This window comes from Miniopterus natalensis, chromosome 9 (assembly GCF_054644295.1).
Source record: "Miniopterus natalensis isolate mMinNat1 chromosome 9, mMinNat1.hap1, whole genome shotgun sequence".
Lineage (NCBI taxonomy): Eukaryota > Metazoa > Chordata > Mammalia > Chiroptera > Miniopteridae > Miniopterus > Miniopterus natalensis.
The window spans coordinates 6,281,989-6,351,957 of NC_142089.1; the positions used below are offsets into that span (position 1 = coordinate 6,281,989).

A 69,969-nucleotide genomic window follows, 5' to 3' on the forward strand; every position below is an offset into this window, starting at 1 on the left:
GGCTCTAAGATACCCACATGCTCTCAGATATGTAGGTAAAGAGTGACAGCCCAAGCCCCCCAGATCCCCCCTGCATCCAGGCGCCTGGCATCGCGGAGGCCCCAGGGCCCTGCCCATTGCCAACACTGAAGTCTGCTCTGCTTGGCCAATAACCACCCAAACCAGCCTAACATGACCCGGCTGAGCCTATGTGGGGAGACACATGTGTACACACACACACACACACACACACACACACACACACACACACACACACTCAGCCCTCCATTGTCCCCTGGAGGCTGCCTCTCACCCCCGCCCCAGAATCTAACGAGCCTGGGTGGGCCTGGGTGCACCGCCACCTCCAACTCACCTGAAGCAGGCGGCCCGGCCAGCTGGCAAGTGTCTCCTTCCGAGCCCAGGTCCCCTGGGAGGTGAGCGGGCCCAGGGACGGCGAGGCTGGCTGTCTCATCTGGCACCTTCCTCCTCCCCCAGCTCCCCCTGCCCTGCCCTGCTGGGCAAGGCTGAGGGGGAAGAGCACAGGGCCACCGTTCCCTCCGCAGGGCCCAGTGGCCGCTGCACCTCCCTGACCTCCTGCACCGGGTCCCCACTTGCAAATGACTAAGCGATTTCCACCTCGGAGCCTGCCTGCCAAGAGGCCCCGCTGGCTGCAGAACCGCACCAGGATGCCCGGAGCCGCACGCACTAAAACCCATAATTGGCGAGTCCTCTTCTTGGGAAAGAAAACCCCCTCCGTGTTTTGTTTTGTTTTGTTTTCCCCTTAAATGAAACAAATCCACCCACGTAGTTACTGGAAACTCGAGCATGTGAAACTGAACCGTTTGCAAAGAGAATTAGTCAGCAACATTGAGAGCAGAGCAGCGGCCCCTCTGTAGGTGGAGCTTCTGTGCTCTCGAGGTTCCCATCCAGGAGGGGAGTGGGGTGGCCCCGACCTCCGCGCCAAACTGCAGGGGATGCCCTGGGCACGGGTCAGAAGGAGAAGGCATCGCCTGTTCTGAGGGCCAGTTCGCTTGCACCAGGTCCAGGGTGGAACATGCATAGTGCTAAGTGCCCTGGTCACAACATGCGACGGTTTAAATGCCCTGGCTCTGGAATCTGGCCCTCGTTGAAATAAATCCACGCCATCCAGCTAGTTGAACCTCTTTGGGTCTCAGTTTCCTCACCTGGAAGATGGGCACACCAGAACCTACCAGGTGCCTTGTCAGGGTCACCAGAGACATATACATGAAGCACTTTGTGGCTGGCACCCAACCGGTGGCCATGGATGCTGACTTCCATAGGGAGCTAAGGCGGGCAGGTGTCACTGTCTTAGGGCTCTGTCCCTCAGAGCTCTGTCTGTCTCCCTTGGTGCAGTGGAATTTGCTGAATGAGTTCCCAGCCCTCATGCTTTCCCCAGGACGCAGCACGGGGAGGTGGGAAGTAGCCCAGGCCAGGTGCCAGCAGATACAGGCCTAGTCCCAGCGCCCTGAGCTCCAAACTCTGTGACCCCACTGGGCTCCTTGACCTTGTCTTCCTCATCTGCACACGGAGGGCCCAGACATTTTACTTGCACTCTTTCTTTTAAAACAAACAAACAAAAAAACCCACTAAATTATCTGCCAACATTTTAAAATAATCTGGATTCCTGGCTTCTCTTGGGGGAGGGGGAGAAATGGACACCATTAGTGTACCAGATGCCACTCCTCCAGGTAAGAGAGGCCACCCCTCCCACAGGACACTCGGATTCCACTTTGCCACAGTCCTCCCCCCACCCTACAGCCTCCCACCCACTGCTCATTTGTACTTTCCTCCCAGCCCCTTGGGGCATCTGAGTTTATGACCCAGTTTAAAACCCTAATTTTATTTAGAAGCATGATATTAGCCACTTTTCACTGGAACTATTCACAGGAAGTGTCCCTTGGGAAGGTAATTAAAGTCTGATGCTTAAGGCTGATTTTTCTTAAGGAGAAACAAGACGATGTATGAAGACCTACACCCCAGTCTGGCTGAGGGAAACCCCGCGATGAAGCAGTTATTTTCTGAAATTCTTTATGTGGTTTACTAGACAAAGCAGAAGCAGGTGTCGGGGGTTCTGCCCTTCATTTCTCTAACTTCCCTCCCCCCCATTTTGCTTATGAACCAAAAAAGGGCCTCCTTCCCTGGATCTCCCCAGAGAGAAACACACGGAAGGCAGGAGTCAGAGTACCCCTTCAGGAGGGTCCGGGACAGCTGCTCACAGAATGGGGAGCCCCGGTTTTCCCAGTTTGGCCAGCTGTTTTGTTTACTGGGGGGCCAGGGGAGGCAGGATTGGGAGAGACATGGCAGCATCTACTCACAGCCCAGCAGAGATATTGTAAATGTCAAGTGGACATTCGAGGGCATTTTCAAGTTGTCTTGGTCACTCCTGACGGGAAAAACACAAGATTCAGAACCTCCAGCTCTGCCTCTGCAATGACACTTCGTTCATTCAACCTCTACTGAGTGCCTGCTAAGGGCACGTCCCCCCACAGCATGCAGGCACACCCGTGTCACAGAGCTTACCTATGCAGCAGCCCAGCGACTGGCCTATCCCCCTACACACATCATGAGCCTCGCCATGCTCAGAGACTGTGTGGGCCAGTGACTCAGAGCACAGACCGGGTCTGCATCCAGCTTGATTTCTCAGCTGTGTGATCCCAGACCAGTTATTTGACTTTTGTGCTTCAGTTTTCCCATCTGCAAAATGGGCATCATAAACCCTACACAACAGGCTTCTTTGCAGCGATAAATAAGCTAATGCATGGAAATAGTGACCAGCACATAGCAAGTGCTCGATAAATCTTAAGTGAACTGGTCTAAATCCAGGAGAAAAAGCCGGGAGACACCACGGCCTTGGACCCAGCTTGAGATAATCGGCACGCACTGTCACCTGTCACTTAACTTTATACCCGCCACCTGCACTGCCTCCATTCAATAGGTGCTCTCCCAAACTGTCCTGCTTCAATGTGATGACAGGTACAAAAATAGTGCAATCCCCACAAAATGCAGCTCGTGAGCTGCTCCCCAAGAAACCTCCATCATTACACCTGCCCGCATGGTTCCCAGCACTTAGGGGACTCGGGAAAGCTGTGCTCCCTGACCCCGGGCCCCGCCTGCACAGCAGGCTTAAGTATTGAGGAGAAATGAATTCTCATGGCGTTGACAGCTGCTCGGCTACACACAGTTACTAAAAATCATCCACATGGACATTTACAACAGGTGACATGTGAATTACACTGCTAGACATGAATCCTACATCAGCTCCTGCTGTATACACTCCGAGCCTCGAGAGAGCATCCCACTGCTACACCACCCGGAAAGGTCGGGCCCTACCTGCTTGGCCTAATAAAAAATCCGGGGGAAACAGCTACACCAAGACAAACACTGGGTCATGGCGAGGGCTCCTCTGTCTCAGTGCGTCCTGACTCTCCAGCCTCGGGAGAGAAAGCCAGCCCTACGTTTCTCCTTTGTCTAAACACAGCTATTTTATCTGGCTGGGATTGAAACGTGGTTCAGCTGCAGCAGAAAATTCCCCATGGATGCTCCAAACCCACCTTCCCAGGAAGAAAACGCAGATCACACCCCGAACCCCCAGACCTGGTGGATAAAGCCGCATGGTGCCCAGCACCCAGCAGCTCCGGCGGAACCATCCTGGGTGCTGCCAGTTTACCCCGGTTTTCACCTTTATTCCTGCCAGTTACTGAAGAGTTCTGGGGAGAGGGCAGAGGCAGGAGGGGGCGGGAGGAGACCACCCCCAATCTGCCTCTAGGAAACTGATCCCAAAACTTTTAGCAGTTCAAACGATTTCTCCCCCAAATTGAGCCTTATACAGAACTCTACCCCCCTCAAAAAAAAAAAGATCAAAGTTAGACTGCCCTGGTTCCAACGGCCTGTCTCCCCACCCTGGAGGGACCAGGGATGAGGCATCCACACGGCAGCTCTTCCCAGGGCCCAGCCAGCCCTGCAAGCTGGCATTCCCAGGAAGCTTGGTGCCCCTGTCAGAGCTGCCCAGGAAACCAGAGCATGGTTTGAAACCCCCGAAGCACAAGAGCCTCAACGGACCCCTTCTGAGACTTTGGTGCCATCCTAAGCCCGATCTTTCCAGAAAGGAGCTGTGTCTGTGGACCCTGATGAGACAGGCGAGGAGTGCCACCCGTTGCGCGGGGTGCAGCTCACCATACAGGTCTCTGCTCTTGCATGTGCTCAAAATTTTCCATTAAAAAAATACATGTAAACACTACAGCAAAGCAAAACCTCAGTGGTGGTGCGACACCCCCTGGGGTGGGGGAGGAACCCCAGCCATGGTTCAGGACTCAGCTCAGACATGGCCTCCCGGGTCGGTGCTGTCTGGGCGGCTCGGCGCAGGCACCGTGACGGCCCAGACAGAGCGGGCATTCACGGAATATTGGCTGAATGATGAAGGAATTAAAAAAAAACCCTCTACCCTGAGCTGTCTAGACACCCCTGAGTGTGACTCGATAGTGAGGGGGACCGGCTTTCTGGGACCCTGGAGGGCAGGCGGGGTGGGGGGACGGGGAGGGGAGCTGTTCACACAAAATGGTTCGAAATTGGCCCAATAGGATGCAACTGGAAGGAGGAGGAACCTACCTTTTTGAATATCACACCTTTCCAAAGACAGGAAGTTTTGTGCAAGGGATCCTGACATTTCCATGTAATTTCACATAATTAGAACACATTTCACACTGGGTTGGCCCTCAGGATGATTTTCCAAGCTTCACACATGCAAGGCGAACTTTCTCATTATAGCTTCTTAAAATCTCCAAACTGAGAAGCATAAACTCTCACGGGTCTCCCCGCCTCCATCTTCAGAGTGATTAAAGCATTGAGATTCTGATTCCCAGGTCCTCCTGATCTATCCAGAGACTCATCCTGCAGAAATCCATGGAGGTGCCCTCAAGGACTCGCCTTGCACAAAACTCACCCTATCCTGAATCTTGTGTTTAACCTTGGGGTTGCTTGAGGCTCCCTGGGATCGACCTAAGAGGCAGACCCACCAGCATGGCCCATTTCCTGCGTGGCCTTCCCAAAGCGGGTGCAGGGCCATCACAGACACTCCCCAGCACCCCCTGCTCCTGGAAAGAGCCACAGTGTGGCACCACCCCAGCCAGAAACCTCAGCCTCGGTCAGACCTGCAGCCAAATCGCCAAGCAGACGGTTACTGATCTGCAGGGAAAGCCCCCAGAGAGTCCAGGCAAAAAGTCTGGAGAGCTGAATTGGGGCTGCTAAGGGAGACAGCCAGAGTGTTTAACGAAGGACGCACAGGCAGGTGGAGACAAAAATTTCTAGTTTATCCATGCCTCTTAGGAGCAACTTTTGGGGTGAATAGGGTAGGAGAGGGAGGCAAGGACACCTTGTGCCGACTGACAACCCCTGGGCCTTGCATTCGAGGCCCCCCGCCATATGGCAACCTTCCAGTGATCCTTCCTGCCTCTCACCATGAAAACCTCCAGCCTAGAACAAACCCTCCTGAACAGTCGCATGAGGTCCTCTGTGCCCACCCAGCACACCTGGCAGTGAGCTAACGTTGCCTGCACGCCCCTGTCGACTCCACCCGCTCCATCGCCGGCTCTCAGGGCGTAGGCTGCTTCACACACCTCCACAGTCAGGCCTGGCAAACAGCAAGTGCCAAATAAACAATGCCACCGTGTCCAATATTTAGAGTAGAAAGAACACAGGCTGTGGGATGGGGCCAACCTCCATCATCCACGCAGCCGTGTCACCTCCAGCTACTTAGAGGCCTCTGAAGCTCCCTTTTCCTCCACAAACGGCGAGGTAATAATACCTGTCTCACAGGGCTGCTGGAAGGATCAGAAATCCAGCCCCAGGGCGAGCCCTGGGCATGGCCCGCGGGAGGCGCTCCACAAACGTTAAGGCTGTTTCTGGCAGAATCGCGCTCAGAGCAGATGCGAGTCAAGAACCAAACGTCAGCCCCAGAGCGGGAGGGAAACGGCAGGAAAACAATGTCAGGAGCCTCCAATGCCCAAGGGGCCGATGTTCCTCACAGGGTGACAGCTCAGGTGTTCTCCCAGGCCTGGGACAACCCGTCAGTCTCCATTCTACAAGCTGCCCCAACCCGCAGCCACGGTACCACGGCTCTGGGGGCCCCCGGACCAGGACCCACTAGAGTGCCGGTGACCAGCCAAGGGCAGGCAGAGAGCAAATGGCACAACTGCTGGTTCACACTAGTCAGGGCATCACTGCCTCGGAGACCAGCAGGAAGCGCTAGGTCAAACCTCAAATGACTCAGAGACAGTCTACCCGCATCAGGGCCCGGCGGGTCTGAGAAAACACTGGGAGGAAAGAAGGGAACGTGATTGGCTGATGCTGACGCTCTGGCCCCAGACAGGCCGAGAGGACTGCAAAGTGTCACCAAAGTGCCACACCATCAGAGAGCAGTCCTGGAAACACCCACCTCCGGTGCCCCCGGGGAGGAGCTCCACACATTACAGACCCCAGCCTCAGAGCTGGTCCATGCAGGACACGTGGCATTCCTGCTAGAGATTGGGGGGGGGGGGGGGTGCTGCACAAAGGGAGCTTGGGACGAGGTCATGACCTGAATTCAGGTCATGTCACAGGTTTGGGAATTTACCCTAAGAGCAATGGTCACTGCTGATGAGCTTTAAGAAGGGAGTTGACATTGCCAGGTATTCATATATAAAAAAATTTTTTTGATTGATTTTAGAGAGAGGAAGAAGCGGGGGGAGAGAGAAAGAGACATCAATTTGCTGTTCCACTTGTTTATACATTCACTGGGTGCTTCCTGTAGGTGCCCTGACTGGAGATCGAACCCACAACCTTGGCGTATCAGGACGATGCTCTAGCTAACTGAGCCACCCAGGCAGGGCTTCCAGGTGTTCACTTTTTAAAAGATCACTGGAAAAAGTGAAAAACAATGAGAAAGCTCGCCAACTGCAAGAGGACAGGGGCTGGGTGTCTCGCGGCGGTGAAGACGAGAGGCAGGCGGGTGTCTGCAGTTCTCGGAGACTGTTTGAGACAAGCGGCCTGACCCAAGCTGCTCGCACCTTCCAGCGGCCCTCAAGTAAACCAGGGAGAGAAATCCAGCTTCCTTCTGGGGGACACTGCAGCCTGAAGCCAGGCGAGTCACAGGGGGGCTGATTCCATTCATGGGAAATGTCCAGAGCAGGCAAATCTGCAGACTGAAAGCAGACTGGTGGTTGCAGGGGCTGGGGCAGGAACACGGCGAGTGACTGCTTAATGGGCACAGGGTTTCCTTTCGGGGTGATGAAAATGTTTTGGAACTAGACAGGTGGTGGGACAACACTGTGAATGTCCAGTTGTCCCTCTGTATTTGCAAGGGATTGGTTCCAGGACTGCACCCCCCAATACCAAAATCCACAGATGCTCAACTCCCTAATGTAAAATGACGTAGTATTTGCACCATCAGAGCCCTGTCATCCTCACAAGCACCCCGAGGGCACACTATGAGACCCCTCCCTGGAGCCCTTAGCTCAGGGAGCACAATAAAAAACCAGAGACCAAGCGTCTGCGGGTGGCTAAACCAACAAAGGAAACGCGGCCCATCCATACCATGCAATACAATCCAGTCTTAACAAGGAAGGACATTCTCACACATGCACCTTGAGGACATCATGCCAAGAGAAACCAGCCAGTCACGGCAGAACAGTCCTGCATGACTCTACTTCTCTGAGGGACCTTGCGGAGTCACACTCAGAGACAGGAAGGAGAACAGTGGGTGCCAGGGGCTGGGGGAGGGGAATGGGTGTCGGGGTTCAGTTTTACCAGATGAGAAGAGTTCTGGAGATGGATGGTGGTGATGGTGGCACAGCAGTGTGAATGTGCTTAATGCCAATGAACTGTACACTTAAAAACGGTTAAAACGGTAAATCTGATGTTATGCGTATGTTATCGTGATTTTAGAGAGAGAGGGAAGTATAAAACCCCTAAACCAGAGAGGCTTCCCGGGTGGCTCTTGAGCACCCTGGCACCCACCTCGGAGACCTCAGCACACACCCCGCTTGTCAGAGGTGTCTGTCCCCGGACAGCTGGGCCCTAGCTGGAGAACTAGGCCTGAGAACAGTGGTGCACAGGTCTCTAGATGACAGTGCCAGGAATGAGGGTTCCATCCTGGGCACGCCTCGCCTCATGCCAAATGCTCTACGGCTGATGGCATTCATCCCTCTGAAAGAAGGCTCCTGTCTCCGGCCCAGGCCTCTCTCTTGAGCCCCAGGCCTTGCTGTGGTCGAGACACATCACATAAGCCATTTTCACCTGGACAGGTTCAAGGCACCTCCATACCCCTAGTCCCACCCCCTTTATGGGGTCATCATCCACTGTGACCCCCACACTAGCAGGGAACCTCACGGACATCTGCAATTCTTTACCTCTTTTCACACCCAAATCCAACTAATTACCAAACCTGCTGATTCCACCTTGAAAACGCCACCAGCCTCAGTCCCAACCGGCAGGAAGCAGATGCAATGTAACACAAGGAAGCATTTTTAATAATCAGAGGCCCAAAAGCAGAGCCAGCAGCTGTGTGTGGCCACCAGAGGCCTGACTGGCAAGGGCTGCTCAGAGTTGGCGCGGCCGCCCAGACCCTGTCACCAGGTAGGCCCTAGATTCCTGCTCTGCGGCACTTCCATCTCATATGCCCGTAGTCTCAGCCCGAATCACCCACTGCAGCCCTCATTCTCCCAGGTACCGGCAGGCCGCAGATGCTCCCCCCCCACCCCCCCACCCCCATCGCCCAGACGGTGAATTCAAGCCGGTTAAGCTGGAGTTTAGGTCAGTCGGGTCCAGAGCTTGTGACAAACCATTTCCACACCCCCAGGCCTGTGTTGCACAAGCCCGGCCGCCATGGGGGCAAAGCCGGGTTGTGCCTTAGGGTTGGCCTGGGCCTGTGGTCGACCTGGTTTGTCTCTTGACCAGCACATTCAATTGTTTGTAATGTGGAGCAATGAGTAGAACTTTTAAAATACTTGTTTCATATTCTCAAAGGCTCTCAGGCAACGGGTGGTGGTGGGGACGACAAGAGAGGTCCCCAGTGAGCGATTTTTCAGCCAGGAAGGTCCCTCAACAGCATGTCAGGAAAGGTAAGCTTATCCTGACTTGCCATCTGTTGGAGTCACAGTCCCCTCTTTGAGACTTGATGCTTCCCCTAAATGCTTCTTGGGAGTAGTGACAGATGACCTGACATCATGTCTGAGATTGGCTTCATAATGACACAGCATGAGTGTGTGCATGTGTGTATGTGTGGACATTGGAAGCTGGTGAGGGAAACTTATATACTCTTCTCTCAACTTGAGTATATGTTTGAAAATTCCCATAATAATAACATTTTTCATTTAAAAAATTACATACTTCTGGAAAAAAAGGTCAGGTCGATAGAAGTGGCATAGTGCGCCAGTTAAGGGCTTAGGCGCCAAACTTGGGGTTAAGGGTTTTGCTCCACCACTTGGTGGTGGTGGTGAGACCGTGGCCGAGTCACGTGGCCCTTCCAGCCTCAGGAGAAGGTGGATGGTGGGGGAACCTGTCGCACCCAGGGTTCTTAGGAGAAAACAGGGCAAATGTGTCAAGGACTCAGGTCAGAGGCTGGTGCTGGCACGCACTATCACACCATTTCCCACCATCAGCACTATCAGCAGCAGCAAGGCCACATCCATGAAGCACAGGGCCTGGCACCTGGCTACGAGCAGGGCTTTTACTTTTAGGTGGGAGGAATGCTACCAGGTAATGGGACAAGGGTGAGAGCTAGGTTGAAAGTCCAAAAGAAAAGTCCCTGTAAGTCTGGATTTTGTGGGTCAGGCTTGTGGGGAAGGACCCACAAGGCATTATGCACCCCTGGGCAGACGGAGGCACACCCATACCTACCCTGTGCTTTGGTCAGACAAAGATGCTCAACTGTAAACTTTTCAGGGACAAAAAGATAAATCGATTCACGCACATACAACCTATTTCTTGAGAAGAATTGATGTGAAATTCTCAGACTAAACTCATGAACACGGTAGGAATCAGGGGTTGGCTCAATATGAAAATGTATCAGCAGGCAAGTCTCTGCTCCCCCAGGAGGAGGGGTGGGCACATGGGTCCAGGCAGAGCACAGGGAGCACAGCATCCACTGTCCTCGGTGCGCAGGGGGCAGAGCTGGCCTCCACCAGCTGGACCGCACCCCGCTTCCCTGATCCCCAGGAGAAATTAAACATCTGTGCAGATTCCCCAGGGGGCGTTCGAGTTCTAAGAGGCAGCCCTGGAGAGCCAGCTGAAGGGTGGTTTCAGCCTGGCTGGAGCAGCCCAAGGAATGTAGCCTCACCCAGCTCCAAAGTGACATCACCCATGCCCCTGGCAGGACCTCTCCCTCCTGAGAGCCCTGGAACCCCTAGAACCCACTGACTCTCCCCTGACCCTTGACCTCCCTAAAGCCACGCCTATCCCTGCTCATGGCTGTCAGAGCCACTGCAGTCAAGGTGCCACTGCTTTTTTGTCTCTGTGCTTCTCTGGGAAAGAAAAGAATGATCTGTAAAGTTATTGCATTAGGCCACTCCACGCCCCCATCTGTGCGCACACGCACGTGCACACACACACATCCTCTCTCTCTCCATCTATTGGGTGCAGCACTCCCTGCAGAAGAAAAAGCAGTAAGAGAACAAGAGAAGTGCTGAAAATGATCTAATCCAGCCCATCACTTTACAGCTGGGGAGACATGAGTGCCTGGCCCATGACCTCAGCATGGGGGACAGTAACCAATGGCAACAACTAGGATTCTGAAGACTCGGTCCATAGCCCTGGCTGTGCACTTTGCGTAAGTCAGCCACCCTCTCTGGGCCTCTGCTAGGAAAGATGCCCTGTAAGTAAGATAGGGCTTCCCCAGCTCCTCGAAGCAAGCCTCTGCCTCTAAAGCTTAATCCCACGCTTCCCACCCCCGGAGTGGGAGAGTGAGGAAGGGACAGGGCAGAGCCGGGAGGGGCAGCCGCCCCCTTCCTTCCTCGCTGTTCTCCTCATACCCCACAACCAGGGGTGAGGTGCGGGCCCCCTTCCCTCTCCTGCCCCAGGAGAGAATTCCTCCAAGGACACCAAACCTTAGTCACTGGGATGGTGCTTTTACCATCAACACCTGTTAAAACTCAACTCATGACCAGTTTCTGATGCTACCGGCTGGAGTGTTTAATTAAATATTACTCACTCAGGAAGCAGCCCCTGCCAACTCACCCCCAAAGCACACAGTTCATTTTCAGAGAAAGAGAGAGGGCGGGAGCGGCCCCGGCGCCCTCCTCAGCTGGTACCAGCAGGGCTCCCCTAGTCCAGAGAATGGGGTCCAGCACGGCCCACGGTCAGGAACCAGAGGTCCCACTGCGAGGTGACCATGGACGGCACACACACACTCACCCCACAGACACACATTCACACAGATGCACTCACACACACATACTCACACGGATGCACTCAGAGACACACACACACAGACACAGTCACAGATGCACTCGAGGCACACACACACACATACTCACACAGATGCACTCACACACATACTCACACGGATGCACTCAGAGACACACAATCACCCCACAGAGATACACTCACATGCATGCACTGAGAGACACACGTTCAGAGAGACAGCTACACAGAAACACACTCCTACCTCACACACACACATTTACACCCCTGTTCACACCCACCCACACAGACGAGCTCACAGAGACACACTCACACAGACATCACACACGCAGGCACACACCACCCTCACTCACACACGCAACTTGCAGTCTCACAGCAGGCGAAGCAGGGCCATTAACATCCCGGGGAGCCTTTACCCTGAACTTGAACAGGACAATTACCAAGCCCCCCCACACACACACACACACACTCCGGGGCGAAGGGTGACCCATCCCACGGTTCCACCAGCGGACCCGGGCTGCTCTGGTTTTTCCGTTTTAATCGATTTCCTGACCTAACCCTGGGCTCTCCCTTGGTTGCCAGGAGAAGCCGCGGCGGCTCCGGGGAGGCGGGGAGGGTGGCGCCGCCCGGTGTCGCCCGGCGGGCTCCCCGGGGGAGGCGCTCCCGGCCGGCGGGGGGAACAGCGACGGGGCCGGTCCCGCCGCGCTGCAGATGCGGGGCCCCGACCGGCGGGAAAAGCGAAACTAACTTTGCGGAGCGAGAGGAGCAGGTCGGCAGCCCCGCGTCGGCCGCGGGGACTGCGCGGGGACGGAGGTGCTGGCGCCCCCGGCACCTCGAAGTCGGCGGGGCCACCGCGCGCCCTGGGCCCCGTCACCTGGTCTGCAGCCGCCGGGGCTCAGCCCGGCCGCCCGGCCGCGGGACCCCGGCCCCGTCTCGCCCCTGCAGGTGGGACCCGTGGCTGCAGCTGCAGCCTCGGCAGCGGCGCTGGGCGGCGCCCGACCCCCTCTCCCGGGACCCCGGGCGACAGACGCTGCCCGCGCCCCCGACGGCCCCCGCGGCGCCCCCCGCGGCCCCCGCGCCCAGCCGCTCGGTCCCCCCGGGCGCGCCCCCGCGCCCCCGCGCCCGGCCCCGCACCGCCCGGCCCCGAGCCCGGCCCTGCCTACCGCGCCGGGGAGGCCGCCGCCGCCCGCTCTCGGCGGCCGAGAGGCTCGGGGCGCCCGGGCCGCGCCCGCCGCAGGGAGCGCAGTCGCCTCCTCCCCGCGGCCCCGGCGCCAGCGCCTGGAGCCTGGTTCCTGCTGCGAGCGCGCGGGCTGCCCGAGCGCGACTTCTGTGCACAGAAGAAAAAGCGACCGGAGGCTTTAAAGTGAAAAACGAGAAAGGCGCCGGGGGCGGGGCCGGCCCGGCCTGACCCCGCCCCCGCCCGCCCCGGCCCCGCCCCGCCCCGGCCCGCCCCGCCCCGGCCCCGGGCTCCGGCGTGCGGGCCGCTGCGCGCAGCTCCGGCGGCGGAGGGGCGCGGGGCGCGCGCGCGGGGCGGTCCCAGCGGGGGCCGGGCAGCGCCCTGCGCGCCCCGCGCCCGCCCGCGCCGGCCCGCGCCCCCTCCCCGCCCCGCCCGGAGGCCCCGGGGCGCGGGGGCAGCGGCGGAGCGGGCGATGGGGCGGCGCCGGAGCGTCGGTGCCCCCGGAGGCGTCTTTGGGAAACGCCGGGCTGCCTCCGCTGGGCCAGAGGCCGGGGTTGCAACACCCGAAGGACCGCGGCAGTGCCAGGCCCCGGGAGGAGGGGGCTCTTACTAATAATAATTTTTACGGTCTCTGGGGAGTGCGAGGGTTGTTTCAATAACCTCGGAGCAAGGCCTTGCTTGCCTCATCTGAAATTCCCAGCAGTTTAAAGTTCCGTAATTCTGGGGCGCCGGAGAGGAGTTTGTGGGCCTGCGGATAAACCAGGAACTCCCCCGCCCTACTGGACGCATTTCCGTTTCTGTACCGTCAAGGGGCAGGGGTCTCAGGACTCTCAGACCCCAGGGTCTCCGCACCCGGGCATCCCAGCACCTGCTGGTTCCAGGCATACCATGCACGATTAGCAATGAATGAATGGATGGATGAATGAATGAATGGATGAATGAATGAATGAGCCAGCGACTGCCTGGGAGGTCTCCACCTCTGAGGACTTCTCCATATGATGTCCAGTGGCTCTAGCTCATCAAAGGAATTTTCCTCCCCCTGTCCCCTACATAGCCACTTGCACCCTAAAACTGGGAAGTTTTTTTAAATTACTGTTTTAAAAATAAAATCTTACATTCCTCCACCCCTCGCTGTGTGTAGTGACCACTGAAGGACAGGGGGGATTTGCATTATTGGAGAAGCTGTTATCAACAATGTGGTTCCTAGTTATTCCATCTTTACCAGAACCTGTTGAACTCACTGTAAAGACCAGGAAGCAGTCCGTGGCCAGAGGCCCTGGCCTAGCAAAGCTCGGAGCCCAAGTAGGCTCCCTTAGCTTCCAAAGTCTGATGCCTTCCCGCCTCACTGTGCTGTAAATCAGTTTTGCTTTGTTTTGAATGTAAAGAGCATTGTGCCTCAACTGGCTGCGATGGGCAGGGCGGGCCTGAGTGGGCATTCTGGCCTCTCAGCTGGCACTCCTGGTTCAAGCGGTCTAGGGATGTTGAACCCAGGCTAGTCAGGTGGGCAGCGACTGTCAGCAACCCAGGGGCACTTGGAATTTAAAAGGGCACACGATTCCCTTTAGCCACTTTGCAATTCGAGAAGTGTTCTTGCCCCAGGATGTTATGGCACGTAGGAGAACATAGGGAAGGCAGAGGTCTTTCCAGATCACTGGTATACCCCCGAGTCTAGCCTTGAAAAAGCACAGCCGCCTCTGCGCTTCATTTGTCTCCCCCAAAGGAGTAACCATGATTGACGTGTTGTTATGCACAGAGTGTGCGGCCCTCTCATCAGGTGCTGTCCTCTCGTGGGGTGGCCTTCTTCTCCTGAGGACACCTTCCAGAACAGACTGAAGCAGATTTTGTGGACATAATTCAAGTGCCAGGGTCTGTTCATTTGGGGCCAGAGACCCCACCTTCGATAGGAACCCTGACAGATGGTTCCTAACTCAAGGTCCTCAGCACTCCCACCCCACCCTCCTGCAACATTAATCTTGAAATCCCAGTTCTGATCCACTCAGGTAATTAGATCCTGCTGACCTAAATTTCCCAGAGGAATCCCTGGGGGCCTTCCTCTCCTCCAGGACACTGGGCAGGTGGGCCGGAGGATGCTGGGGAGCTGGTCATTCAGCAGAGACATGCAGCGGCATGGAGCAGTATTGGGCAATCAAGGAGACCAGATTGTGTCCCTGTATGCTCACCATATCAGTGCTGATACTATTGTTTGTTAAAAGATACATAATCTTGCAATGTAGTGACATCAGCTGATAAACACCAACCAGGAATTTGCAGACTGACTCAAGTCTTCAACTAAGTGTCTGTGTTCCACAAGGGTGAGAAGGAAGGGGGGGAGTGACTCTGGGCCCCTGGTGGTGCCACCCCCACCCCCACCCACATTTCATCACTTGCATCAGTACAATTTGCTCATGTCTCTAATCTGTCTCAGGAAAATGACGGAGAGAAATTATAAGGTAACAAATGAACATCAGCTGCTTTCTCTGATGATGAAAAGTCTGTCCAGAAATGACCTTTGCACCCTTTGGGCCCAAAGATCAGAATCCTGCTGCCTTCAAAAACTTTAGGGACTCCATTTTCTCCAAGTCCTTTTACTGATTGGAGTGAACTGGCAAGGGATTTGGAACTAGAAAAGCCTAACCCAAACCTCAGCTCTGCCATTCAGCAGCTGTGTGACCTTAAGCAAGTTAATTAACCTCTCTGAGACTCAATTTCCTCATCTGTAGAATAGCTCTACATGTTTCCCAAATTTGGGGGGCGAGGGGAAGTCATTCAACAAATATTAATTGAGAACCACATGTGCAGAGGATTGTGTTAGAATGAAATCAGAGGGTTTTGAGGAATTTCAAGATAATAGACACATTTTACATATTATTATTGACAATAATAAAAAGAGGTTTCCTAGAAAAGCATGGGATCCAGCCCAGCTGGGCATAGCTCAGTGGTCGAGCATCAACCTACGATCCAGGAGATCATAGTTCGATTCCCGGTCAGGGCACATGCTCAGATTTCGGGCTCAATCCCCAGCAGGGGTCGTGCAGGAGGCAGCCAATCAATGACTCGCTCATCATTGATGTTTCTCTCTTTCTCTCCCCCTCTCCCTTCCTCTCTCTGAAATCAATAAAGATATGTTTAAAAATATATAAGAAAAAGTAAAAAAAAAAAAGAAAGAAAAGCATAGGATCGATAACATAGAAGTGTGGCAAGATCCACCAGGACAGAAAGAACACTGACGAATATTAATAAAATTTAGGCCCATTCTGCATCTCTAATAAAAGATTTACTTACCTCATGGGGTGAAACTGAAGTAGAGCGAAACTTACCTTACAGAAGTTTGATCTTAGAGCACTCATGTGTTAGTACATTGATCCATTTCATAGGCTCTTTGGCCTTGAATTTCTGTGGGTTTCATGCAGAATCACATGTTAGACAGTGACACCTGCTGGCAAAGGGTGATATTGCAGTGTAGCTCTATCAGACCTCGTCACTCATCAGAATGAAGCGATGACGCAGTTTCAGTGGTTTTAAATGAGACACTGGGTAATAACCAGTCCTGAGGAAAATTCCTATAACTTTGAGAAAAAATAATAAAGAAGTGACCTTGGACTTGTGATAATAATTTTTGCAAAGTTCTTCAAAAACATGTCCAGCTAAATAAAAGAGAACAGGCTGTGACCTTGATGCCTATCTTAACTCTTCACTGGACATTTTCAACAGTCTTTCAGTGTGTGTTTTCCTGACTGGATGCCTTTAATATTATATTAAATTCCATTAAAATAATACAATAATGTACCCCTCCAAGTATTTAGTCATTTGGCCCTCCAGTAATTATTTGTTTTTATTAAATACGGAGAGAATAAATTTTGAACAGCACGATTCTGCATGCTAGAGAGTAAGTAGTAAACAAAACAAACCAGGCTCCTGGCCTGTGGGAGAGACAGACAATAAACAGTAACTGAGATCATTTCAGGCAGTAACAAGTGATGATAAAGGATCATTTTATATAGATTGTTTCAGCGGCCTATTTTTCTTTAGACAGAGAGAGACTGGATGTAGTGGCCTCAGTTCAAACTTTAAGACTCTATATAAAGATTCTAGAAAGGTCACCCTTCAGTCCCAAATGACAGATCAGAGACCTCCAATAGTCAGGGAATCATTTCTCCTTCTTGTCCTGACAGTAGTTTGCTGTTAGGTAGACACCTTGAAAATGAGTCCAGACCACATGTCCAGCCTCTCTGCTCCACCCTCATCTCAGGATGCCTCACTCATTCAGTAAGCAGGTAATGGGAGAGAGCCATATGCCCTGCTTGGTGCCTTATTAATATTCCCCCACCAATACTGGTTCATGAATGCTATCAATTTGTCAGCAAACCAATGGTTTGAGGCCTGTACAATGGTAAGAAGTGGTCATCTTAGAATTTATGGTAGGGTGCATTTGTTAGTTGGCCAAACCAGAGTCCCCCCTTCCCTTCTCTCTCTCTCTCTCTGTCTTTTTTAAATTGAACCAACAGTTACTAGACTTCCAATATTGTTTTTCCTTTTCTGAGATCAATTGCTGGGCATTTCTAGTCAGTTTTTCTAGGTCGTCATCTTGGGGAGCATTCCTTTGGACCCCGACAGACGTCTGGTCCTTGGTTCCTTTATAGGTGGCGTTTTTGGCGGAAATATCAGGGAGTTGGTTTTCTTTAGCCTCTAGGGAGTCGAGTGTGGAGTGCCCAGGGATCTTAATAATAAGTGACTGGCAAGAGGATGGCATCTAATAGGTTTTGGGTATCAGAGCCAGTGAAAATCTTTTCCCCTTTAGAAGTAAGGAACCCTTGCTATGTCAATAGCATCCCAAAGTCATGGGCTGCCCCAGGGGCATGCTGGCTTTCTGTATAAATGTTTGCAGTTTCGCCTGTGGCTAGTGTACAAGCCCAGGTAAGAGCAAATAACGCAGCCTGTTGGGCCAAAGAGGCCAGAGGTAAAGGTGCTGCCTTCACGACCTCGAAAGGAGTTACAATAGCACAGAATTGACCACTTCACCGTTTAAATAAGAACCATCAGTAAACCACGAAAACTCTGCGTTGATTGGAGGAACTTCGTTGGGTCAAGGTTTTTACCTTGAGAAGTGAGAAGGTTATAAGCGACTTGTTCAGGTTGCACCACTAGTAAGTGGTAGAGCCTGGATTTGAACCCAGGGTTTCTGGTTCAAAAGTCAGTCGCTTAACCATTATTCCGTCACTTCTTAGATTTTAGACATTTAGGTAATGTCAAAAATCACAAAAAATTATGGACCAGCAGTATAAGCAGGCTATTGAGAGCAAGGCCGTAAACATCTGATGAAACAGCTACAAAGAATTGAAAGCAGTCACCTCTTGGGGTGCAGGAACTGGGCGTGGGGAGGGCTGGGGCAGGAAGCTGCAGGGGTTTTTGTTTTGCTCTGGTATTTTAAAAACTATTTGCATGCATTATTTGTATTAAAATACAAATAATATCAAGAAAAGGAACTTCAAAAGGGACTCCTAGTCTCCTTCCCGGAGGCAAGCCTCTGGCCAGCTTCCCATGTGTCGCCCAGACCTGCCGGTGCTCTCCAGCTTGGGGGCTGCACACCACCCATGGGCCTCCCTTTGCTTCTCTCAATTTAATGACCTGTCTTGGAGATGGCTCCCGCCAGGGCCTGAGGGTCTGTCTCCGGTGTGCCACTGCATGGTTGTGGCTCAGATGAGCCAGGTCTCCCGCCTGCAGGGGCCCTAGGTGAGCTCTTCCCCCTGTGCCTGACAATCCCCCTGAAGCCAGCCACCAAGACATGGGAGCAGAGCCGTCAGGCCCAGTTGCCTCTCGTCCCAGGCAGAGCTCAGAGCTCTGGCAGCTGACCCAGAGGGACAGGTTCTGCCCCAGCCACCACCCACTGTTGGCATAGGTCCATGGAGGATCTAGGGGAAGGCGAGGTCATAAGCCAGGTGGCTCTGGGCATCAGCACCTTCCTGCCCCCTGCTCATGTTCTGGGTCATCTGGTCGCCCTTGTCTTCTGATTTATGTTCCACGGAGATGCCCAGTGCCTCTCTGGATGAATGGTGCTCTGGGATTTGGGTCAGCTAAATGCCAGTCAGCCCCTCCCGGCCTCGCCCGGTAATGCCCCTCAGAGGCAGGCCAGCCCCCTTCCTGTCCTGCAGCCTGCCCTTGCTCCAATCCCTCGGGAGCCATAGCTGCTCAGTGTCACGGAAGCTGAGTCTGGGCGAGGTCCCCAAGGTGCCCACTCTGAACCCAGGAGGAGGACTGGGGTAGAGAGAGTTGAATCTCCTTTCTATTTAAAGAAAAATCCCCAAGTCAATATTTTTTCGGTACCAGCTAAGAAGTTGCTTCCTCTACACAGGGTCTTCTTGTCTGCTGTGTGGCAGCTGGTGGCTGGAGGCTGGGCTGGTCCAGGACAGATGCTGACATCTGGTTTTAAATCAGGGGGTCTTTTTTCCCCCACTCAACCAGTGGATTTGCCTGGAGCTCCAGAAGGAACTTTCAGGAAATTGGTGGCAATTTGAACCCGGGCTCCTTCTGGCCTCCGGATTTCATTCCGATCCCAGACCACCCAGGCGGCTGGCACTTACCAAGAGTGGGCTGAGCTCTGTCTGGAAGCCGCATCTGGGAGACACTGCAGCAGATGCCTAAAGCCAGGGCCATCTGTCAACCTGCGTTTCTGTGCCCAGCAGCACCCATTGCAAGGAGGTGCTCCCGGGGATCCTGCAGCTAGCCTGTGTGGGGGTCACCTTCGTCTCCCAGGGCAGCTGGGAAGGACACAGGAATGACAGCAGACAGCAAAGGTCCAGAGAAGCTCTGCCTCCCCTTGGAGCTCTGGACTCCGGGCGAGGCTGGGGAGGTGGGGCGGGCAGATGTGTGGAGACCTGGACATATGGGCAAAGCAAGAGCTGGGGAGAGGGGGCCCACCCAGGGTTGGGCTGCTGGATGGACAGCTCTGTGGGCAAATCTGCCTCCACAGCCCCGGTGCTGACAGTTGAGAGCGCTTGGAGAAGGCCTGAGCCTTCACAGGGCTCCAGGTCACTAAGTAGGAGTAGATCCGCCCAGGCCACGGGCGCCGTGGGAGTCGCATCTTCTCCCAGCCCCCAGAACCTGAGCGCCCAGCTCTGGCGCCCTTGGCTCTCGGAGGATGAGCCCAAGGCCCAGAGATGGGATGGGATGGTCCCATTTGCGCACCAGGGCTTTCCTCTCAGCGGCTCCCAGCTGCAGCACCTTCCTGTGATGCCCCTCAGGGTGCACGGGTGCCCCCACCAGGGGCTTCCACGGCTCCCAGCCAGCCTGCGACCACCTGGGTCCTGTCTCTTTCCCCACCAGACTGGGGAAAGGAGGGGAGCTCCAGGCAGGTCCTCCTCTGCCCTGGGCCCTGTTTATCCCAAACCCAAGCACAGTGCCTGGCACACAGTAGGTGCTCAGTAAACACTGTGGGGTGATGTGAATCACTTGGCAGCATTTACTGAACACATAATCTGCGGCCCCCGCCAACTTTCCCTGGAGCCCTCCTGTCCCTACCCAAGTTCTCTCAAGACACCGGCCACATCTGGGCGCCGCCTTGTCAGGTGCTCAGTTCTCTTGCTAGACTATGATTTCCTGAGTGCAGGGCTGGGTCTTGGTCACCCTTGTATGAGACAGAGCCCCTGGGATGTGAGAGACCTGCAACTGTCAGATGAAGGGACTTGGTGGGTGTACACGTGTCCCTGCCTTTGCATCGGCCCCTGCCTCCAGGGCCGAGGGAACCACAGTGAGGGCCACACTGAGTCCCTTCCCAGAAAGCATGTCCAGGTAACAGAGGAAGAAACCGAGCTCAGACGTCAAATCAGACCTGTCGCTCCGCAGCTAACCAGCAAGACCAGGATTTGAATCCAGAGCCCAGCTCTTAACTTCCCAGCACACTGTCCTGCAAAGGCCACAAGCAGCAGGAATCCGGAGTCCTTGCTCCCAACATACTACCGAGGGGGCGGAAAATGTGCCCCAGGCGAAGTCGAGCATCACTGGCTGTTTGGACAGGCCTCAGGTCTGAAAGGAAATCGCTCTTGGCAGGAGCCCCTCTGCTAGTGGGAGCGGGTGGTGTGGGCAGAGTTGGAGCTGGGACCTGGCAGAGTGGAGGGAAGGGCCAGCAGGAGGGAACAGGGACCCCCAGGGACAGAGACACACAGGGAGGCTGGGCTGCGTGAGCACCGTGCCCTTCATCTGGGATGCGGCCAGTCCAGGCGACCCGTCACAGCTGGGGTGACAAATTACCACCTTACTCCCATCCCACTGGTGATCTGATGGGAGCCAGGGGCCAAGGGAGCTGGCAGTGCAGCCATGTAGACCGAGCTCCTGGGACCCAGATTTTGGGGGGCAGGATGGAGAGGGGAGCAAAGAGATGGGGGATGGACAAACAGAAGACGCCCTGCTATGTCACCCTCTCTCCCTGGACCTCTCTGTGGCCAGGGAGGGGGACCTGATGGCACCTGCCCTCTTTATGGAGCCGGGTGGGAACAGTAACCAGAGAGGGAAGAGGGGGTGATGGGAAGGCCAATGCCACAGTCTCTGCACCCCCTGGGCACACTCTAGGCCCAGGGTCAGAGCCTGTGATGGGCCTCTCCTCTCTCCAGGCTTGGACGCCAGTAAATAAGTGTTGAGATGGGCAGATGGGGCTATTGCAGAGCCTGGTGCACAGGGCACACCTGGGCACAAGTGTGTTCAGTTGCCTCCTGGGCAGTGAGCGGGTCCCAGGTCCCACCCTTGGCAGGCCAAGCTTCCTGCAGATCCGGCCCTGGGAAGAGGCCCGCAGGCCACTCTGCTGGGCTGGGCACATCCCTGAAAGAAGCTGCTGATTAAATTCTGGGGTATGCAGGGGGCAGGAAGGGGAGGCCTGGAGACTGCTGAGGCGGTGAAGCAAAGGGCTGAAGGACCTGCGACAAAGGAAGCCCTTTTTAGGAAACGCGGAACCTGTCTGTGAGTCCCCGGAGCATTCTCTCTCAGGAAACTCGCCACCAAGGGGCAGGGTAGAGGGCAGGGGCGTGACATGGGCAGACATGGCCTCAGAGGGGAGGCTGCAGCCAGCCCCGGGCCCACAACTGCCTCCGTGTCACCTGAGGTCCAGCCCAGGGGCCTCCTGCCACAGCTGGCCCGTTAGCTTGGAATGTCGCTCAGCACGAGACGCGGGCAACTGCAGCCTCCATGGTCCCTGGTCCTTACGCCGCATTTTAGGATCTCACAGACGCCCTCCACGGCAGCACATTAGGTCATAATATTTGCAAGGAATCAGACCATGGCTAAGAATGCAGAGGCTGTGGTGGCCTCGGAATTTCTGAGGCACTGGGAGTAATTTTAGCAGCTGGCGGTGGGGAGCCAAGGAAAGCACTGTGATCCGGGTTCAGTTTTGAGTGCACGACCGCACGTCCCGGGCACGTCCCCTCCCTCCCGTCTCTTCCTAACGTCGCTCTCAAAGCCTGGTGGGTGTCGGAGCAGACCGCCTGCAAAACTTTGGTTGTAAACACTTTGGGGTTGGGTTTCTTGGGGAGTGACTTGCTTCTGGAATAACTTGAGAATTAGAAAAACTTCTGGGTGGACGCTCCCTTCTCCAGAACACGGCATAACAACTGCTAAGATTGTTATTTCTATTAGCTAGACTGCCCTGGTTTCTCAGGGCCGGTGCAGTGGACACCCCTGAAAAGCCTGCCGCTCTCACATGTGTTCAGCTCTTGCTCTGGATCGATGGGGGTCCGGGGCCAGCATCCTCTCCTCCCCCCGACCCCCATCTCCATCCAGTGACTGATTCAGAGACGGGCCCTGCCCCAGCTCCCAGGGGGAAGCTTGCCCGCCAAGGACTCCTTTTATTATTTTCACGACCCTCCCCTCCTGCCTTTCTATCTGTCCTTGCTTTTCAAAAACTTGGGTCAATCAGGAAGATGGTCCAAATTAAGCAATCAGAAGGCAGCAGGAGCTGTGGGCACTGGGCTAACTACCGGTGTCGCTGCTCTGGGCTAATGAAATCCTGGCCCAGGAGCGATCTGCCCTCCTGATAAGTTCCAGTCACCTCTCAGGTCCCTGCAGGGCTTCTTCTCGGCTTCCTGAGATACCGAACCAAGCTCCTCGCTCCAACACCTACTGAGTTTCCTATCACAAGGTACGGCCCAGTTTTAACTAGTTTCGGTGCCTATAAATGAACAGTTGGCAAGACTCTGGGCCTGGGGACGGCTCCAGCACCAGCCGTCCTTGGGCTCTGCTCTCTGCACGTCACCTCATTTTTAGGCTCCCTGTGGCACCCAGATGGCTGCCAGCGGCTCTAGGGTGACACACCCTCATGTTGGCACTCAGAAATGGAGCCACCTCAGCCCATGTTCTTAGATTCACTGATGTGACCAACATGGGCCATAGGCCCCTCTGAACCATTCCTGCAGCTGCAGGCACTGGATGCCCTGACCAGCCAGCCCTCTCCCCCCAAAAAACACAAGTACAAGGAGGCTCCCCAAAGGGGGAACAAGTACCAGTGACCATCAGTGCAGCCTCACAGTCTCAAGTCTTGGGAGGCAGTGAGCCTCCCTGGCTCCATTTCCACGAGAACAGCATCGCCAACGGCCATGGAGACACTGATCTGTCCCCAGCCCAGGGCTCTCTCCCTTGGGAAGTGCTTCCCTATGTGCTCGTGGGGTGGAGGCACAATCAGGGGCAGGACTGCAGGCTCTGGTCCCCAACCCTCATCACTGCCCTGGGATCTCCCTCCTCCCCTGTGGGCTCTGAGTGCGAGTCTGTCACCTGTGCCTCTGGCTCCCTGGGGAGCCCACCCCTCTGGATGCGCACGGTGCTCTGGCTCTTGTACCCCCAGTGGTTCTGCAGTTTTATTTGACTGTCCACAACCCTTACGTTCCTGGGAAAGTGACTCAGGTTGGAGGGGTTGGAAGGGAGCGTGAGGCAGAGGTCATGACAAGACCACCTGTGGCACCTGGCCCTGCTGCTTGGAGATGCTCCCTCCCAGTGTCTCCCTCAGGAGCCACAGTTCACTCCCTCGGGGGATGTCCTTCCCCATCCTGTGGGCTGCCAGGAAGACTTGGGGGATCCATGAGATCAGGTCATCTCTGCCACTGCTATCGCCCAGGAGTCCCAGGGAACCTTGGCCATGGGGTGAATGCAGCTGCTTGGCTCAGATGTGCCCCTATCTGCAGTGGGTCCAAATCTAGAACAAGGCCCTCCCTCCAGACCTTCCCTCCAGTGACAAGGCTCACGGCCTGCCACACTCCAGCTCCCACAGAAAGAAGGAAAGCATGAATTTTGGCAAAACAAATTTTATTGTTTAAAAAATGTTATATTTGACATAGAAAAGGTCATTTAAAAAACTCTGATTGTCCCTGAGGCATCTGTAATTGTCCAGTATTCCCATAAAAACCAGGGGCAATCTCTCTCTGCAAAAGGGCATGGCACGGTCTTGCTGCCTGGCAAAGGGGGTGTTCGTGCCCATGGCCCGGGCAGACTCCCCAGCTCCCTTCTCCTCGCCCCGTCAGCAGCTCAGTGCTACCCCTCCTCCCCCACCCAGGTGTCTTGCTGGCACTGCCCCTAAGCACCGCGCCAACTTGGCATTCCCAGGTGGAAACAAGGCACAGGTGGGCGGTAGCGGCCCTTGGACCCAGGGAAGGCCCTGCTGGTATCTTCTCTTACCCTGTTCTTCCAAATGTAGAGCCAGGAGGCTGGAGGAAGTACCCTCCTCCTGGAAAAGTCACCTGAAAAAGGCCAGTAGCACCTCAAGCACCACCTGCACAGCTGCAGCAAGGTCTCTGGTGCCCAGCAGAGTAGCTGTAGGCGAGGCATGTGTATGTGGGGGGGGGGACACACCACAGCCCATTCTTCACCCCAGCAAGTGGACGGCCAGGGGACCAGTCCTCGTGGACCACGTGGCCTGGTGACGTTGGGAGGCAGCGGCCCTCTCCAAGCCCTTGCCCCCCCTGGAGTTCATCTTTTGCAGGACAGGTGGGTGCTGATCACATTGGACTTCCACCTCAGCAGGAAAGGTTTGACAGGAGCTTCTCCCTTCCCTTCTGTCACACTGTCCCCAGGGGAAAGGACATGCAAGGCAAAGCGGGATGGAGCTCCCAGACCGGGAGACCAGCCCTTGCACTCTGGAAGGCCCCCCCCCTTCTGAACTATTAGCCACTGGCAGAGCCGTGACTCTGCTGCTGAGCCAGGGGCTGAGAGTGGGAACAAAGCGTCGTCTGCAGAGAAACGGGAGGATTGTTTGTTGTAACTTGTGGTTAGCAGGAAACTTTGCTCCCAGATCAAAATCACATTCTAGCTTACGACAACCTGGAAAGTCCCTTCCTTCTTCCCGACAACACATGGCAGTAATGCTCGCTCCAGAGATGCCAATTTGACCAGGCCTCCCCAAGGGGGGGCCCTTCTGCCCTGTACAGGACCCCGGGGAACGGCCACTGCACTCGCACCCCAGGGCTCGCTGGGAAGAAGGTGGCACCGCAGGGTGGCTGGGAGGGGTCGTCTAGGACCCCCAAGACCTGGCTAGAGCAACTGGCCTGCTGTCATTAGACCTCAGGTTCAGTTTCAAAATCATCCAGTAAATGAGGCTCCTTCCACCTACCTCACAGGGTGTTGAAAGGATCAGACGAGACCATGCTGTGCAAAACACTCAGTATCCAGCCTGGGACTTCACCCCTACGTCATAGCTGCCCCCGGCTTCTGATCAGAGCTTCTGCATGGCCCGCTGCTCAAGCTCCGACGGAGGCCGAGCATCCGTCACCAGTGATCCCTTTACCGGGGCTGCAGCACCGGCTCTGGGCCGCGGCAGCCTCGCTGCGCCGGGTGAGCCCGAGGCCTGAGGCTGCGGGACTGCAAAGGTGGGGTTCCAGTCCCAGCTGGGCCTGCAGCGTCCCTGTGGGGCCAGGCACGCGTGCTCCCTCCCAAGCCTGGGTCCGCGGCTGTGGCACCGGGTAAAGCTGGATGCCGGCAGCATTTTCCAAAGTACATGTCAGCTCAAGTTAGCAGATTACAAGCAGCATTTTCTTAATGAAAAATGGAAAACAGAGGGTGTCCCGTGGTCTCAGGGCAGGGATTCCTTCAGGACACTGCTCAAGGTGGATTTCTACAGGACTCGTATGTAAAGGGTTTCTTGCTGTGGATCATGGCTTGAAACGTTTGGAAACCAGCCTAGGTGGCCTGGTTCTGGGACTCTCCTGCCTGGCACAAGGGAAAGGGGGGAAGGGGGGAGGGGGGAAAGGGGAAGGGGGGAGGGGGGAGGGGGGGGGGAAGGGGGGAAGGGGGGAAGGGGGGAAGGGGGTGGTGAGAGCGAATGCTGACAGTGTCTCCCAGGGGACTGTTAAGACAGCACTTGATTCTGGAAAGGAAATCTTTGGCATTTTCTGCCCCATCCCTACCCCCATGGGCACATCCCCCATAGATAAAAGGGTGCATCTGGGGGCAAGGCAACCCTCTAAGGACGGTACGTCCTAGGCTCAGGCTGCAGTGACTCACTATTATTCAGAAATGGTGACAGCTCACCCTTTATCCTGGACTCAGACTTGGGCATGTGGAGGTCCCTCTCTCTCTGGTGTCGCAAGCAAAGAGGAAGCAATTCCCAAAGAACAGCTGGGGGAGTGCTCGGGGCCAAGGGCCGAGGGAGGCACAATACAGAAATGCAAATACAATACGGGGAATTCCTCCCAAGTCAGACCGGGAGAAATAAAAAAATTAAAAACTTAAAAAAAAAAAAACACACCCCACAACACAGCAGGGATGGTGCAAGAGCGCCCCCGCGTGGCCAGAGGTGGCACCCAACCTGCAACCACCTGTGCCCAGCATCTCTAGGGCAGAGGGTAAAAAGGCTGACCCCGGAGAGGGAGGAGACCTTCCCACCTTGGTACCGCGATTCTGTTCTGCCAAGGTCGGCTCTCCCGGTACGAAGAGCTTTGCTGTCTGCACCGCATCACTGGACGCCAGGGGAAGCCGAATTTTAACAGAAGTGCCCCTGGCTCAGGCACCAGCCTAACAGGCACCCATCTCAAATGAAAGCAATAATTCCTCTGAATCTGTAGCCATGAAACAAAGTCTGAGCCATCAAAGGTAGAGGAATAGGTTTCGGGGTGCTCCTCCTCACCGAGGAAAACGTCACACCCATCTCGGTGTGTCTGCCCCGCACGGAGTGTGGCTATGAGACGGCGATAGAGTCACACAGAAACACCTCCAATTCCTTGGGAGTCCCAGCTTGGGGGCATGGCCATGTGGGAAGCTGAAACAAAAATTAAGTGTGCCCTGACAATTTTGATATTTTTAAAAAGCAATTAATTCAGAGATACCCCCCCCCCCCCGCCCCAGGGTGGTTTCAGGAAACAGGAACTGCTGGTCCACCTTCTCGAGAGCAGAGCACCCAGCCTATTCTTAAGGAGCAGCTGCTGACTTGTTCCCCGAGTCTCCCGCAGAGTGTTAGTGGTGACCTGAGAGGTGGCAGGAGGGACCAGCAGACAGGAAGTCAGCAGGCTGGGTGCCACCGAGAGATGATAGTGTGGGAAGGATGGGCTGCACCCGTTGCTGCTGTGAGCTGCAGCCGCCCCAAAAAAAGGCCTGGCTCCTGTCTGGTCAGATCAGAGCATCTGGATGGCCCATCACTGGACATCGCCTCTCCCCCCCCACAAATGAGTTGTCACCATCAAAGAAAGATCTGACTGGATCTTCCCTGGTAAAACAAGAGAGGACACTGAGAGCGGAAACACCTACCGGGAGGTCCCGAGATATAAAGGACCCTCTTAAAGGAGGGACCCCTGGAATGGCCTGGTCATCTATGTCCAGCATGTGTCACGAAGGCACGCAGGTGGGGACGGGGTCCTGCCTGAGGACCTGGGGCACCAGCGCCTCCCCCATGCGGAGAAGTTCATCTACTGAGGAAGGGCTCCGAACAACAGCCAAGGTTTTGGGCACCGTTGTAACATCCTAGTATTTGTGGCTGTGTTACTGTCACCATCCTTCCTCTGGCTGTAAGTGGAAAGCCTGGGGGACAGCGAAGATACAGAGGAGGCATGGAAAGACCTCCCCGTCGGGAGCGAAGGGGAGGGAGCTGACACACTGAGCCGGTGGAGGCAGCCATGCAGGGCCCAGGACAGGCTGGATGTCAGAGGCCCGGGAGGCGGGGAAGCGGGAAGCGGGGCTGCACCAGCCCGAGCACTCGGACAGTCCCCAGCACCCCGCTCGGCACTGGCCCTGCACCCGCTCCATGCGCCCTTCTCTCTGCCCTCCTCGCTCTTCTCCACAGGAGCCAGTTCAAGGGTCTCCCCCTCCAGGACCCCACCCCCACTCCCAGCCCACGGCCTGCCTTCTTCTGGAGCTGGGAGCCCCCACGCCGGCCTATTTTGTGCTGGTTGATGTTAATGTGTAACCGCTGAGGGTCTCTCCTTTAGGTGGATGTTTCTCTCCTAACTTGGACTTGAAACTTTTCATGAGCCCCCCCTTTTTGTTTCTGGGTCTGCCCACCACAAACAGGGACTGTCAAAGGGATTGGGGTGGGGCCTCTCTCAGGGCCTGGCCCTGAGGCATCAGATTCCAGAGATCCAGGACGTGAGGGCAGGTGGCAGGACTCAGGGGGGAGGGGGAAGGACAGGTGAGAGACAGCCCGGGAGCGAGTGGAGGGCGAAGGCACCGTCATCCCAGAAATGCCTCGTAGTCCATGTACCACACCAGCTGGCCAGAATCGGGCAGGACGCCCGAGATGGGCCACTTCTTGGGCTGGTGGCCGACACGGCTCACCAGCATGGTGATCTCACGCTTCAACTTGCCCATGACCAGGACCGCCACCTTCCTGGCGCGGTTGATGAGGGGAAGGCTGAGGCTCATGCGATGGTGCGGGCTGGAGGGGCTCTCGGTAAGCACTACCAGCTCCTCGCCATCCAGGCCGGTGGGCGACTGTGGGAAGAGGGAGGCCGTGTGCCCGTCGGTGCCCATGCCCAGAAGCACGAGGTCAAAGCTGCTGTTGGTGACCAGGGCTGAGATCTCCTCAGTGTAGGCCTGGGCGCCCTGGTCCTCCTGGGCGCAGAGCCGCTGGTGCAGGTGCACGGGCATGGGGTGGATGTTGTAGTAGGGGACCCTGACGTGCTGCAGCAGGTGAGTCTGCAGGCCCTGGAAGTTGGACTCAGGGTCCCAGAGCGGGACGCAGCGCTCGTCCACCTGCCACAGGTGCGTGTGGGCCCAGGGGAAGCCGTAGTGCCCTGTGGCCAGCTGCTGGAACAGGGCTACAGGGCTGGAGCCGCCGGAGAGCGCCAGGTGGAACCGGCCGAAGCGCCGCACGGCCTTCACAGCTGCGGCCTCGATGTCGTTGGCCAGCTTCACGATCAGCTCCTCGGGCCAGGCAGCGACCAGGGGGCTGTCTCGGTACTTGGCCCCGAGAACCTGGAAGTCACTGGGCATCGGAGCAGAACCCGGCCCCGGCACCAGCTGCTCCGCCTGCTGCACGGAAAAGGCCAACCGGCCGCCGCTGAACTCGAAGTCCAGCAGGTGCCCGTTCTCGGCCCCCCCTGGGTAGAGGCGCGGGGCCTCGTGGGCCAGGCTGTCCAGCAGCGGGGTCCAGAAGACCCAGGAGGCCAGCAAGCTCTCGGTGGTGATGAAGGAGTCCTTGCGGCCGTGGAAGATGCGTGAGATGAGGGTGGCGTAGGCGTCCTGCTCCCGCACGGGGCTGTAGGCGTAGTAATCGGACAGAGGGCGGCCGAAAAGGCGCAGCCCGGGGGGGCCCTCCAGCTCCCTCCAGCCGCCGGGCAGCGCGGGCCGGAACAGGTTCCTGCTCACCAGCACCGCGGGGCTGCCCAGCTCGCCGTGCCCCACGTGGAAGACGACCTGCCGCGGCAGGCACGGGCTCTGCGCCCCGACGCGGCGCTTCTCGCTCTGGGCACAGCACGCCCGGTTCTTGAACAGGACCCGTACGTAGCTCACTCTCTCGTCCAAGGCTTTGCCCGACATCAGGATGAAAGGAACGCCCTCCCAGCGAAGGTTGTCCACGTGAATGAGGGCGCCTGAGGCGAGGGGACAGCGCAGGTGACGCTCCGGCACAGGGAGGCAGGGGCTTCCTGGCCCACTCGCTTCCCCTTCCTCCCTTCCTCCCAGCCAGCCCTTCCCTCCCGGAGCCCTTCCTCTGGGCACCCACGGCGCTGAGCACCCCGGCCTTGCTAGGTCACCCCCTCCCCACCTTTCACCCCTCTCATCATCCCCCTGGTAGGGCTCCCAAAGCAGCCTCGGGAGCAGCGCAGTCCCCCCCCCGAGGGAGGAGAACTGGGCTGAGAGTCTGACCAGAGCCTCTAAGAAAAGTTTCAAGGTGGGGGATCCGGTTGAGGGGTGGGGTTCAGCATTCAGACTGGGGGTGGGTGCTAAGGGCCAGATGCTGAGCATACTCCTGACCTGAGTTCCAAGCCCACTTCCCCGTGTACTATCTGCCTGACCTCAAGCACGTTTTCGCCGTCACCGAGCCTCACATTTCCTCCCCTTTAAATGGGGAGGCTAACCATACCTGCCTGCTGGGTGTGCCCCTGTGAGGACTGAGATGATGTATATAAAGTGCCCGGCACAGAGAAGGTGCCTGTCCACAGTTGCTGCTCTTGTTGTGAGGTTATTATCTGCAGTGTGAGGGAGCCACCCTCGCCCAGAAAGCTCTGAACCTGGGGAGCTGCACAGAGGATGGATCTGGGGGCACCTGCCTGACAGCGTGGTCCTTGCCTGCTGGAGGTGCCTCGGGCTATGGCTGGACAGATTTACAGCCTCACTGGGGGGCTGGACGGAAGCACCATGAGGGTGGGAGCGAGGTCTGAGCCCAGCCCTGAAGGATCTGTGCACAGACACTGGACTGAGACCGTCATGGGGTGTCCTTGGCCCAGAGGGAGCCAGCAGGCGCCCTGCTGCTTTAAGCTGATGGAAGGCCAGAGAGGCAGGGAAATGACTCGCTGGCCACTGAGCACCCCTGTAAAAATCCCACTTGGAGACCCTTCTAGGCCAAACCAAAGGGCGTCCGGAGTTGGAAAGCTGCCTCCGGCTGCGGGCAGCCCCCAGCTCATGCCCAGCCCCAGGGCCCACCTGCGAAGGTCGGCGTCAGGCTGTGGTAGCCGTCGGGCCTGTGCAGCTCCCTGCGCACCTGCTCGCTGTAGGCCTGGTACTGGCCCACGATGGCACTGCCCTTCCTGAGGCCCCGCAGCGCCTGGAAGACCTGCAGCTTGTGCCGCAGCACGGCCTCCGAGCTGCTGACGTTGGGGGGCAGCTCCATGGCCACCAAGGTGAGGATCTCCGTCAGGTGGTTCTGCAGGACATCTCGAATGACGCCGTATTCCTCGTAGAAGCTGGTGCGACCTGCGCAGGGGAGGAGAGGGAGGGGAGGCCGTGAAGAGTGGGCATCACCGGCCAGTAGAAGCGGGAGGGGGGTGGGGCAGCGCTTATGTCCCTCGGGACAGTTCAAGGCCTCAGCTGCCATCAGGCGGTGCCTCACAGGAGTGTGGGCCCAGGGTGATCCAACCTTCTAATTTTTTGGAGAAGATAAAAAGATTAAATGTAATGTCATGTGCACAAATAATTCAGATCTTTTAAAATGCTGTGTGTCTCAAAGATGTGTATGTTGGGCTGACTCTGCCCCTGGGTCACATCCCAGTTGAGGTGAACAGCACGAGCCAGCGGGCAGAGGTCCCAGCTCGCAGTTCAGATGGCAATGCCTGGCCCGGCAGTTTGTGGCTGTGAATAGCAGAAATCGAGGACAGGTGGAAAGGGCCTTGGGAACTAGGCTGAGGAGTCTCAGGAGCTATTGAAAGTCCTTGACCTCAACCAGTCAAAGAGCTACCATATGATCCAGCAATTCCACTGCCACGTGTACCCAAGAGAAATGGAAGTGTATGTCCACACAAAAACTTGTACACGAATGTCCACAGCCAACATTATTCATCAGAGCCCCCAAAACAGTGACATCCTAAATGCCCCCAGCTGATGAATGTATAAGTAACATGTGGTCTATCCACGGAATGGAATATTAGTCAGCAATGAAATGAAGTTCTGACAAATGCTACATGGGTAAACCTCGAAAACATCATGCTGAGTGAAGTAAGCCAGACACAAAAGGCCACAAATCGTAAGATCCCATTGATATGAAATGTCCAGAACAGGCAAATCCATAGAGACAGAAAGCAGATGAGTGGTTGCCAGGGGCTGGGGAGAATGGGGAAATTAGAGGCTGGCAGCCAAGGGGCACAGGGCTCCTTTGGGGGCGATGAAAATGTTCTAAAATGGATTGTGGTAATGGCTGCACAACTCTGTGGATATACTAAACCCGCTGAACTGTATACTTTGGGTAAATTGTGTGATATATAAATTATGTCTCAATAGAACTGGTTTTTTTGAAGTGTCAGAGGAGGGCAGTTGGAGACACGAAAGAAGCACTGTGGGAAGATCAAGCCAGCCAGGACCCGCAAGGTGACCTGGCAGAGCAGGGCCGGTCACACGGAGCAACAGTGAAATGCAGATGGTATTCAGTGGCTGAGTGGAAACTGGGTGGAGACGGGCGGAGGCTGCCCAGAGCTGTGGCCCGGAGTGGGTCCAGCCCGGCCGCCTGCTCTGCCGCGTCTTAGCCCTGTGCCCCCGGGCGAGTGGCTCTGTCTCACATCTAAGAGAGGAACTGTGACGGTGCCTCCCTGTAGGGCTGCCGTGAGGTTACTGAGTCAACACGTGCTCGGGGCTGAGAACAGCGCCTGGCACGCAGGAAGCGCTGACGAACACTGGCTGGTATTTTTATCGTTACCGGGGCGGCAAAGAGAGGGGCCCCCAGCCAGGCAGTTCAGAGAGCAGTCACCACTTGGAAATAAAGAAGTTAGAAAAAGTAGTTGTATTTCATGAGAAAAATGCAATGATGGGTTTTGTCCTAACTCTGCTGGGCCTGAAGGGGTGATGTGGCCTCCACTGAAAATATCTCAAGGCAGCTGGAGGTCTAAGGTGGGACTTGGGAGAGACAATGAACCCTGGAGAGATACTGGATTTCGTCTCATCAAAAATGCCATCGATGGTGAAAGGATTATTATTTTATAACCATTAAGGAAGAATTGGGCTGCCAATTCAATATGTCACCTCATCAATGGGAAACCCAACTTCAGAGATGCTCAAATATGAAAAAAAAAAAAAAGTGCTTTAGAATCAGTGACTCACAGGAGACTTAAGAGTGTAAAGCGAACAAAGCTTTGAGAACAGAGGAGTTTTTGATGGAGAGAACACAGCAGAGTCCTTAAAAGCCCTGTTATCTGCTTACTATTCATTAGTTTAGCAAATCCCTAAGTGGCTCTTTTCCTATTTTTAATACTCTCCCAGTCCGTGGGGAGAAAGCATTTCATAGGCTTACTGCCCGCTGTGTAAAAGAGAGCAGCCTTTATTCCCAATTTCAAGCTTCAGGGGGTGCGCCGAGTTTAGCACAGCCCACAGATTTGTGGACTTTGATCCCTTCCTGGCCCGCTCTGCCTTCTCGGAGTTCAAGTGCAGGGACGAAAGCCTCAGGCCTGTGCCTCTCAGGGGAGGCCCCGCAGCTAAGTGCCGGCACAAGACAGGGAGGGGAGAGGCCTCCTGAAGATGCCCAACAAGCTGTTTTTTTCTAGATATCACCAGTTGCTGTGGGCTGATTTTTCTGCCCCCCTGAAAATGATCTCTGTGAACCCCTACCATCCTTTCCTAGGTTGAAAGGTGAGAGTTAAAGTCCATCGATGTGAACAAGGCTGGAACAGGGCACAGTCGGGATGGGCCACTGGAAGAGGCCCCCATGCACGTGGCTTCCATCCCACCTGAGTCCAGAGCTCACCCAAGTTCACAAGCAGGGGAGACCTACCGCTCTGCACCCCACGTGCGCTGTCCCTCGAAACCTCACGCAGTAGCACCCCATGGAGGGCAAGAGAGGTCTGATGAGATGTAATAACAGCTATAAAGTAGACTTCACCCTTTGGCCTATTAATTCCATTTCAGAAATATACTCAAAGGAAAAAAAAAACACCAATGCTCATAAATGTTCCAGAATTAGATAGTGGTTGCACAACTTTATGAATACATTAAAAACCACCGAATTGTACACTTTAAAAGCGTAAACTTTATGGCATGTGAATTGTATCTTAACTTTTTGAAAGCTCACAAAGGACTATTTAAAATAGCAAAAAACTGGAAACCAAAATGCCTACTAATAGAACAATTCATACTCTGTGGTATAGATAGAATTGAACAGAAAGATAAGCGCTACTAAATGGTATATGTTATGCAGATTGTCAATACATGAAAATTTAAATACATATATAAGTGGAAGAGAGAGAAAATGTTCAATGAAAAATGGACATAAACACATACAACAGCCCTGGCTGGTGTGGGGCAGTGGGTCGGGCATCGTCCCGCACACTGAAAGGTCGCCTGGTGAACTCCTGTCAGGGCACATGCCCAGGCTGCAGGCTTGATCCCTGGTGGGGGTGCATACGGGAGGCAGCCAATTCATGTTTTGCTCTCACATAGAAGTTTCTCTCTCTCTCTCAATCTCTGGTCCTCTAAAAATCAATTAAAAAAAAAAATCTTCTTTTAAAAGCATATAACAGACCAGTTATGGGGTAAAGACCCAGCACAGGTCACCTATAAGTCACGCGGAGCCCAGCGGCTGAGGCCATGCCCACTTCCTGTCCTTGCCTAAGCGACCGGAGAAAAGCTCTTCCATTTGTAAAGTGCTCCCGTGTACATCACCGGATTTAACCCTCAAGACACTCCCAGACAGAGGCGCTGGGTCACCGTCACAACACAACAGAGACTGTGCTGAAGACCACAGCCCTTCAGAACTGGGACCTCAAACCTCGTCCCCATTGCCTCCTCGTTATGAGGGATGCAAATTTTCCCAGTTAAAAAGAGGGCTTTAAAAACACACACAAAACCGAAAAGCCAGCTGAGATCCCTACCAATACCTTCTGGGATCACTAAAAATAAAAAGGGGGCTGGGCCAAGGAGCCTGGCGGCTGCCCGAGCTCACCTTGCGGGGCCCTGCAGCCAGGAAGGGAGCCGCCCGCTGAGCGAGCTCCGGCCCCCGCCGGCGCCAGGTGGGAAGGCGGCACAGCCGGTGCCCCTGGGAGGGTCCTGGCGGCCTGTCCCTCAGTGAGAGGCACTGAGCGGTCACTCAGCCCTCGGAATGGACACTCACCACGCTCCTTCCCCAGTGTCAGAACAGGGACCCTCCCAAGCCCAACCTCAGTCCATTAGGGACCCGGGCCCTCCTTTCAGCAGAGCCTTTCCCAGTGGCCATGGCGGAGCCAGCAGGGGTCATCTCCACACAGAAGCAAAGTGGCCCACCGGGGTCATTCCTTATGTGGCCCACAGTGCTGTTTCAGGGGTTCTGTGACTCTCAGGGGCTCACTGGATGGGGACTCCCCAGGAGGGCTCCCAGGTGAGCCGGCGGGAGCTGGGTACTGGGGGGTGCTTCTGCCTGTCTCCCTCCCTCCCTGCTGTCTAAGCAGCAGCCTTGCCGCTGCAGCAAACTCCTCTGGGCCAGAGGCTGTGGCAGAAACGGAGAAAAAAGGCCCACTCACACAGCCGTGGAGGGAGGGAGCTGGGGAAGCCGCCTCCACCCATTTGGATGTGAGTGGGGGTGGGGACATCCAAACGACCTTGCAGCTCACAGCTCCCTCTCCCAGGGCCTGCAGCAGCTCGGACCAGAAAAGCCCTGTTTCCCAGCCTGGCGTGCAGCCCCCTCCCCTTCTAGCACTCAGGGTGGTGGTCTAGGCTGCCACCAGGGACCAGATCAGTGCTTCCCTGCACAGGACTCAGCGAGGGGCTGCACAGCTGCAGGAGGAGGGAGAAAAGGCCAGGGGCCGGCTGCTGGGGTGGGGGGGATGGCTGGAGGGAGAAGGCCCCACACTTTGCCCTCTGGCTTACCGGTCAGAATGCTGGGCTCAGAACCTGCCCGCAGGCCTCACTCGGTCCCACTGCAGCAGGCACTGTGACCTCCAGCAGGAGGGCAGTCTTTCCTCCTGCCTGCTTCCTACCCCCAACCCAGGGAAAAAGGAAAGCTGAGGCCTGATGTGCTGGGCACAGGGCTTCCTGGGCCATGGTTGGGGGGGCTGCAGGGTCTGGGCTCCAAAGCAGGACTCAGAGGGAACAGCAAGGATCAGTGCTCGGGGGACCAGAACTGCACCAGGCCACTTCTGGGATATGAAGAATGCTTGTCCTTCGGGGTCCCAGTGGGGGTGGGGAACGGGACAGAGAGAGAACTCACTGTGTTGCTGAAGGACAGGTGTCCAAGGCCCCACTGAGCACAGGAGCAGGAAGTCATTCCTGTTACACACTGTTTACACTGTTCTGGGCCTGAAGAGGCAACTGGCAGGTAAACAGGCCGGCCAGGGAGATCCAACCCCCAGGACGGCTGCAGTCCTCCTGGCCCCCTCTGACAGGACAGTGGGCTGAACCAGCGCCCTTTAACCACATCCTTACTGGCTGCAAGTCCCTCGGGGCTAGTGGGCCCTCTCTGCGGGCCCTGCTCTGGGTGCCCTTGCCACTGGGCACTGGGTTGAAGGCACAGAGCCCAGCTGAGTGGAGCAGCCTTGTGCTATGGGCTTGGCAGCCCTGCCCCTCAGAACCCACACCCGGCAGGCAGCTGGGCTGTGCTTAGACCCACACAGCAGCCTTAACCTCCCTCCTGTACAACCAGACCTGCCCAGGCCCCTGCCTATCTTTCTGTTTTCCTTTCTCCCAAATCCAAAAGTACCTTTGCTGCACTTTGCTTAGCCCCTGGCTCCACAGGGATCCTGCAAAGAAACCCACAAACGAGATAGGATCCAAGAAGAAATAAGTGGTAATGGTGCCCACTGGGACCTCCAGATATCACGGCTCTTCCCTAACCAAGTGTGGGCACAGGAAGGAGCTGCAGAAATGGGGGTGGAGGGCACCCTGGTGTCTTACCCCTGCTGGTAACCAGGCCACATCCAGGCAGAGCCAGGTGCTGGCTCCCACAGCGGGTGTGGCAGGGGCTCCCTCCCATCCCACCCACGCTCTCAGCCTCAGCGCAGGGTTTGAAGCTCATCTCTGCAGATAAAGCAAGGGCGAGGCCCAGCATTCACTCAGCAGGGCCCAGACACACACAGGCACAAGGAGGAACCCCACGGCCTGAGCCCTTGCTGAGGACCGCAGGGAAAGTCTGGAAGGGCTGGGGGATCCCGAGACCCCCGAAGGCTCACTGCAGCGGGGACCTCTCTTCTGATATGGGTTCCAGACTGGAGAAACCCAGCTCCTCTCAAGGAGCAGTGCCCTTCAGGCCTGGCTCCCCAGGGCCTGCCTGACCGCCCAGCCCACCATGCCTCCCTCTCCTGCCCCACAGCACTGCCTGCCTGCATGGTTCATTTTGGAATTCATCCTGATATATTCTCTCCTGAATCTGTGCTGTGTCAGGGGACACAGGCTGGGTCTCACTGTTCTCTGTATCACCACAGAGCTTCTAGCTCTAAATACACATCCAAGGAAGAAGCGAAAGCTGGAGAGAGTAACCCAGAGAAAGAAAAAGAGAAGGCAGAGAGAAAGAGGCAGACCTCCTGGTCCCAGCGCCACCCCCTCCCCAGGCCCGAGGGGTCTGGGATCCCGCCCTGCCCAGAAGCGGTCCTGCTGCAGAAACGGTCTCAGCAGGAGCTGGAAGTCGGGTGCAGAGCCTGGGGCTGGAGCCAGCCTGCCTGCCCGGGGCGCGGCCCCACCGCTTCCAGCCGAGGGACCTAGGGCACATCACCAGCCCTCACCTGCCAGCGCAGGCTAATCGTACCCACCTCATTCGGCTAATGGGGGGATTAGGACACAAAAAGAATTCACTTTTATTATTTGGGGCAAGAACCAATGCTTTGAACATAGACAGTCCATGCTCAAAAAATCTGATGAAATCCCAGAATGCCAGAGCTCAAGGGGGCCTCGGCTGTTGTCATCTACACAACCTGCTCATCTCACAGATGAGGGAGTGACGTGCTGAGGTCACCCAGGTGAAGGCAGAGACGGGCCGAACACTCAGGCCTTCTGGCTCCCAGCTCAACACTGCTCCTTCGCCGGGTATTTATCCAGCACCTCCGAGGTATGTGCCAGGCGCCAGAGCAGGGACGGCTGGACCTTGGGATCTGCAGGGACAGGCAGACTGGACAGGAATAAGACCAGGAAAAAACTTGGGGGCAGGGGCAGCCTGGCCAGGTGGCTCAGGTGGTTGGAGCATTGTCCCGTACACCAAAAAGGTGACGGTTCGATTCCCGGTCAGGGCACCTAAGTTGCGGGTTCCATCCCTGGCACATGAGGGTGGCAACTGATGGATGTTTCTCTCACATCAATGTTTCTCTCTCTCTCCCTCTCTCTCTCCCCCTTCCCCTGGGAGGCACTTGGAGCTCTAAGTGTCCACACACAAGCAACAAAGTCCCTCTGACAAGTCCTGGCGGAGGCACAGGGCTGGCCCAGCACCTCAGCAGACACAGGGCAGGAGGAAGGCAAGGGGGCGAGAGAGGGACCATCACCCACCTCCTGCATCCACTGTTTCCTTCATGACGACCTCCACCCGCTCCACGTGGTGCCGGTTCCAGAGGCCGTCCAAGGCCTTGCGGTTCTGGTCTCGGAAAGGCAGGATCTGAGCCACGGCCTGGCGGGGAAGGAGACTGGTTGTGCTGCGGGTTCTTCCAGGATGAAGGAGGAATCCTGACTCCAAGGAAGGGCACATACCTAAGTTGTGGGTTCCACCCCTGGCGCATGAGGGAGGCAACTGATCGATGTTCCTCTCACATCAATGTTTCTCTCTCTCTCTCCCGGGCTCTGAGAAGACGCTCAGAGCGATGGCCCCTGCACTTCAGGGCTACCTGGTCCAGGAAGGACTCCAAAACTTTTAAGTGACCTCCACAGGGTTATCAGCTTTTTATTTTGCCAAGAAAGAAAATACTTAAGATTATCTATGCTTTGTGACATCAACTTTTAATAACAGAAAGGTACTATAACTCCAAAAATGGAGTAAGAAAAACTTCAAATTGACATTCGGTTTTTTTTTGCGTTTTTTTTTCATTTTCCCATGAACAAGGGAAAATCTCACCAGCACAGACACTGGTCTAAGGACCACTCTTTGGGAGCACTGCATCTCCCAGCAGGGCTGGATGGGGAGCCACACTGCGGGCCTGGGCTCGCCTGCCTGGTTCGCACCAGGGAACGCAGGTGTGCTCTCTGCTGGCGTTTCTGGGGAGAGATGTCCTATCGGGGCTCCGAGGGCACGTTCAGAGTGAACTGGCCACCTGCAGTGCGTCCCCCAGCTCAGCCCCACACTCTGAGAAGCACAGACCCTGGGTCCCTACTCCGCTTTCAGATCTTGTTACCAGCCTCCTGACTCAAAACAGAACTCAGGAAGAAAATGATGCTGAAAAACAGGCAGATGGGTGTGGAATGAGGTGGTTAATTCCAGGTCCAGACCCCAGTGTCTTGGGGCTACCTCCCGAGGGGAGGCAGGGAATAGCTGAGAGATCAGTACCCGGCCACTGCTGGGAAACAGGACAGGACACACCAAAGAACAAGCGCTGGACACGTGGACTAGGGCCGCACAGACCTGCTCACCGTGGCTTGTCCTTTGCCCTCTCACCTCCTGCCCACCTTCAAAACGACCACGGAGCTCAGGTTTCACGTGCCTTCAGGCCTAATTCCACAACCAGTGGTGTGGCCCTGTCCACGGGGTCGACCTGCGCCCAGCTCATTCCAACTCTGGCAGGCGCCACGCCGAAGCTCACCTGCTTGCCCAGGTAATGGTCCACCCGGTACATCTCCTCCTCTTGGAAAAAGCTCCCAAGTTCGGTGGCCAGCTGCTGGGCTGAGAGGTGGTCGTGGCCAAAGGGTTTCTCAAGGACGACCCGCAGCCAGGCACCTGGGCCTGGACGGCAGCTGCTGTTGATGCTCCGGGCGATGCCTGCATAGGCGAAGGGCGGCACCGAGAAGTAGAAAATCCGGCCTGCCTCCCGGAGGCCCTTGCGCTGGACCAGGGCCTCGATGTCCTTGCTCAGGCCCACGTAGTCCTCCGTTGAATTCAGCTGGCGGTACTGGCTCAGCTGCTGGAACTGGTCTTTGAGTTCAGCACAGCGACCGGGTGCCACATCCTTGGGGCAGGAGAGGGACTCCAGGACCTTGGCCAGGACCTCCTGGCCCTTCTTGGTGGCCGTCAGAGCAGTCCCATGGAAGCTAAAGCTATGGCCCTTCCCCGCCTCATCCAGGTACAACTGGAACAGTCCCTGCCATAAGTATTTTTTGGCCAGGTCCCCAGTCGCTCCCAGCAGCACTATGGAGACATGTCCCTGGAGCTCCTGGGCCTGCAGGCAGCCCAGGAGGGCCATGCACATTGCCACAGTGAGCATCTTCCAAGAGCCGGGGTGCCTGGGAAAGACACACAAGGAACAAGGAAGGATCAGACATGGCTCAGGTGGCGTGATGTGGGGTAAACACGTTTCTAGGCTATCAAACATTTCCTGCCTGGCAAGAAACAGCGTTTCTCAGGAAAACGCTATAGGCCCACAGCTTCCCCCTCCCTCCGCAGCAGCTTGCTTCTGAGCCAGAAAGCCGGTGGGTAGGGAGCCTGATCTTTAAACAGGGAAGGTGGCAGGCCACTGCTAGAAGTGGGGCATTTTGCTACAGGAGCATGGGAAAATGGCACAGCCAGGAGGGAGGCCAACAGGGCTGCCAAGGGATCGGAGCTACCCACCTTATGACCAAGGCCGGTCTGTGCCCTGAGCACAGGCTGCCTGGACCATCAGGGCAGCTCAGGAACCGTGGCTGGAACTGTGGGAAGCTATGATCACCTTCTCTCACATCTCTCTTTGCGTCTCCCATGTCCACTGGGCTCTAAGCACAAAACGATCTCTGCTAATTGCTACAGCACAGTGATTAAAAACAATGACTCTGGAACCAAGGGACTGAGTTTGAATCCCAACTTTGAATCCCATCTCGGTGCCGCCCTTTGCCTATGACATAACCTCTCTATACCTCAGTTTCCTCACTTGAAATGGGAGTAACAGAGGTAGGTACCTACATCACGGGGTTGTTATAAGATTATGAGTTGATGTTTATTATATGCTTGGGGCAGTGCCTACCACCTACTGAATACTATATAAGTGGTAGGTAGCTATTATTGTGGGATATGTATTAACAAGAGCAACAAACACTGAACTTGGCGCATGTATGCACTGGATCTCACAGAACGCAGACAAGAACCCCAAGCAGACCCAGCGGAGTGGGTACCACCTGGTCACCCTTCCGCAGGTGGAGCAGCTGAGGCTCAGGCAGGCGGAGGTCCCCGCGCGAGAAGGCGGGGAAGGGGGCAGGCACCAGCCTCCCGGGCCCCTGAGCTGGCTGCATGGCAATTGCACGCCGCGGCCTCCCGACGTGGCCCAACACCTTGGCTGCTTTTCAGCCTGATCTGGAGCAGCTGACAGGTGTGAAAGGCGAGAGGCCTCGGACCTGCCACAGATGCACCAGAGGATGCCTTTCTCTGGCCTTCTGTTCGGACCGCGGTTGTAAGGCTCAACATGCTCGATTTCACCCCACGCCCCCCCATTCTCCAGTTTCCCTCCAGGGACGGGGCTCTGAGGAGGGGGTAGGGGAAGCGAGGACCGGAAACACCACAGGCAGCAACTGGGTCTCGGGGACAGGTGGGGGAACGGGCCCAGCCTGGGCGAGCTAACGAAGGAAGGAGGGAAGATTACTGATTAGCACCTATTTTATGGCAGCCTTTCTACCAGATAATGGTAATAAAATCTCAACCGTGAGGCTGTAATCTGGTATAAGAGAGCGAAACTGAAGCACAGAGAAATCGCAGGAGCTGGCAGAGGCCTGCAGCCCGGCCGGCTGACCTTCCTGCAGGCCTGCATGGCCCCTGGATCCAGGCCCCAGCTTGGCCTCCTGACTCCGGCATCAGACTCCCTCCACTTCTCCCTCTGACTCATTCTTGTCTCTCTCCAGACCCATCCCGGAGACGGCGCCAGGCGGCAGCCAAACTAAGAAGATCCAACCACAGTGCTTGTACCAGACTCTGCAGGACACCAGACACTGATGGTACTGGAGCTTTAACTGGAAGATCAAGGGACCCTTTGGGTGGCCTCCAAGCCTCCCTCCTCCACTCCTCCTCTACCTGCACTCACCCCGAATCCAGACGGGCCACAGGACCCTTCTACTTTCTTCTGCTTTCCAATTCCTGTCCCTGGCCCTTCAAGCATTCCCTTCTTAAGTGGCAACCAGCCGTGTCTGGAGGGAAGGAAAAGCTGCAAGGTCAGTGCAGGAGACAGGCAGCGAGAAATGTGAGGCCCAGAGAACAGCCTGGAGAAGGAGCCGCCAGCTGGCAGGCTGCGTTTCAGAGCTCCTGATCGGAGCGGCAGCCAGGGTTCTGGATGTGCCCGGCACAAGCAGAGGAAGGAGCACAAGGCCTCAGGGTGCCCGGATGGGCAGGTGAGGGAGCCCCATCCAGGAAGACTGCAGAAAGCTGCGATGCTGGACTGCTGGCCTGCACCAGCTCCCAGCCCTGTGGAATCCTGTTCTGACTCAGAGTTCTTGCTGAGTCTCCCCTGCCCGGTCCTGTTCCAGGCTCCCAAATCTCAGGTTAGTCGTGTCCCCTCCCCCGCCGTTATCTCTTGCACATGTTCCCAGAACTCCTTTAAACAAATACAAATTAGAGATATCAGCTATTGCAACAAGGTTGCTTACTCTGTGCTGCTCAACACTAGGGAACTGTTTCCTGAGCCAGTGAAGGGGTGTGTGTGCATGTTTGGTTGGTTGATTACCTTTTTTTTTTTTAACCTTAACAGTGTTTCTCAAACTTTAGTATGCATCTGAATCTCTTGAGGATCGTTTTAAAATGCAGATTCTGACGCAGAGGGTCCAGGGAAGGGCCTGGGATGCTGACAGCTGGTCCAAAGAGCGCACTTTGAATAGCGAGACTCTGGAATACTGAGCTCTGAGTCTCAAGCAACAGCTTTCATCACAGGGGGCAGGAGAATCAAAATACATACACCTGCCTCCTGCTCCCTGCACCAGGGCCGTGGGCCTTCAATTCAGTGCCCACAGCAGGTCCAGACATGGGTCTTTCCATGGTTAGATTTGCCCACCCCCTTGCAAAAACTGGTTGCTAACTACAGAGAGCCTAATAATAATACCTAACGTCTACCAAGCAGGCAGTGTGTGCAGAGGGCTCAAATGCACTGTCTCAATCTTTCCTCAAAACCGCCTGGTAGCCCTGGCCTGTGTGGCTCAGTGGTTGAGCATCGCCCCCACACACCCAGAGGTGGCCAGTTCCATTCCCAGTCAGGGCAAATGCCCAGGTTTCGGCCTTGATCCCCAGTAGGGGGTGTGCAGGAGGCAGCCAATGATGTTTCTCTCTCTCATCCATGTTTCTTTCTCTCTCCCTCCCTCTCACCACCCCCCCCCCCAAAAAAGAAATTAATTAAAAAAAAAACAACTCCTGGTGAAGGAGGCTCTGCGATGAGGCTCGTTTTACAGATAAGGAAACTGTGGGTGAAGTCAGCTATAGAGCCCCACAGCCTGAGCCCCAGTCCCTGTGTAAATGGAGCATGGCATCGGGATCAGAGGACCTGGGCTCAAAGCCACCCTAGCTGCACCACCTCATTAAGTCCCCTAGTCATTTTGGGTCCACATCTCCTCATCGAAAAACAGGGACCCCAGGTGGCTCCAGCAGGTCCCCCGGGGTCGAAGCCCCTCTCCTACTGCGAGGCTCTACTCCCAGAGGCTTTGCTGAAGCATCTCCTCCTGCCTCCTCGCCTGCCGAGAGCAATGGGCTGTGAAAGAAATCTTCTAAAATTATATACCTGAAGTTCCCAAAAAAGCATGGAGGTGGCATTCTGATCGCTGACCCTGCTATGACTCTCTTCTATTTTTTTAAAATATGTTTTTACTGATTTTTAGAGAGAGAGAGAGGAAGGGAGAGGCAGATAGATACAAATATCGATGAGAAAGAAATATCATCGATTGGTTGCCTCCTGCACGCCCCCTACTGGGGACGGAGCCCACAACCTGGGCATGTGCCCTGACCGGGAATCAAACCAGTGACCTCCTGGTTCATGGGTCGGCCCTCCACCACTGAGCCACACAGGCCAGGCTATTTTTAATTAATAAACAAGAAAATCCTTAGTGAAAAGTTCGAGAAGCTATAGACAGAGAATTAGACTGTGAGTTGGAATATGGGGTGATTCTGCCCAGGTCCTGCTGCTAAACGACCACACCACCTTGAATGAGCGTTTTTTCCCTGGCAGGTCCTCAGCTTCTTCACCCATGAAATGAAGAGACTGAGCTACAGGATCTACCACACTTCCTGCCCCCAAGTCCTATGCTTTCCAAGGAAAGGAGACACCTATCCATTACCTGAGAGACACCCACCACCTTTCTGGAAGGGTGGTTCGGTGCTCACAGCCCGAGGCCAACGCAGCGGCCGGAGACGTAGGACTAAAATATGAAGGAATGAGTGTCATTCAGAAGTTAAGACAAAACTCTCTGAAGCTGTAAGTCGAGTGTGCAGAAGATGCCATTTCATTTACAACAATTATTATTCAAGACACTTGCCAGACACACACTACAGTGCAAAGTGAGGAGCCACAGGCCTCCTCAGGGAAGGGGCAGCAGACGGGCTTCTGATGGGTTCATCTCGGCCGCAGGCCTGGCCGGCTGGGCACATGTCCACAGTCCAGGCACCCTCACTGCCCCCAACTCCAGGCTGAGGGGTTCCTACAGGCATCCTGGGGACTCACCTTTTACCGCTCAGCTCTGCTCACATCCGCTCACTGGCCGCCAGAGGGTCTGGGTCAGAATCAGGGTGCCAGTCTTTGTTTCTGCCCAAGCAAAAGAGGCGGCTATGGGGGCACCGGCACAGCAGTGCCTGCCCAGCCTGGCACAGCCCCGGCGCGTGCTGTGCCCCGCCGGTTTCTGGCGAACCCTAGGAGGAGGCGGCGCTGGTCCTCTATTCCCAGCAGCCCAGGGGCGGGACAGGAGCTGGGAGGTAAAGGTCAGAGGCTGCTGCTGCCCTGCCCCCTCTCCCAACGCGGCACCCACGCCGGTGATGGCTACTTTCTGTTTGTCAGGCGGGAAGGAAGGACCTTCCAAAACTGTCAACGCAAGTGTTTTTCCTGCACTCTTCCCTACTGGTGGGCTGGTTGGTGCCACACACCCCTGCACAGGTTAAGTCAAACCCTCATCAGTGACCTGCCCAAGGCTAGATGGGGGACAAGGCTGAGAGATCGGCCCTGAGGCGCTTTTTCCTAATCTCAGAGAGTCCGTATTCCCAACACCTCTTTAGATACCAATCTTAGGTGCCAGTGACCCAAATGGTGTGCTGGAGCCACACTGTACTGGAACACAACATTCAACTGATACATTTTCAAGAATTTTTCCAGCCAGTTGTGAAACAGACATGATTAACAACCTAGTTATGCAAATTTATAACTGAGCCAATTATATTAAAAACACATCATAAAAACGCAAAACCCATGCCTTCCTAATGATTTTGCTACATTTTGCTACTGTTACCTATGCTCTTGACATTATTTACATCTATTGTATCTGTGAGGCAAAGATATTTTGTAATGTGTGCTTGCAACTGGCCAGGAGGAGTGTTTACACAGCAGATATTGGCAATCACTACAAACGAGGCTCCCCCACGCACGCCCACCCCCTGCAGAGCTGGTTGTTACACATTCACCAGAAGGCTTGGCCTGTGCTGCCAAGCCTGTTTCCAGTCTGGACTTTTTCCACACTCAGACAAACTGCTACTCTGACACCATTAGCTGGTTGTCTATAAGACTTTCCACATTTAAAATCAAACTGACTTTTCTCCCATCCTACTCCAAGTGCAGATTTCCCCATTCTCAGTAAAAGGCAACTCTATCCTTCCCCGTGGTCAGGACAGAAACCTAGGGGTCATCAACCTGTCAGCAAACCCTACAACATCATCCAAATGCACGTAGAAAACACCCATTTCTCTCCACCTTCCACTACTCTACTCTGGTCCTAGCCACCACCGTCACCTCTGTCTGGGTTACTGCAGAAACCACCTAATTGGCCCCCCGTTTCTTTCCCTGAACACAGTAGTCAGCGTGATCTTTTTACGTGGGTCAGGGAGTGTCATTCTCCTGGTCAGTGGCCTGCAGGGTCTATACCTTCTGGCCTCCACCGGTTCCCTCTTTGATCACTCCTGCTTCTCTGACCCTCTCGGGGCTCTGGCCGCCCATTCTCCTGCCTCAGGGCCTTTGTCCTTGCTGTTCTCTCTGCCTGACCCACTTCTCCCCGCAGATGTCCACATGGTTCACCCCCTCGCTAACGTCAATTCTTAGCTGAAATGTCACCTTCTCTGTGAGGCTTTCTCGGCCAACCGCGTAAAACCGTAAACCTCCCGCCCCCGCGTCACCCTCAGCTTTATGTCCCTCCATAGCATATACCACTTTCGAACACACTGTGTGTGCTAAATATGCTTGCTGTGCTATTGCCCGTCACCCTTCCCCTCAAGAAGGTACATGCCAATGAGGACAGAGGTTTTCGTGTCTGTTCGCTGCACGTCTCCACCATCCAAAACGGGGCCTGGCACACAGAGGGTGCACTAGAAATATCTGCTGAATGAAGAAATAAATCCCGCTGACACGAGCCCACTGCCACCTGTGTCTGAGCTCTCCGCATGTGAGCGATGGCCCACAGGAACAAATCTCTAGTGGTGCCTTCGAGCGCTGTGACACAGCACACATAAGAGAGATCTTTACAGAGTATTTAATCATAGGTCAACCGCTAGGCTAAGAGCGGGCCATGCATTACGCCACAACCTATGAGGTAGGTACTCTTGCTGTCTCCATTTTTCTTTTCTTAAATATACCTCTCCTGTTGAAAGTACTACAGCTGTCCCTTTCAGGAGGAAACTAAGGTGCCGAGAGGTGAAACACCTTGCTGAAGGTCAGGTCGCTTAGAGGCGATAGGATCTAAACACAGGCAGACTGTCTCCAGCGCTTACCTCTCCCCACCTGCAAAAATGCAGGCCTTCAACCCCAAACGGCAACATGTACAAACACGGCACTAGTGTGGACACCGAGCTCCTTAACAGACGGGACACCAGCGGTCTAAACGGAGAGGCTATTTCCCTCGCCTGCGCCACCCAGGCTGGGAGGCAGCTCTGCACCCGGAGGTCACACTGCCCCAGCACTAACGGCTGCGAACGGCCTGGGTCCACTTTGCCTACCGGTGACTCACTCTCCTCCTTCCTTCTGACGTCATGAAAACTGTGCTTACACCCGAGTCGCTCGGTTAAAACCTGTAGGGTCCTTCCAGTTTCTGGAGAACCGGTTCCATGTGAGAACTCTGGGTTCAAATCCTTGCTCGGCCGCACAGTAGCCGTGTGACCCGACACAAGTCGTTTAACCTTTCTGTACCTCAACCGCAGACGGGAAAATGAGTGGATAGGAGCAAAAGGAGACGATCCATATAAAGAACTTGGCGCGAAGCTCGGCATACAGTAAGCTCCATGAAACGTTAGCTCCAGTCACTATGACACCAACAGCGTCTGAGTGAAGGGACTCTCTCGGAACAGCTGCCAGACCAATTAACCACCTCTCAACAGAAAAAACGCCGAGGACCACCTAGCTCGGCAGCTACCACACTGATGAGAAATCGAAGGATTACGATGCTGAGATGGTTTAAAAGTCCCCACCCAGCCCTTGAGGGGTTTATAATCTGGCCCAAAGAACCCAGGAGGGTAAACCTCTAACTCTGGAGCCCTAGGCTTTCGCTTCACCGCTGAGGGCCTTCTCTCCAGCTGTAAAATGGGCATCATCACCTCATGTTAACCCCCTGGCCAAAAATAAACCCAGATCCCGGCTGTGAAAATACCCTGGGAGGCAACGGTGGTAAGAACTCTCCCAAACAAAAAGCCACCTGGCTCCCAACTCTGGGCGGCAAAAAGCAAAACCAGACTTCCTGCTCTGACCCTGGGCGAGGGCCTGACACTCCAGGTGAGGTCTGCCAACCAGCGATGACATCTGTCTTGTTCAAATTCCATCAATAAAATGAGAAGTGGCCAGGCCGCCGGTGACCCAAGTGCCTCTTTGTTTCCTTTCCTTGCCCACAGACTTAACTGTTTCCCTTTTAAATGGCCTAAAGCCACCTGACTGTAAGAGTAACTTAGTAGCCCTTCTAAGTAGTTCAGTTGGTTAGAGCGTCCTCCTGATATACAGCGGTTGTGGGTTTGATCCCAAGTCAGGGCACATACAAGAATCAACCAATGAATGATAAATAAGTGGGACAGCAAATCGATGTCTCTCTCAAATCAATAAATGAAAAAAGAGTAACTTAGTAAACTCCACTTTGGATACAATGACTTGAATGTTTGCCTAGAGTGGTTATGTGTACCTCAAAGAAACAGTTACACAGAAAGCTGTAAGAAAAATGAGTTCTGTTCATGCCAAACACCCGGCATTTTTATCTCAGGTGCTCCTAAAACTTACAAGATTCGCCTCTAAGCTCAAAAATTCTATCAGCCATCCATCACTGAACAAAAGAACGCAGAACATAAATTAAAATACGCTTACTCTACACCAGTTTTCTCTCATCTGCTACCTTTCATGAGCCAAGGGCCTGGCAGGGGGGAAATGAGGGGTGGGGGTGGGGGTGGGGCAAGGAATTCAGGCTTTTGAATTTTCTAGAAATTCTCATTTCCGGCCAAACTTTCGAAACGGAGTGAGCTGTTTTTCAGAGCTCTGGGCAGGTTTACTTCCGGAAAACTATTCACCGGATCGGCGTGTTGCAAATGCCGACTGCAACCTGAGGGTTAATGCCAAAGAGTAAGCAGATCCCAGAGTTCCTACTCTCACGGAACTGAATTCCAGGAGGCCTGGGAAGGGACCCGTTGCCCCCTCTGGACTAGCCTCGCAGGGGCCTGGCTGCGCTGCTGCAGAACCATCACCAAACAACCTGCGCCCAGGCCTCTGCGCTGAAAGACGTGCACCATTAATTTATTTCGCGGAAAGAGGGTGGGAGAGGAATTCCCGCAAGCTCCGGCCCCGCCTGGTCCCAGCGGCTGCGGGGGGCGCGCGGCGCCGAAGGGGACTCTTCCCAACGAGACGCCCCAGGATTTCCCAGGCGCACGTGGCCCGCGGCCCGACCCCCGACCTCAGGGTGGGCCCCGCGCGCGCCCGCGGGCGTTAGGAGCGCGGGGAATCGGGGGAGGCAGCTTACTTCGTCTCGGCCGTCAGAGCCCGCGCTGCTCCGGGACACGTCGCCGCGGGCGGCGCTCAGGCCGGGCCCCGCTGACCCGACAGGTGTGCGCCACGGGCCCCGCGCCGGCTGCGCGCTCGGGTTTCGCCCGCGGAGCCGGGGCGGCGAGCGGGGTGAGCGCGAGGCCACCTTCCGCCCGGCGGCCCTTCCCCTGCCCGCGAGCGCGGCGCCGGCCGGGACCCAGGCGGCTGGGCGCGCGGGGGGCTCCGGGGCGGGGCGCGCGGGGGGCTCCGGGGCGGAGCGCGGGGGGCCGAGCAGGAGCGCGCGGCGGGCGCAGGCGCAGGCGAGGCCCCGCCCCGCGGCCCGGGGTCACGCGGCGGGAAGGAAGCGGGGCTCGGGGTGGGTTTCCTGCCTCGCGGGGATCCTGCCTCGCGGGACCCGCTAGCCCTGGGAGCGGAATGAGCGGGCGAGTGTCTGCCCCCTGTCGCCCCCGCGGCCGCCTCTCCCGCCCTGGGGGCCGCCTCCTGAGACGCGCGGTGGCCGAGGGAAGCTGGGGGGGTCGGGGGGGGGGTCCCGAAGGAAGCCTGGGAGCCTGGTTGCTGGCTCCTCCCCAGGATCTGACCCGCGCTGTGGGAGCAGGTGACCGGGGCCCGGGCCTGGTCTCCGTCTGTGCGCGCGGCCTGAACGGGCGCTTGGTTCATCCCACTTCCCTCGCCCGAGGTGCTCCCGCAGCCAGCTTTAACTCTGCTTATCCTAGCGCGTGACCTTGAAGACAGTGACCTGAGGCTCGGTTTCTTCATCTGTACCGTGGGGGCAAGGAGAGCGCACCTGGCCTGTGAAAAGTGCTGTAAATGGCAGCCTGCGCCTGTGTGGCTTTGTTAGCAAGACAGTCAATGGAAAGGAGGCCCTCTCCGTGGGGTGACGGCGAGGTGCCCCTCTCAGCACCCAGGGAATGGTATGCCGGCCCTCCACCCCAGCCTCACCAACATCGCGCAGTGCCTGACCCTCGGCCAGCAGCAGCCCTGTGCCCTCTTCTCTCTGGCGCTGTGAGTGTGCCCAGGGGGCCCAGCCATTACGGAGGCCGCTGCTCCTTTCTGCTGCTGGGCAGATCCCGAGTGACCTTGGGTTAATCAAGGCAGGGACGCTCGGACACTGGCCAGCCAGGCCACCCAGGACCACCTCTTGGACATAGATCCCCCATTCCTACCCTGTCCCTCGTCCGCACCTGCCTTCCTCCCACCCCAGAGACAGGAGAATGCGTGGCCACCTCCGCTGAAGAATGCTGGACCCCCAAGAGAAGGCCTTTGGAACAGGTGGTGAAACCGGTAGCAGCTTCTTATGTCTTGAAGGCTCCAGTAGAGGTGGAGGGTCGGGAACGAGCAGAGGGAACTTGGCAGTGGCCAGCAGGCCTGAGTAGGGGCAACAGGCGTGATTACCACACAGGATTGTTGGGCAAGAGGGTTCCAGGAAGGCTGGGCCATCTGGGGGCCTGCAGGAGCTCGGGAAGGATTTCGACACCCTGGGTAGGACTTGTGCAGAGGGTCGAGGAGCCAGGTACCCACTGGCTGCCTACACAGCTGGAAGTGGGCAGGAGGGTCTGGGCAGGGACCAGCCAAACCGGACGGGGTGATGCCAGGACTCGGTAAGAGCCCTTCCCGTGCTCTGTAACCCTAGGCGCACGATGCACCCACACAGCTGTGTAAACCCCGGGCCAAGAGAGGCACAGGTGGGAGAAGGCAGGTGCCTGGAGACAGATGCGCGGAGGGACCTTCCCCAGATCCTTATGCAGCCGTCACAAGGGTGACCTTGAGGTACCTTGAAGGCAGCTTTAAAAATATCCCAAAGCCAGTCCTTTGAACCAGCTTATTAAGAAAACGTGTGTGTTCACCTTCTTGTTGGTGGGGTGGAGTCTGAGGAGTGATGGGAAGGAGCCTCGGGTGTCACAACTGTTTCCTCGACAGCGTTTCCGCTCCCACACATCACTGAGGTGTTTCTGCTTCCCTGCCGTCCTCCCTCACCTTTACTTCTTAGCTCAGTCTCCTCTCAACTCGGCACCGTCTCGTCTGATCTGGATCATTGCTCTGCTCTCTTTCCATCGCGCAGACAACTTGGTCTCACCCAGGTGTGAGCGTGTTGCCCCCCGAACCAAAAATCGAAAACCTCACTCCCTTGGATCATTGGCTTCAGCGCAGTTGCCCGCCTGAAGCTTTTCTCATTTCAGACGCTTCAGGCCACACCGCCAGGGGCCGGGGGTGCCCAGAACTCTCCGAAGGAAGCCAGAGGAAGGCGCGATGCCCCGCACGGGCCCTGTCACCTGAGCCGTGCCAGTCCAGGAGCGCCCAGAGCTCTCCCTGCGAGCAGATTTTGTTTGTCTTCCTAAGTTGCGGGGTAGGCAGAAGTCAGGGTAACGGGCTGCCTCACAGACGTGGAAAGTGAGACCCAGGGTGACGAAGGACTCACAGGAGATGTCTGTGGAGTTTCTGTTTTCAGGCAGTGCTCCCTAAGTCAGTTCCACTTGTTCAGTCTTTGCTTTTCGCGGGGGGTGGGGAGGGGGAGAACAGGTGCCGTGGGTTTTCCTTCCCACAAGTCGATCTTTCCCTCCCCAAGCTCAGCACTCTTTTATTTTTTTAAGGTTGGCTTCGTAAAGTCTACGTGAAGTGGCTGTGTGTTGTTCTGTTGCTGCCGTAACAATCTGCCACCATTTGGCGGCTTAAACAACACAAACATATTATTTTACAGCCCTGTGGGTCAGAAGCCCCACGTGGGTCTCCATGGGCCGCGTTCCTTCCTAGGGAAGCCCTTCTCTTGCTCAGTTGGGTGTTGGCAGGATTTAGCTACTTGTGGTTTGGGACTGAGATCTAGTCCCTGTCTCCTTGCTGGCTGTCAGCAGAGGGCCCTTCCCAGCTTCCAGGGCCACCGCATTGCCTGGCTTGTGTCCCCCAACCTCCATCGTCAAAGCCAGCAACAGAAGGCCACGTGCTTTGAATCTCTCCTTTCTTTTCAGGTTCATCTCTCAGCCCCAGCCGGGGAAGGGCCTCTGCTTTTAAGGACGCTGGTGATTAGAGGGGCACACGGCATAATCCAGGATAATCCCCCCATGTCAGATCCATACCTTTAGTCACACCTGCAAAGTCCGGTTTGCCAGGTAAGGTGACATACAGGTTCCAGACATTAAAGCCTGGACATCTTTAGAGATTCACTGTTCTACCCACCACAGGTTATAAGTGTGCAGATTCTCAAGCCCTCTGGATTATCCAGGACCTTTATCACATGGTTTTTTACTAGCAGCTTTACTGAGATAGGATTCACATACAATGCCGCTCACCCTTTTAAAGCGTACAAGTCATTGGTTTCTAGCATCGTCACAGAGCTGTGCAGCCATCACCACAGTCAGTGTGGTACATTTTTTATCACCCCAGCGATGAACCCTGTCCGCATTAGCAGTCACTCCCCACTTCCCCCAAAGCCACGGATCTGCTCTCTGGATTTGCCTCTTCTGGAATTTTCAGATAAATGGAATCATACAATGTGGCCTTTTGTCTCCATATATGTTACATAGACACGTATGTATGTGTTTATCTACATAACGTCTTCAAGGGTCATCCCAGGTTGTCGCGTGTGCCAGTGCTTCATTCCTTTTTACTGCTAAATAATAATTTGATTGTATGGTTAGACCACATTTTATTTATGCATCGGTTAGTTTGTGGACATTTCCACTTTTTAGCTGTCGGGAATAACGCTGCTGTGAACGTGTGTGTACGTGTTCTCGTGTGGGATATGTTTTCATTCTTAGGACTGGAACTGCTGGGTCATACGGTTACTTTATGTTTAATTTTTTGAGAAACTGCCAGAGTGCTTTTCACAGCCACCGCGCCGTTCTGCGTTCCCACAACAACCTGACAAGGCGCTGCTTCCCCACATCCTCGCCAACACTTGCTGTTCTCCGACTCCTTTATTCTAGCCGCCCTCCTGGGCGTGAGGCGGGGCCTGACTGCGGTTTGGATTTGCATTTTCCTGATGCCTGGTGATGCTGAGCGTCTTTTCATGTGCTTGTTGGCCATCTGTATATCTTCTTTGGAGAAATCGAGTCAGATTCTTTGCCTGTTAGGGAGTTGTTAGAACTCCTTCTATATTCTAGATGCAGGCCCCTTCCCAGGTGTGTGATTTTCACCTGCTCTGTGGGTTGTCTTTCCACTGTCTTGATGGCGTCCTTTGAGGCATAAGTTTTTAATAAGTGCTTTCGGTTTCATATCTAAGAAGGTTTTGCCGAATCCAGTGTCATGAAAGTTTATGCTTGCATTCTCTCTTCTGAGAGGTCAACAGTTTTAGCTCTTACACTTAGATGTTTAATCCATTTTTAGTTAGTTTTTGTACGTGAAGGGAGAGGTAGTGGTGTCAAGTTCATTCTCTTGCGTATGGACACCAGTTGTCCCAGGGTGCTTAGTTGAACTGTCACATAACAAGCCGCAAAAGCATCTGCGTGGATAGCTGCACAACGCTGACCTGACCTTGGGTAGCTACGCAACGTTGACGTGACCACAGTCCCTACCCGGTCCTGTGAGACAGGTCGGCAAATAATAGACCCTCAAAAAGTGTTTGTCAAAAGAATGCAATACAAGGTGGGGAGCCAGAGCCACCAGGTTCGGGTGCTGGGGTCCCCTTTGCTCTGTGCGGGGCTGTGACTCTGGGAACGTTTTCTCCAAGAGGCCACTTGGCCACAGTCTGAAGAGGTGCCTCGGTGCCCTTGGGGAAAAGAGGAAGACTAGCAGTGCTACTACCGCCTGAGCCAGCTCTCAGGGGGAAATCCCAAATTTTGTTTTGAAGCTGCCTAGGGGGAGGGGAGCAAGGAGAGAGAAGACTGGGGAGCAGCTGGCCCGGATGTGAACCAGGACAGGGACCTTGACTAATGAAGCAAGAGGCACCTGTGTTCAAGGTCAACATTTCTTGCTTTTAGCTTTAAGAGGCAAAAGCAGGGGAAAGCTCCTGGCTGGCAGATGAAGTGAAAAGATAAAAGTGCTGGCAGCCACCCCAGACATCTCTGCACCAGTAGAGCTGCATTGCATCCTGCGGGCCAAGCGGAGGTGCGGCCTGGGGGCAGCCCAGCCTGTGGAGCAGGCGACCGATGAGCCTGGGGTCTGGGGAAGGACAGGGCACCCTTGCAGGGGAAATGTGATGGTCAGCAGGACCTCGCGAGACAGAGTTGGCTTTCCGTTGGCTCGCCCAGGAAGCAGCCCGGACACTGCAGTAGCCTGGTCCCGGGCCAGGAGTTTGGGAGCCTCTGGTGAGCCAGCCACTCCCAAGTGGCTACAGGGCCACAGCAGGGACAACTCTGCACTCATCAGCTCCTTCCATTCCTCCCCTCTCCAATCCTGAAAATACAGGTAAGGTCCCCCGCATTCATTCGTCCAGTACTACCTGCCAGGCTGCATGGACTTGGGGGACACAGCTGTGAACAAGGCCCCTGTTCTCGAGGGGCTTATATTCGACTCCAAGTGGGGGTGGGGGTGGGGTGGGGAGATGGACAATAAACAAGTAAAGGACACAACAGAGTGACAAGTGCAATAAAGAATGAAACAAGAAAATGGACAAGATGTCTGGCTGCCTAGTTAAGGAAGTCCTCTCCAAGAGGTGACATTTGACTGAGACTAGAGCGGGGAGGCCATTCCTGCAAAGCTGGGGGAAGAGTGTTCCGGGCAGAGAGAATGGCACATGCAAAGGCCCTGGGGCAGGAAATAGCTTGGTGTCTCCAAAGAACCGAAAGGAAGCCAGCGTGGTCTGGAATATGAGCAAGAGGTAGGAGCTGGGCACATAGGCCCCGGAGGCCATGCAAGGAATCTGGGTTTTCTTCTAATGCGTAGTGGAAGCTCGGGGGGTATTAAATAATCAGTTTCCATTTTGGAAAAGTCCCCAGGCTCCTGGGCTGTGGGCCTCAAGGAGAAGCACACTGAGTGGGTGGGGGTATCGGAGGGTTCGGAGAGGCAAGGAACACAACTCCGGGATGTCGGGAAATGTGCTGTTATTCAGGTATGGCAAGGCCAACAGATCAGGAGGTGACTGCCACTGGAAAGATGGTTCGTTACAGTCCCCAAGGGGAGGGGGCAGGCTATGCCACCCCCTTGGCCACATGGGGAGGCACCAGGGGTTGGTCAGAGGCAGAGGGAACCAGGGACCCGTGGGCACAACCCTTTATTGTGGTTTCCGTGGGAAGACAGGGTGGGCAGACAGGGTGATTGGCCAGTTTGGATAGTTTCAGTGGTTCTGGGCCATAGGGGCTGCCCCTGGTTGCTTGGTACCTGCCCTGGGTGATTGGACAGGGGGGTAGTGGCCCTGAGGGTGAGCGCCCTGCTCCGTAGAGGAGGTTGGAGCCCTGGATGGGTTGTTTGTATGTGAGATGCGCCCTCCACGGTGAATCATTTACTCTCTCTAGGAATTGGCTGCCCCTGAGGGGGCACGTCCTTCAGCGTCAGCCAGGCCCCAGTGGCAAAGCCTCAGAAACACATGGTTAATACACAGGAGGCGCCAGTATCCTGCGGAGAGGGGCTCGGGAAGGAAGCCGACCGGGTTTGCTGATGGGTTAGATGTAGGTGACCAGGGAGAAGAAGGAATCGAGGACGCTGCCTGGGCTTCTGGCTTAAGCAAGTGGGGCCCCTCACTCTTGAAGCAAGTCTTTGGGGGTCAGGGAATATCGCTACCCCCAGGGAGCTGAGACTCGTGGGCGAGCCCAGCGTCAAGCAGGGAAAGCTGGCAAAGCCGGTCAGCCAGGCTCCCTGAAGTAGGAGCATACCTTGCCTTAAAGAACAGAGATGTGGCTAAAAAGCAGAGCACGGTGCGAACGTTTGCACCAACCCTTTAGGAATCCTGTGTCCCACGTGCACTTGCGTCCATTTCAGCGGCCTTGGTTTCTGATGAGCTTTCCCTTGTGCAAGGCTCGGGGCCCTCCTGTGAGGACGGAGGTATCGATTGCTGGCGAGAAGTTGGAGCGTGTGGTTTGGGGCGGGGGTGACGGGCTTGTGTGCTCGCCCCCGGCCCACCTCCCTCGACGCCGGGTCTCTCTGGTCACGTCGACTGGAGTTCACGTTCGAAATGATCGTAGGGCCCCCGCAAGCGTTCATTGCCATTGTTTTTCAGCCTCTGATTTATGGGTCTTGTCAACTAGACTCGAGACCCTTCGGAAGTGAGCTCCCTGGTGGTTACCGTATCTCATGAACGTGAGCCCCTGCCCAGCACCCAGCGCGAGGTTCTCCCTAATCCACGCTTGTGGGTTAAATGGGTGAACCTGTTAACGTAGCGAAGCCAGCAGCTGGTAGATCTTTGTCGGGCCAGCTGTTTTCTTTTCACATGTGCAAAAAGTCATACTCGGTTGTGCATCGAAGGACACTATCGAGAGACTGGAAGACAACCCCCAGAATAGGAGAAACTATTTGAAAATCATGTCTGATAGGGATTAATATCTAAAACATCCTACGACTAATATCTAATATCCTGCGACTCAACAAGAAAACGAAACAACCCCATTTAAAATGGACAAAGGAGCCCGGCCGGGCGTGGCTCAGCGACTGAGCATCGACCTAGGATCCAGGAGATGGAGGTTCGATTCCCGGTCAGGGCACATGCCCGGGTTGCGGGCTCGATCCCCAGTCGGGGGCGTGCAGGAGGCAGCCGATCAATGACTCTCATCATTGATGTTTCTCTCTCTCTCTCTCCCTTCTTCTCTCTGAAATCAATAAAGACATATAAAAAATAAATAAATAAATAAATTTAAAAAAACGGGCAAAGGACTTGAAAAGACATTTTTTCCCAAAGAAGACACCCCGTGACCAATAAGCACACGGAGAGATGCTCAGCATCATCAGTCACCGGGGAAACGCAAATCAAAGCCAGGGCGAGACAGCCCTCACCCCGAGGTTGGCTGGAACCCGACGAACGGAAACCGGCAGAGGCGTTGGGGGGATGCGGGGCAGTCGGGTCCCTCCTGCAGTGCGCCGTTTGTGGGGCTTCCTGCGGGGGGGTTAACAGGATCCCCGTGTGACCCAGCGATTCGCTCTAGGTTTACGCACCGAGAGCTGAAAGCTGGCGCCCGGATAACGTGTGAGTTCACGGCATTAATCACGGTTGTCGAAAGATGGGAACAACCCAACAACCCGTGTATCTTGTCAAGAGATAAATAAACAGCGTGTGGCTATCCGCACAATGCGGTGTTATTCCGCCACCAAAAGGAGGGGGGTTCGGAGCCGTGCCACACAGGGATGAACGGTGAAAACGCTGTGCTGAGTGAGGGGATCCGCGCATAGGACAAGTGTCGTGTGCTTCCGTTTTCACGTGGTGCCTAAGCTAGGTGCCTCGGAGAGCTGGGGAGCAGAAGGGGGGGCTGGGGGCTGGGGGAGGGAATGGGGGGTTGTATTATTTGGGTACAGGGCCCCTGTTTGGAAAGATGAACAGAGTTCTAGAGATGAATGTTGGTGACGGCTACTCAGCATTGCGAATACTTGATGCCATCGAATCGAACACTTAAAAAAGGGAAGATTTGAAATGGTAAATTTTATGGGTACTTCATCACAGTTTTTAAAAAATCACTGTAAAGAAAAAAGTCACCCTGGGGCAGCATCTCTTGAACAAGGAGCTGAGAGCATCCGGCTTGTGCTGTGTCATTGAACCCAGGATGCCACCTGTCTCCCCTTGCCCTGGGGTTAGGACAAGCCAGTCCCGATTTTACGTTTGTATGGGGAGGGCGAGACACACGGAGGTTCATCCGCAAGGCTGACACCTGTCAGAGCTGGGACTGCAGCCAATGTCTGCACAGCAAAACCCCCCAAGGACCCAGCCCTTGTCTCCACTCCTCCTGTGTCCCTCCCGACGCCACAGCTGTCCAGCTGCAATGTGATTGTGAAGGGTAACTGTGCGTTGGCTTAAATCGGTCACTCTGCCTTGAGTGCGGGTCCAGTTTGGGAGAATGTTGAGTTTGCGTGGGTCCCTGTTTCAAAGTAAATGAAGGATGAAATTCAAACGCACCCCAAGCTCCCCGAAACATTTCGTTCCCGGAACCCTCGCAACTGGGTAATGTGATGGAGACGGTTCCCTAGGGCTTCTAGTATTGAGCGCCACAGGGATGGGTCCCCAAATGCGTTCCAGGTAATGTGAAAGCAGTGAGGCTCCCAGGTACCTGAAGAAATAGGAATTGCAAATACAACGCTAAGGAGTGGGCCCTGAGAACCGGCTGCACAGAAACAGGTATTTGGAGGGGAGGCGGGGAGTGTAAACGGAGCCCTAGTGAGTGCGTGTGCCAATCCAGCTTCCTGCGGTCGGGAGATTAACCCTGACGTGTTTTTAAAGCTTGTGTGTGGCTGGTGGGACTCAGTGGCTACAAAGGAAAAGCTCGTTTTCCTCCCACTGCTGGTGCAAACCTGTTAGAGTGCCCTCCCTCCACCCTTGGGTGAAATCTCACCTCCCTGGCCTCTCTCTCCAGCCCGGACCATAAAGCCTAGTCCCATATAATAGTCAAAACCCTGGTTACAGCTTCTCCCTGCTCCCAGCTCCAGGTGGGGAGGGGCTGAGATCCCGGTGCATTTCTCCCTTGCTAATGCTGTCTCTGGATTGCAGAGGCGGGAAGGAGACAAAGGGGGGGACAGGTGAGGCCTACCTGGACTGGGCCGTCCTGGGCTGGCCTCGCTGCTCCCCGGGTTCACAGGGAGTAGCTCACCCCTGCTGTTCTTTTGATTCCAGTGAAAACAATTTCTCTGGCTGGTCTTTTGTTACTTTTAATTCCACCCTCAGCCCTGGAGATGAGACTCTTCCTCCAGGTCTCCTTTCCCCTGCAGGTGGCCCTTTGGGAAAATCTAAGACTCTCCCAAGCCCACCCGTGGTCCCCAGAAGCCCCCACCTTGGCTGTCGGGGGGAAAGAGTCTCGCCGTCGGGGGCTGCTTTAGTCAGGTGCCCCTCCCTACCTTTAGATTTCTCTCGTGGGAGTTGCACCCCAGGCCATGGTGTCCCTGCCCTGAGGGACCCAGGGCCTGACCTCTGGATCCTCCCCGTAAAGATCCTCTCGGTCAGCGGGAGGCGAGCGGAAGCAACTCCCCCTGCTCCATGTGGGGGCTCTACTGCAAGACACTGACCCGGGAAACTTTCTTCAATCGCAAATGTGCTGCCTCTTTTTTCTTCCTCAAAGTAGTTACTGAGTTAACGATGCAGCACAGTCACTGGCCCCTTCCCGTGCATGTTTGTCCAGTCGTCCCCACCTCACCCTGGAACTGGGAACGGTGGCCTCTGAAGCCTGGGCCTGTGACCCACATGGAGCCCGAGTCCCAGTTCACATCCCGTTTAGTGACAAAAGGATTGAGTGCAAAGCAAGGCTTGCTTCCTTTCATCGGTTAAGAGCTGTACTTAATACTAAATCGAAAAGGTGAAATATTCCTAGCAGAACTCAGAGACCCATGTGAATCACTGAGTGACTTCAGGAGGCTCAGAGAAGTGCCCCCCAAACACGAGTCACCGGTAAGAGCGCTGACAGCCAGTGAAGGTCTTTACGGCGCACACGGAGCGAGCGCCAGGGACCTGGAATTCTGTGCTGGATGCGTTTTGTCAGGAATATGAAAGATTTCCCCAGCGCCCTCCTTCCTAGGCACTGCCAGCTCCTTCCTTGCCTCACCTAATTCGGAGGGAACCCAGGCACCTGCTCAGGCCATTTCACCTCCGTGAGCATGCACCCCATTGGCGGGACCCCTCACCCATCATGGTGCCCCCTGGTCCCACACCGTTGCTTGGCACACAGTAGGATCTAGACAAAGCCAGAATTGAATTACAATTTCTGCGGAGAGCCACAGAGACCAGGAATTTATTCTTCAAGGAGTTTACTCTTCTCCTTAAAAACATTCTTTTTAATTAGATCTTGGTATAAAAAAATCAATACGTCGCTTTATTTTATTACTCTTTTATTATATTAAATTGTGCCCTTGGTGGCTTAGAACCGTAACAAGTGAAGTCTCTAAAACAAAAGAGCAGGCATATTAAAATTGCCTATATTTTTAAGAAGTGGGGCCCTTAACACCCTCCTGTAGAAAAGGCCGGGTGCCCTAATATGCAAGCGAAAGAAGACATAATGTTCTGTTGAGTCTACCTGCTTACCCAATATCCATTCTCCTCTTCTGGTAACGGACCCTTGATTTTATTCAATGTGGCAACGTACAGTTCTAACACTACATTTCTGAGCTTCTCTTGTAGCTAAATATGGCCACATGACTAAGTTCTGGTCAGTGAGATGAAAGGAAAAGTTGTCAGATAAAATTTTTGAAAGGGGGGGGTAGACATATTCTTTCCCTGTCTGCTCCTTGCTTCTTGCCTGGAATGCTGATGTGACAGCTGGGGCTCCAGCAACTCTCTTGGCTCATGAGGTTACTATGAGACTGGAAGTCATATGCTAAGAATGACAGAAGAGAAAGGTAGAAGGAGCCCCAGTTCCTGGTGATACTGTGGCACCATCATGACACCCCAGGACTTTTAACCTCTGGAATTTTCTTTTTTTACGTGGAGAAATAAACTTGTTTTTTGTTTAAGTCTCTTTATAGCTTATGTCATTTATCCAGTTCTTACCTGTTACATCTGTTATAAAGGATCACTTAAGCACCAGTTTTTTTTCCCATTTTGGAAAGAAATCTCTGGAATGCATTGCACACTCTCTTGCCTTTTTAAACCAAGTATGTAATGAACATCGGGTTGCTAGATAAAATATAAGACACCCAGTAAATTTGAATTTCAGATAAGCAACAAATTTTTAGTAAAAGTGTGTACAAAATATTGCTTGGGACACACTGATGTTAAAAAATAATTTGTTGTTTATCTGAAATTCAAATTTAACTGGGACTCCTGTGTTTTTATTTACTAACTCTGCCGGCCCTAGCCAAACACTCTTTCCCTGCTGTTAGCTGTAATGAGGTGCACAGTGGGGCTGTGGGGCCTGTTGGGGTGGGGCAGGCTCTCAGCCCTTATATGAACTGGATTCGGACTGCCATGCTTTTCTCACCCTGCAACTCAGAATGTTTCTGTCTCTACTTTGGTTGTCAGTCTAGCAATTGCCCTGTCTGTTGCTCTGTACGCATGCTGGTCTGTCTGTCCTGGCCCGGCCGCCCTTTTGGTGATGTGCCCTCAGAATCTGTGGGCAAGCACGGTGTCAGAGCTGTGCCCGGGAGCTGAAAGTCTGGATTCCACTCCAGGTCCCCCCACTTTCACCTCTATGACCTTGGGCAACTCGTTGGACCTGTCTGAGCTTGGATCCCGCCTATAATAATATGGGGGCAGTTGGAGCTGTCCCCTGGGTGATATGAGCTGGAGTGTGGGAAGCGCCAGGGCAATGCCTGGCCCTCACTAGGCACTCAGCCCACAGGGCAGTTGCCATGCGGAGGGCTCAGCAATTGGATCAGCAAAGTGGAGAAACAAGGATCTAAGGAGGAAGCTTCCATGAGTAAAACAGGAGCGACATGGGCGCTGAGGTCCCTGGGAGGAGGGGCTGAAGTCAGAGGAGAGTGAGAGCTCAGCCGATGGTGGGCGGGGAGGTTTTGGTGTCCCCCAAATTCATACGCTGAAGCCCCAACCCCAGCGTCTCAGCATGTGAGCGTCTTTGGAGGTGGGGCCCTTTGAAGATGTGACTGAGTTGAAATGAGGTCATCAGGGTGGGCCCCGATCCAATGATGACTGGTGTCCTTAGAAGAAGAGGAGACAGGACACACAGAGACCATGTGAGGACACTGCGAGAAGACACGACCGGAGAGGCCTCAGGAGAAACCAGCCCGGCTGACACCCGGCCTCAGGCTCCCAGCGTCCAGCACCGAGAGAGCAAACTTCTGTCGCTCGCGCCAGCCCGTCCGCGGTGCTCGGTCACGGCCGCCGGGCAGATGAATGCAGGTGTCAGAGCAGGAGGCTGCGGGAGGCGGCGGGAGGCGGTCGCTCGCCCCTTCACCGCAGACGCGAGGTGCTCTTCCGGCACAGGGGGCCGGGTGATGGACGCCGTCCTCCCGAGGAGACAGAAGCTACGTGACCGGATGGGTGAAGCAGGGGACGGAGGCAGTGCAGAGGCCAGGCTCCGGGACTGATGGGGACAGGGGAGGGGCAAGGGGACAGGGAGCTGTCAAGAGGCTGCCAGAGGAGGGACCAGGCTGACACCTGCAGGTGAGCAGGCGCTGGGGGAGCCTCCAGGGGGAGGGAACTGGGGGGGCATTTCAGAGACCCCCAGGAGGCCAGGGAACTGAGGGGCTGAGCAGGGAGAGGATAGGGTGGCCAGGGGAGGCTTGGGGGACGGACGGCGAGGGCAGGACCCCACAGCCTTCGCATGTCATTCCCAGCCCAGGGCCAGCTCCGAGGGTGCACAGCTGCAGAAGGACAATCTGCTCGGCCACCCTTGCGTCCAGGCCTGGCCAGCGTGGCGTCCACGACCGTGGTCCGCGGGGCTGCAGTGTGGGCTTGTGGGGAGCCAGTTGTCACTTACAGGGGAAATGAGAAGTCCCTAAGAGCCGAGGTTCACCTGGAATGGAGGGAGGATTTCATCGGGCCCAGGTGGGAAAGAAAGGGAATGTGTTCATTCATTGATGCATTCTTTTACAAACACCTCTGGAGCCCTACTGTGTGCTGAGCACTGCTCTGGAGCTGGGGACACAGCAGTGAACGAAAGGGCCAACTTCTCTGCTTTGGGGAAGTTGTGCTTCACTGCAGGGAGCCAAATAATGACAAATCAACAAAGAATTGTATGCTCTCAGGGGCTGACATACCTGGGCAGGGGCTGACATACCTGCTCAGGTGCTGGGCAGGTGCTCACACGCCTGGGCAGGTGCTCACACGCCTGGGCAGGTGCTCACACGCCTGGGCAGAAGAGAAATACAGCGGGTAAGGGGTAGAGCGAGGAGGTGGTGCTCATGTGCTGTTTTGAAGAAGGGAAGGACTCTGATGAGGCGACCTTTGGGCACAGACTAGGAGAGGTGGGTTCCATAGCCACTGCGGTCACTGGAAATAGTTTTCACCTGGCAGCCAGGGCCTGACACTGCCTCCGTCACCCCTTGGCAGGCAATGTCTCCATTCTTTTGTAAACACAGGCACCCTTGAGTCTCAACTTAAGCCCGAGAACCTCCAGCATCTTACAGAGACACATTAACAATCGAGGGCGGGCAAGCCCACCTTGAGTCCAGTGTGGACAGGACTTGGGTCGCTCCACTGTTCTGCGTGTAGTAGGTGCTCGCGAAACACTTTTTAAATGAGCAAGGGAGGAAGCCCGCAGAGCGCCCATGTAAGCTGGCAGAGCTGATGATTGAGCGTTTATGGCTCTGTTTAAATACACCCAGAGGCAGACGGGAGGGTAGGAGAGCGCCATCCCGCAGCCGACGGTGAAACAGCAGGAGAAGCAGCAGTGCGGCTGTTTTGGGTGGCAGGGTCCCTACTAATTATAAAGCGCATTTGGCTTTGTCATCCCTGTGCCCTCGCATGGCATTGCTCAGAGCAGGATGCGCTGGGCACGGAGCAGTCATCAACACAAACCACGTAGGAGATTTAAGACGGGAAGAGCCTTTCTCTTCTGGTGGAGACGAAATCCAGCCTCTTGGACCCCTCCCCGGCGGTGGCGGTTTTGCCCACACGAAGGTCATCACAGAAGGCTCGGCTCCTGAAAGAGGAGCTGCTGTGACGCACTCCATGTCCTCCAGTCGCAGCCCAGAGCTCCTGCCACCTAAAAGTCAGGGGCCTTTTTATGATTGAAGAGCCAGGAGATCTCCCAAGTCAGACGGCCGCCTAGAGCTTCTCTGTGGCAGCACAGCGCCTGGCCCTCCCCTCAGGGCTTCTTTCGTCCTGAAAAGGAAAGACCCTGACATCGGCTCTAGAGTAACACTGTAGAACAACAGCCAGACAGAACACTTCCCCGAGGCCTAACCTAGTCTCCTACAGCTGCTGTAAACATAGAAGAGACGGTGCGGTTATTACGCATGGACCGCACACGAGGCCGCCGATGAAAAAAGCCCTCGGCCCGCGTGTGCAGCCTGCTCGCCGCCCTCGCGGGGGACCCGAAAGGGAGCCAGGCCGCACGCGTTGCTTTTCAAGGTCTACGTCAGCAGCGCCTCTCGCAGGCCAAAGCTACGAGGAATCGGGGCTGAAAAGAAATCTCACACGTGCTAGAACTTGCTCTCGAAGAAAGGGAATCACCAGGTTTGCTGAATCTGCGCGGGAAGAGGGGGTAAGACTCAAGGACCCATGACGTGGGCAGTTCCCAAAAGACCACGGTGGTTCCTAGGTTTCTCCATTCTCACCGATTTCAACATGAATGCCTGTTTCATGCTAAGTATTGACCCAGCAGGTGTCTTGTGAATCACTGGTGACAAAGGTAGACGTGCAGTGACATCTCCCCTCCATGCTTTGGATGACCTTGTGCGCTTATCTGCGCAACCAGCTTTACCGAGTCCCTCCCGTGTGCTTAAAGGGCAACACTTGAAGTTAGATCAACAGAGCACACCCGGGAAGTGCCCAATAAATATCTGTAAAAGAAACACACAGAGATGTGGGCTGGAGAGCAAACCAATGGTGTCACGTTGAGAGAGGGATCCCCGCCCCGGCTCGATGAAGCAGTAGGGTTGAGAGCACAAATTGCCGAGCCAGAGGCTTAGATCAAGCCACTTAGTAGCTGTGCCACCTAAACCCCTGTGCGCCTTAGTTTCCTTGACCGTAAAACAGCGGTGATAACGCAGTCCCCGCCTCAGAGGTGGTTGTAAGAATTCAATAAGCCAACACAACTAAAGCACTTTGGAAAATGCTGAGCGTGTTTTTTGTGTGTGTTTTTTTTAATCCTTACCTGAGGATATGTTTATTGATTTTTCTATAGAGAGACAAAGGGAGAAAGAGAGAGAGAAACATCAATGTGAGATAGAAACATTGATCAACTGCCTCTTGTACACGCCCCGACTGGGGATCGAACCTGTGACCTCTCGCTCGACGGGATGACACTCCAACCAACTGAGCCGCTCCGGCCAGGGCAAGTGTCTGTTGTTTTAAGCCACCAAGTTTGTGGCAATTTGTTACAGCAGCCACAGGAAACTAATGCAGATGAACAATCTGAGTCTCCAAACTGGAGGGGACTGAAGAGCCTGCTTTGGCTCTTGAGCCCGTGTGTGGTCTTGCCTTTGCCAGCAAGAAAAAGATTTGGTATTTTTCCTGCTTTCAAAGAGTTGAAATTCCTTGGTCTAAGTCTGCGTATCGTCTATGGAGGGGATACTGAGTCTCAGAGCAGAAAGGTCATCCTCAAGGTCACTCGAGAAAGCCGCAGAGGCAGACGGCTCATCTCACAGGGGGGGTGATGACAGGTACAGAGAGATCACAGGATGAAGAATCTAAGGACCTAAATTCTAATCTAAGTTGTGCATCTTACTGGCCAGGTGGCCTTGGGTGAGGCCCTGCCATTCCTTGGGCCTTGGTTTTTCTGTCTGTGAAATGGAGAAATCGGGCTGCATGCTCTCTGAGGTCCCTTTCGCTGTGACACTCCACGGGTCCATGGCCACCGCCTGCCACCATGAGGAGGGTGCTACAGCCTCCTGAGGTTGGTCCTGGGCTCCATCCGCCAGCAGAGCCGGTGCTGTACAGCCTTACCTGGCTGCCAAAGCCCAAGAGGGAGGAAGGTGGGCGAGGCGGCTGGCACGCTGCGGTGGCCACAGTGGCCTGGCCGTGGTGCACTGCAGCAGCGAGGCCGTGTCAGTCCCTCCTAGTCCTGTTTAGAAACAAGTCACATATCAGGTCTTACTTCCGTAATGAAATGTACATGCAATTGATGCAATTGGTCCTTCTGGACAATTTGTTTAGGAGCCTGAGTTGTCTCCCCCTACACCCCACTTTCTCCGAGTTCGTATTAAATTCTGAATCTGGGGATTCCTTCCCTTCCCCTCACCCCCTTCTGCCTCCTGGTTTATCTCTTCCGCATCGTGTCTCGTGCATTATATTAGGACGCACTATCTTAACCACGTCTGCATTTAAAGTGCTTCTCTCCCCTGGAATTTTCCTGGTGAAATCCCAGCCTAAAAACGATACTAACTTGCACAGGGGCGGGCGCGAAAACTTTAAGAATCACGGACACGTCAGGACAAAATTTACACTTCGTGGCCATCTTGTACGTTTCTCGTGCATGCAGATTTTTTAATTTTTTTTTCCAGTGGCCTATTCTTGAAGGAAAGCAAAAAGGCAGATTTCCCGAACTGTCGAAAATCTGCCAGCAGGCAGAGAGGAATTTTCCTCTTCTCTTCGCCCTGGGTCTACCTCTTGTCATTTTTTTTAGTAAAGTGATGGTCAGACCGTCCTCACCCGTTGCCTCTGTTCCTTCCTGGGCGTCAGGCTGCAATTCTCAAACTTCTGAACAAGTCCCACCTGCTCTGAAATGTGGTCTCGGCAAGGAAGGAATTAAGAATTCTGCAGCCTCCGTCTGTCTCTCTCTCTCTCTCTTTTTTTTTTTTTTTTTTTGCCAGAAAAGCATCTTAGGTGAACCAATGTGGGAGGTGGAGCATAGCCTTGGACCTGGTTGTGAGGAAGTGTGGGGAGGGAGGAGGCTCTTTGGAGATGTGTCTCAGTAGGAGCGGGCATCTTGCAGTGTCAGGGGTTTAAATGAAACCGGGGGAGGGGGAGAGACCATCCCCACCGACTGCAGCCTTGACTCCGGCATCATTTCGGGTGCAGGGACCCAGCTGACACTTCTGATTTCGGGTGCTGCCTCCCCACCAGCAGTCTGCAACTTGCCGGCATCCGGGCAGGATGGCAACCAGGCAGCCGCGGAGCAGAGGAGAGAGGTAACTTTCAGGGAGGGGTGTGCGGGTTCCTGAGGCTGGCTCCGCTCATTTCCCCCCGCTCCTTAGGTAGGCAGAAGGGTGCCTTCTCCTTGGGGTTTTCAACAGCTTTCTCCACTAAGACGCGGTAGCCCTCTCCCTGCACTTTGCAGAAACTCTGGGCTCCGTGAACTTCCTCGGGGTCCTTCCCCGCCTGGCTCTGCAGCCGCGCGGTGCGGGGAGAGCTGAGTCAGTTCACCGGAGTCGATTTCTCTAAATTAAATTTTAAAACGCCGCTCGCATTGTTATTTTCCAAATGGGGCTCTTTCTCGTTTCCATTTGCACCTTGCGTTTGAATTAAGCTACGAAGAACCTAAGTTTTGTGGCAGAAATCTTGAGTGCGGGGTGGTCAGGGTTGAAAAAAATAATAATTCTCCATTGCAGCCGTGCTGCGGTCCCGGCAGCCCGGTTAACTGCAGAGGCGGCCACGGTGCAGGCGGCCTCTCCTCTGCACCCTTGCTGGAGTCCGGGCCTCTCATCCCACCCACCTGGCTTCTCCGAGCTCCCCGTCCTCCATCTCCTCGCCCACCCTCCCTCTGCTGAGGACCCCGGTAAGTGAGCGGGTGCCCGTGACACTCGGGGTTTGAAGGAGAATTTGGACACTGCAGCTTTAAGAATGCCGTATTGCGAAATCTTTCTCCTTCAAGTGACTGCAGAACCGCAGCAGCAGCAGCAGCAGCAGGAGGGGGGGAGGGGAGGGGGAGGGGGAAGAGGGGGAGGGGGAGGGGGAGGAGGGATACCCGGTCTGGTCAGCCTGTTGGATACCTGGGACTGGGGATCACTCACCCCCGCCCCCTGCAAAATCCAAAGCACAATCAGGACCTTACTTCGGGTTGGTTTCCCTCCCACGGGCTTGGGGCGGGGGGGGGGAGGGGGGGACCCCACAGACTCACCGATGAGTTTAAGCTGAGTCCGTGCCTCGGCGCCGGTGCATGTGTTCCGTCCGGTTGACTGGTTCTCTAAGCCGTGTGCAGACAGGCTGTAGAATTCGGTCCGATGTCTGCTGTGATCTTTGCAGCCTGGCTTGAACCCTAGGGACACAGGCGCAGCCTTCGGTGCCTTATTAATTGGGGGTGGAGCTTTCATTCTTTTGGGTTTACTGAGCTTTGGAGGGAAACTCGAAACAATGATTTGCGACCGCAGGGGCGCAGGCTGCAGCACTGAAGAAGGGGTGGACTCCCTTCCGTGTCGGGGGCTGAGTGATGCTGCACGGGGGGCCGGGCAGTTGTGGGGGGCCCCGCGAGGGGCTCGCTAAGTGGGGATCGCGCAGAAGCCAGCAGAAAGCGCTCCTTGGGCAGGGGGTCTTTCTGGGGACATGCACAGCCCTAGGTGCCTAAGCCATGGTCTTCACGGTCTCTGGAGCCAGACTCTTCCCCACCCAGCCAAAGGACAGCCCCAAAGCCAACTGCTGCCTCGGTAGGTGCTGGCTGGAGGAACTCCCGGGCTGGCACTGCTCGCGGGCCATTCCCAGACATACAGTTCTCGGATCAGGGTCTGCATTGGGGGGAATGTCATGCAGGGCTAAAGGTGGCATCTGCCCAGGTGGTCCCAGGAACTGCAAGGGCCGAGCTCCTCAAAATTCCTCCTACAGCACAAAGATGTCTTTTTTTTTTTTTTTTTTTTTTTTTTACCGAAAACAACAACTTTGGGTCTCACAATAAATCAATTCTACCTCTCAGGTGCAGCAAACCTCTGATATCAATTAGCCAGGCAAGCCCCTGAAACAGCACCTGGCCTGAGGCTGGCCATGGGCCACGACCTCCGAGGGTGCTGCCTTGTGCTGTAGACAGGAGCCGGACTGGACGGCTCATCTTTGGAAAACCCCACCTGTGCCCCACAGGCGCTGCTGGAATTGAAGCTGCTCTGGGCATGAGAGGCACTCCCGTCAAATGCTCTGTAGACATCTGGGGAAAGTGGGCTCCTGGACAAATACGTCTCAGGGTCTTTGACTGCACAGTTGACTAGACTGGGAAGTGCTCTGCGGCGAAAGCAACCCTCTTCCCCCAAATCAGGAGTGTGTTTCTACTTCTCTACCTTCAGAGCCCCCTTTCTGTCCCTCGCTGCCCTTGGTCTGGCTCCGCCCATTTATATGCATCCTCTTGTATGTATATTTAAAGCCATCTCTGGCCTCTGCTAACCATCTGTGGTGCATGTTTGCAGAGCCCCGTGAGTGACGTGCAGTCACTTTACGTTTCTGGACTAACACCCTTAAACTTGAAAGATTTCGAGTCCTGTGAGTCGTTGGGGTCCCGCATGCTAGGGTCTTCAGAAGTCAGCATCCTGTGGGGCTGGAGATGGAGCCTCATTTGTGCTTCAGGCAGAACTTGCCTGTGCGCCACCCCTCCACCCCCCAGCCCCCGCCAGGAAGCCACTAGGATTTGCTGTTTGGCCAAATGATGAGTTTTTCCTCATTAATGGGATGGTGGTATGGTTGCCTCACCGCCCTGGGGAGTGAGAGTAGGGAACTGCCCAGCCTGGATGACACAGGAGCATCCTTTATACCTGGAATTAATTCCTTTATACCTGGAATCAGCCGAGAGGTGGGCCTCTTGTCAATGAGTGCAAAGCAATGGAGCTGTTGGCCCCCAGCATCCCGCCCATGTCCGCTAGTCTCTGGTCCCCTGTGGCGAGGTCATGAGACAGAAGCTTCACAAATGTGCTCTGATGGGGAGCAGGTGACCCCAAGCCCAGTGCTGTCCTCACTGGGGCTTGTGACATAAACTGTACACACCGCCAATCCATACTGAAAGTGGGACTTCCACCAGCTTCTCGCTGTGAGGGGCCTCAGGTGGCAGCCCTGGGCCAAAGTGACCACATCAAGGCCGTCAGGGATGAAGTAGCCAAGGTGACACCAGATCCTCAGGGGTGGTCAGGTAGGGGCCCCTGCAGGCCCCTGGATGCCCTCATCTCTGGGGCAGAACAGGGAAGCCAGCTGCTGAGAGCTGGGGAGGCCAGAGCTGGCTGGGGCCAGTGAAGGGCCAGCATTTCCCAGGGTTTATCAGGCAAAAAATCCAGCGCAACTGGTGACAATCACCACATGGCTCCAGTCCCCTCATGTCAGGCCCACTAGGTGGGGGGCCCACAGGGTACCAGGAGGATGGGAGTGAGGAAAAGATTGTCCCCTGCCTGGCCCACAGGTCAGATCCCCATGGCCTGTGCCTGACCCCACAGTAACATCCAGAGGACGACAGGGGTCTGGGCTGGTCTGTAGAAGGAATTCCCTATCTGTCCATCCCCCAGAGTACTCAGAGCGGGGTGCATTATCGCCTAGGAATGTTGAGGGGGGAATGGGGCTGGAACTAGTCCCTGAGTTAGCTGGGGGGTGCCTGGAGGAGCATGTTGGACAGGGGGGTGTATGTCTTGGTCCGAGGCTTGGGGCGCTTGGCGACGCACCAGTGCTGACTCAGGGCTCCTCTG

The 69,969-nt window shown here is 55.3% G+C and overlaps 1 protein-coding gene and 1 long non-coding RNA gene across 2 annotated transcripts; both read right to left on the reverse strand.

Annotated features, from left to right (window-relative positions):
- Positions 1–25,828: 25,828 nt before the first annotated feature.
- Positions 25,829–48,875, reverse strand: H6PD (hexose-6-phosphate dehydrogenase/glucose 1-dehydrogenase). The gene is made up of 5 exons (XM_016214686.2): positions 48,752–48,875; positions 39,283–39,919; positions 38,042–38,159; positions 30,605–30,874; positions 25,829–29,553 (listed from the first exon to the last, which is right to left on the reverse strand). The coding sequence occupies exons 2-5, from the start codon at positions 39,898–39,900 to the stop codon at positions 28,193–28,195; spliced, it is 2,367 nt and encodes a 788-aa protein (XP_016070172.2). The 5' UTR covers positions 39,901–39,919; positions 48,752–48,875; the 3' UTR covers positions 25,829–28,192.
- Positions 48,876–64,146: 15,271 nt separating this feature from the next.
- LOC107538378 (uncharacterized) lies at positions 64,147–67,599 on the reverse strand. The gene is made up of 3 exons (XR_001603314.2): positions 67,446–67,599; positions 65,333–65,450; positions 64,147–64,227 (listed from the first exon to the last, which is right to left on the reverse strand). It is a non-coding gene; the product is annotated as an uncharacterized LOC107538378 (long non-coding RNA).
- Between the last annotated feature and the right edge of the window lie 2,370 nt (positions 67,600–69,969).

Bases quoted from the DNA above. Each gene is read 5' to 3' on its own strand.
- H6PD (XM_016214686.2), bottom strand. From the start codon at position 39,900: ATGCTCACTGTGGCAATGTGCATGGCCCTCCTGGGCTGCCTGCAGGCC. The intron at 30,875-38,041 runs GTGGGTGATGGT...TCCCCTGCGCAG, and splicing joins GGAAACAGTGGATGCAGGAG to GTCGCACCAGCTTCTACGAG. The intron at 29,554-30,604 runs GTGGGCCCTGGG...CCCTCGCCTCAG, and splicing joins CCTGACGCCGACCTTCGCAG to GCGCCCTCATTCACGTGGAC.